The 72,089-nt window shown below is 37.6% G+C and overlaps 3 protein-coding genes across 9 annotated transcripts in view; 2 read left to right on the top strand and 1 right to left on the bottom strand.

The window, feature by feature from the left end:
* Positions 1-11,628: 11,628 nt before the first annotated feature.
* LOC122059355 lies at positions 11,629-13,160 on the top strand. The gene is made up of 2 exons (XM_042622090.1): positions 11,629-12,332; positions 12,806-13,160. The coding sequence occupies exons 1-2, from the start codon at positions 11,995-11,997 to the stop codon at positions 12,861-12,863; spliced, it is 396 nt and encodes a 131-aa protein (XP_042478024.1). The 5' UTR covers positions 11,629-11,994; the 3' UTR covers positions 12,864-13,160.
* A 1,478-nt stretch (positions 13,161-14,638) lies between these two features.
* Positions 14,639-36,896, bottom strand: LOC122059614. 4 transcript variants are annotated; one of them, XM_042622509.1, is made up of 8 exons: positions 36,736-36,896; positions 36,533-36,660; positions 36,383-36,391; positions 35,198-36,242; positions 34,936-35,111; positions 15,864-15,900; positions 15,526-15,593; positions 14,639-15,391 (listed from the first exon to the last, which is right to left on the bottom strand). In XM_042622509.1, the coding sequence occupies exons 2-8, from the start codon at positions 36,631-36,633 to the stop codon at positions 14,902-14,904; spliced, it is 1,926 nt and encodes a 641-aa protein (XP_042478443.1). In that variant the 5' UTR covers positions 36,634-36,660; positions 36,736-36,896; the 3' UTR covers positions 14,639-14,901. The 4 variants fall into 4 exon arrangements, with proteins under 4 accessions (XP_042478443.1, XP_042478444.1, XP_042478445.1 ...); XM_042622510.1 differs by having other exon boundaries at positions 36,788-36,896; XM_042622511.1 differs by lacking the exon at positions 36,383-36,391.
* Positions 36,897-52,974: 16,078 nt separating this feature from the next.
* LOC122058727 (histone-lysine N-methyltransferase ATXR3-like) overlaps positions 52,975-72,089 on the top strand; it is a 20,461-nt gene continuing 1,346 nt past the window's right edge. The window contains exons 1-20 of one of the 4 annotated variants that reach the window (XM_042621396.1): positions 52,993-53,340; positions 53,578-55,961; positions 56,113-56,169; positions 57,105-58,295; positions 59,138-59,511; positions 59,597-60,166; positions 60,284-60,384; positions 60,738-61,791; positions 61,923-61,994; positions 63,207-63,317; positions 63,427-63,527; positions 67,099-67,198; positions 67,280-67,375; positions 67,506-67,673; positions 67,761-67,886; positions 68,035-68,088; positions 68,231-68,478; positions 70,769-70,877; positions 70,987-71,095; positions 71,224-71,292. In XM_042621396.1, coding sequence (XP_042477330.1) covers positions 53,684-55,961; positions 56,113-56,169; positions 57,105-58,295; positions 59,138-59,511; positions 59,597-60,166; positions 60,284-60,384; positions 60,738-61,791; positions 61,923-61,994; positions 63,207-63,317; positions 63,427-63,527; positions 67,099-67,198; positions 67,280-67,375; positions 67,506-67,673; positions 67,761-67,886; positions 68,035-68,088; positions 68,231-68,478; positions 70,769-70,877; positions 70,987-71,095; positions 71,224-71,292 — 6,988 coding nt within the window. In that variant the 5' untranslated portion in view covers positions 52,993-53,340; positions 53,578-53,683. Of the gene's footprint in view, positions 53,341-53,577; positions 55,962-56,112; positions 56,170-57,104; positions 58,296-59,137; positions 59,512-59,596; positions 60,167-60,283; positions 60,385-60,737; positions 61,792-61,922; positions 61,995-63,206; positions 63,318-63,426; positions 63,528-66,212; positions 66,897-67,098; positions 67,199-67,279; positions 67,376-67,505; positions 67,674-67,760; positions 67,887-68,034; positions 68,089-68,230; positions 68,479-70,768; positions 70,878-70,986; positions 71,293-72,089 lie in introns of those variants that run through there. The other 3 variants (XM_042621395.1, XM_042621397.1, XM_042621398.1) reach the window with 3 other exon arrangements.

The raw sequence follows: 72,089 nt of genomic DNA, 5'->3' as shown, positions 1-72,089 counted from the left end.
CATATTGGGACTTTTAAGCATGTGCTCATTAAAATTCAGCACAAAATTAACTAAAAATTGATTTTGGCCTAAACACATAAATGACTCGTATCTCTTTTTGGTTTTTGTGTTTTATCAATTCTTTTTTAAATAGAAACAAGCTCCATAAATGATACCAATTGCAACCAAAACTATTTTTGTGAACAAAAATCAAAAAGAAAAATGATACCAAAGAAATTAATATTATGTTTTAGATGTAATTTTTATTTAAATTTTCAAATCCAATAGATTCGGATGGGAACTAAAGTGAAAATTTTGTTACCATATTTAGCAATAATATTTTTTTAATGTAGTTTAGGAACTTTGTAATCATTATCTAATATAATAGCTTAAACTACTTAAATTTCTTATCTTATTAAATAATAACGTTTTTATAGATTTACTCTCTTTTTTCAAATCCAATGATTTTTTTTTTCCGGTAACTCAAATCCAATGAATTTAAATGCAAAGTAAAGGGAAATTCATAATCAAATATAGAATGATTTAAAATTATTTTGATATAATCAGTATGAATTCAAAAATATTTTTTTTTAGGTTTGAAGATTTCACCCGTGTCTTAAATTTCCCTCACAACCAAATAGAGTTATTACATGATAGAAAATGATAATAGTACTTAGTAACACCTAAAATCAGCATGAGAATGTGAGTTATAATTTAAATTCGCCTAATAAGTTGTAGGCCCAATTATTGCCGAGCAGTGGCCCAACAACATGTCCTCTTATGGCCTCACATGGCCCACTCGAGATTAGATTCCTACATGATTGACATATGGTAATTTCGATCGTTGGATAGACTGTGGATGATCTGAATAGGAGACTTGTCAAATTTTAAACTCAAATTCAATCTTATTCTCTCATGTATTGGCATGCATCCCAAATATGTTTATGCACTCCAGTTATCACTATCCACTCTCCCATGGTCCTGCATTTTGAAAGCTATACTTTACCACTTGACAAACTTCGTGTGGACTCAAACTTGACATGTGAGTAAAGGAACTTGATTAATTCAAAAAATATGCAAAATAACATGTTAGATGACTCCCAAATTTTGTGGAGAGCTACACCCCTCGATCCCCTACTAAAGTGTCAAGTTTGACCCCAAATGATCTTTTCCATGTAATAAAATAGAACTTTGAAAATCTTGGATTATGAGAGAGTGTATAATAATGATCAGAGTATCGTAAGAGTCCATGGACATACATGCAGATGTCTGAGTAATTGTGGCCACGTGCCACATTTTCATCCTTTAATGATGTAGGCTGAGGTGGCTTCCTTCCATGTGGCAAGTTTCAGCCAAACAGGCAATGGCTCTAGACCATGTGGGAGAAAGAACAGCTTCCCAATGGCCCTGACGTCCAAATAACTCCTCATAAAAGGTGTGTTGGACTATTCTCCATTTGTAACTCAAACTCTGCAATATATGCCCATCCATCAGAAACAATATATCATTGGCAAGCCTCATTTATGTTTAGGCTAGGCCCATTACTGTAGCATGTCTGTTATCCAACTTCCAAAAACCAAATAACCTGCCTTGATTAATTACTCCACCGGCCCATTCCGTGTACATATATCTTTCGACCGGGAATCACATGTTGGAGGTTCAGATGTCTTGTATTTTGTCGCTTGTAAACATGGACTTATTCTAAAGGGCGGGCTGTTAAGAGGTCGAAGACCTTGAGGCCCGAAGGAATAGATCCACCATGTGCATTATCATCGTTACCGGTGGGGCAATGACGAACTGGCAGGTCATGTGGGTTCGAGGGTGGTAGCCCTCGAGAAAATATTTTGGAACTATATGGTCAGGAATTTCAGTAAATTTTCTATATATGATTCACTATATATTTGCAATGAGGATTATTTCTTTATAACAATCTAAGAGATGTGTGAGGATGAATGAGGGTAAACCTATTTATTCTCCATCAATAGTGAAGCAAAATCTCATCTCACCGTAGACGTAAGTAATCTTGTCGAACCACCTAAATCTTTATGTTCATGGCATAATTGTTGTTTGTAATTTTCATTCATTTTCTCCATTGTTAGCTTCTATTTTTCAAGCACCACAGCAGTGGCATGGGATGGAATCCCCATGCCCAACCAATAGGAGCACAGGAGAGGATGGGACCAATTCATATACAAGGGCCTCTGTCATGGAGGAGAGAGAGTGTGAGAGGGCACATGTCACTGTTGATGTGGGTTAGAGAGTTTGAGAGGGCATATGTCGCCTTTTTTTTTTCTTTTTTTTTGTGGTAAAAAACACATGTCGTAATTGATGTGGGTTTGAGTGTGAGAAGGCATATTAAAAGCTCTATAAGATGATTTAATTTAGAGTTCTTAATTTGTAAGATTGTGACATTCACTATGATGATGCATCTCCTAGTCACATACACAATTTTTATCTGATAATTTCATGCTATATGATAATTACTTGTACGGTCAGGCTGATGTTAAGTCAATTTTTGGACTATAATCAATTATACTTGAGATAGCAAGTGATTCCAAAACCTGAGTTGAGGCAACAGAAAATGGCACTTCGATGCCAAAACTACATGTATGGTCTTACAAGATAGAAAAAAATTTGCTGCAAATCGGGTGTTAGTGAATGTTTTGTGTTATACGTAATTGTAGACGTCGAAATGGAATCTAGCTCCAATTAAAAGAAATATTTTGAAAATAAATTAAAACATAAGAGGGTATTTGACGAATCCATAAGAGAAGGGGATTATTCCATTTTAGAGCATATGATTAAGAAAAAAGAAATTTTTTTTCTGACCAATTTGCAGGAAAAGTTTTTTCCTTTATAGGATCAACTACGAGCAAATAGAGTTTTAAAATAAGTTTTACTTCGAGTAACTAGTTGGTTAATAGACGATCTACACTTCTTGTTGGTCGGTTACATTAGGACTGTAATCATACTAAACTTGATCCTCCCCATATTCAATGGTGGTATTCTTTGACACTGCAATGGTAAATTATTTTTGGTAAAATCCTGCAAGGGTAAACATGGTTTATAAAAAATTTCTAGAGGGAGGGAGAGAATAACATATTTTTTTTTATTAAATGATAATGCCTAGTTGGATGACATTTTTTAAGTAAGTAAAATTTTAAATAGGACCAGGAAGGTGAAAAATTACAATAATTTGCGCCACAATAAGATTCAACATTGACCCCCCCAACACACATACACACGCAAAAGGTTTAAAGTCTCGGTATCTGCATAGTTTTGAAAATTTGATTTTAGGAAACATATTATTGATACACATCGATATACATGGATATCCTACAAATTTCAAAATATACATTGAATGAAACCCATAGGAACATTTAGGGTACACAAAAAATAAGTCCTTTTAAGCATAAGTGAGCATGAATAGACAACCTAAATGATATATAAGTCTATCATAGTAACATATCTTGTGACTTCATATCATTTTAAAAGCATTTTTCCAACAAAAAGAAAACCTTTTTACAATTTTATTAATTCTCAAAATTCTAAAATATAAATTGGAGAAAAGAACATGAGTCTCTTGCATGTGTCTACACCAAGACACAACGGGTGCAAAAAGATCGTGCTACCCTCAACTGAAGATGCTCGCACACGTCCTTCTGTTGGCTACACGTACTGACATGCACCTGCATCAATGGGCATCGTTCTCTTACCCATAAAATATTTAAAAGAAAATTCAAATAACTTTGAACTTGTTAGATGCTTCTATGATACACAAACAAATAGACATGGCCAAATTTATAGCATCAGGACTAACATCCCAAACTATAAAAATTCCAAAATGGGTTTGATTTTGGACACCCAAACAATAATAGATAGAGATTCATCATAGATAGATAGATAGATAGATAGATAGATAGATAGAGACATTGACTTAGCAAAATAAATTTTCATGTCCTTAGAAACCCAAACACTGTTTGGACACTCAACATACAACATGTGGCAATCCAAATGGAATCCTTATATGCACTACTTTGTTTGTGGTGGTGGCTGTTGTTGTTGTGTACATAAGACACTATTACATGGCAAAGGGTATGTAATTGCCTTCCGATCAAGGAATTTGAAGAGGAAAGCGATTTAAGATTGAAAGCAAATCCATTTAAGAGCCCTTCATTGCAATCACTGGCCATGGGGACCCAACACAAATGCCTAAGGAGGCACAGTAGTAAGTAAGAGAGAGAGATTATTAATTCCTCTAATTAATAGGCTGACAATACTGGTGGGGAATATGAGTCTCAGCTACCCTCATTTCATCAGTCTAAGACCCACCCACCTATCTCATCAACTGCACTGTTGTTCCCTTCCCTTATGTGTTATCACTCATAGTTAACAAAAATAGGAGTGGCAAAGAAATGAAAACGAGCGATACGAGTTTTAAACATGTAAATAAAAAAAGGGATCAAATTAACAACAGTATACTAATAAATTAAGAAATTATTACATGAATATTTGTATCTAATGTTCAAAGCAACTATAACATCCAACTTTAATGCATATATATTCCACAACTCATTATAAGTTTATCTAAGACATATTATGATATATCATTCAACGTCAATTCTAAATTCATACATCATAATAAATAAATAAAACATGTCCAAAGTCCTGTTGAGCAATATGGCTTATCTATAATGTTGGTCATTATTGTTAACATAATCAACACACTCCTGAAGTGATACATGTTCAGTTAGAATTGGGGAGTCATCACTTTAGAAACATGTTTCATCAAATACGTTAGCTTGTAGCTAAGTTTTTTATCCATAAATTAAATTTGAGTTGAAGATGATATCATGAGAAATGAAGCCTTTTGAGTCAGCTTCATGTTGGTAAACAAATCAAAAGTCACATGATATCATGAGAAATGAAGCCTTTTGAGTCAGCTTCACGTTGGTAAACAAATCAGAAGTCACATTCAAGTCAAACCTACAGTATTAGTACAAATGGGCACATTGTATAATTTATTTATTTATTTTTGGCTAAAACATTAGATAATTTAGTCAATACTGGTTACTGCAAGTTTTTTTTTATTACATTTTTCAGACACTGAGATATAATTATATATAATTCCACGATTATGGTGCACTAACTGAAATGACCACTCTAGTATATTGACTTTATTAAGGTTGATAGGTACCAAAATATCACCCAATAGATTCAGAACAATTCAAACTCCATATTTCAGAATTATTAGAACTAAGTTTAATAAGAAAATCAAATAGTCCCCATAGATCAGCAGCCATGATAGTTATGAAAGAAAGTGAAAAAAGAAGAGGAAAAAGCCGAATGGTAATAAATTATAAACGACTAAATGATAACACAGTAGATGATGCATATAATTTACCACAAAAGAACTTCCTAATACAGTTCATACAAAAAGCTAAGATATTTTCAAAATTTGACTTAAAATCAGGATTTCATCAAATAGCCATAGAAGAAGAATCTAAACCATGGACAGCTTTTACAACAACTGAAGGACATTACGAATGGAATGTAATGCCTTTCGGATTAAAAAATGCACCTGCAGTTTTTCAAAGAAGAATGGATGATATTTTCTTACCTTACAGAGAATTTTGTATAGTTTAAAATTTTACTATAGCTTCACAATCTGTTCTAAGGGTAAAGCTTCTTAATATTATAAAAAAATCAAAAGCTTGTAATCCTGCTATTACTGCTTCAATTTCACAGTCTATGGGACTTAGATTTTTTCTTTTATGTATGCCAGAGGCATATCTACAGATTTTTTCTTCTGATTTACTGCTATATTCACTAGGTCTAGTTTTTAAAACTGCTCCCCATCCTTCTATTGATCCATCAGTTTCAATAATTTTATATTCTGAATCATATGGATATCTTAGGGGGGGAATATTTTGTACAATTTCTTTTATTTTTTCAATTAAGATTTTGTCTTGTGAGTTAAATTTCTTTTCACCTTTTGGATTTGTTTTAGAATATAATGGTCCTATTATTTTTCCTAAATTAGGAATAAAATCTCTTGCTTGATTTACTAATCCTATGAAGCTTTTTATTTCTTTTGTAGTTTTTAATTCTGTAGGAAATTCTAAAATTTTTGTAGATATATGAGGTTGTAATTTTATTTGTCCTAGTCCTATTTCAAGTCCTAAGAACTTAATTTGATCTTTACCTATTTCCATCTTTTTCTTGGAAACTACTAATCCATGTTTGTAAAATTCTGAAAATATCTTATCAATTTAAGGAACAAAGAAAAGTATTATTATTATTATAAATGGCATTCATGCCTAGAAGATGGGAGACGTGAGGGGAGGGCCAGGGTGGTTCACTTGTTGGAAAATATCTCCAATGGATGAGAAGAAAAAGTGCATTAAGCTCTGTGTGTGTTGGATTTCCATGGTGATCAAGTGGCATTTAGTTGGTCTAATACTAATTGGTCACCCACCCACCTCACCTTATTTAAGAAAAGAAAATCCTGAGTTCCCTTAATTAGTTCCTAAAACGTGCATTGATGGTGCACAAATGCGAGCCAACCAATGGGTTTAACCGGTTAACCCCATATATACTTCAATAACAACTTATGTAAGTAGTGGAAGTATAGATTAAATCACTAATAGAGATTTAAATCCTTAATTATAAATAGTTTAAAGATGTTTGATGTAACATGAATACCACTTCTACTGAAAATGGTACCATTCAGACAGGGCAGTATAATTAAAGATCAACTCATGAAACAGTTAATGCCTCACTTAGAAAATAAATTAAGATAAAACCATATAAATCATCTTTTGAGTATGAGGCTCTTATGGGTTACTAAACGTTTTTTTCTTTCTTGCTAACGACAGATATCCAGGTCAATCCCACAGGGTCATACTGGGTTGAACGAGAACCATTCAACTTTCATTGAAAGTAGTAAAGAACACTAAATGTCCAATGTGAGTGGGCCTCAAAGAGGTAAGAGGAGTTGAACTCAGAACCACATGCATCCTGAGGCAAAGGTCCATTATCAACTTAGCTACCCTCTTGGAGTTAACTAGTGAACTGGTTCAGTTAGTAACCATGCATGTATATCAAGAATGGTGGTTCTAGTGTCTAATGCCTTGATACCAACATCAACTAGTAGAAGCTGGCACTAGGGATGTAAACGGATTGGATACGGATCGAATTCGAATTGGATGTGTTTGGATCCAGATATTTTCTGATCGGATTTGGATACCCCTAAACGAATTCGGATGCGGATCGAATTCGGATTTTCAACTATATGTTTACTCTCTAACTTGTGTAATCTAGACATTCATTCCCCTAATGAATATAATTTGCTCTTAATCCATCTTTCTAAGTTGTTTTAACTATTTTCCTCATTCTCTAGAGCCTGTTTAAACTTCCAAAACCCTCAAAATCATTAATTGATTATTTTATAGGATCTAATAATTATTTTTCAGATAATTCAAATTTTATTCTAAATATCCTTTTAACCAGAAGCTCTTGCATTCTAAATACCCTTTTAACCAGAAGCTCTTGCAATAACCGCGCGATCAGGGAACGTTTTATTCATGGGAGTTATGACAGGCAGCAAAAGTGACGTGAAGAGCACTTTGCAAGTCCCAGAGCCAAAGGAGGAAGATGACTCAATATATATAATTACTTAATTAAATGGCATCTAAAGAAGGAGAAGGAGGAAATGATAAGAAAAGGATGCTTCCAGGCGCCATTAATTCATAGATAGATTTTAATTTTGTTTCTTTCTTTATTTCTCCACCTGTAATAGAATTATTGATACAATTTAATGAGGAGACAACTAACATCGGATTTTAGATCTTCCAAGTAGCTGGGAGTCCTCGTAACTGGGGTACAAGCCCTGGACATTACCCTTTTTTACAATACAACTTTTTGTGATACGTGTTTCTGGCTTCTATCTGTCTTTTTTGTTTCTTTTAAAAGACAATTTTAATGAACCCTAACGATCATGGAGATGGGTGTGCATGCCCTGTAGATCTATTTGCATTGAGACGTGTGATACATATCAAATGGGTCCATAATTGTCATGGCGTCGATTTGGCATCTTAATGGAAAAAGAAATTCATGATAGTGTTACAATTTATGTGACTCACAAATGGTGGTCGTCATTGGCTGATAAACATTGCTATGGCATCGCTATGGACGCCAAGTCATGCTTGATTCACTAAGCGGTCGATTTTTTGTAAAATACAAGGTGATTTTGATAGGGCTACGTTGACTTTTGATAATTTGATGTTGCTTAATGTTGGTTTTATATGTTATAGGGATTGTAAGCTTGTAGTATACCAAATAACTTTAGAAAATAGGAGAAATAAAAAAATAACATACTAATTAACTTTTGAAAATAGAAAAAATAAAAAATGACACATGGGCGATTTGACCATCATGGCAACACTATAATGTGCGGTTCATCGCCAAATCAATTAGCCACCCCTCCATCAACTTGGATCAATTTGACGCCGTGACAACTATGAATAGGCCCACATTGTACTGGTATTTTATTAAATATTATTTTTTTATTTTTTTTATTATGAAGATTTTTATTAATGGACTGAATTTTCCCAATAAGGCCAAGATGAATGAGAATTTATTTCTATTTGCCAAGCGGATTTAGATATGTAGAGTAGATATGGAGGTATTTGAGAAAATTCTAAAATTTTATAGGGATTTGTAAAACTTAGGACGAAGTGGTGAAGAACTTTTTTCTTACTTAGTGCTCATTACAAGTAAATCTGATATATCTTTTGTTGGAGAGGGATGTATAGGCTGCTTTCTTAATACCTATATCAAGAAACATAAAGAAACTAAAAGATTTAAGCAAAGATGACACAAAGATTTAACGTGGTTCATATATACATCAATCTAATGTGCTACATCCACAAGCGAAGCTGAACATGATTCACTAAGCGATGGAAGAGAAAAAAAAAAAGGGAGGGAAAAAGAACGCTACTCATCTACGCTCTCTAAGCCTAGACACAGGAAACTGTGAAAACTATATGGTAGAGGTGTCTTTTCACAATGTCCTATCACTGGGTGTAAAAAGCACGGGAGGGTAGTGTTCTTTCACCAAAAAAATAATATGATAGAGATATCTCAAGAACACCAAATGTTGCAACAAGTGCTCTCCCCATAAACCTTAACATGAAAAATGTTCAAAATCATTATCCTTCTTACTTATCTAGCTTAAGCCCTTTGCTACTATCACAAACCTCACAAAATTGGAAGCTCTTTTTAATGCTCAAGATTTGGTTGAAATTCTTAAAATCCATCTATCTTTATCCTGCAAGAGGATAAACTTGTTAGGTCTTCTTCAACCAATGGATTTTTCACTGTTTAAAGTGCTTACCATCTTCTATCAAATATCAAGGCGGCCAAGAAGATTGAAGTGGCAGTCTATTCCAGAGCCGGTATGGAACAGTATTTGGTCGGTTAAGGATTTGAGAAGCTACTGACAGAATATGATAACAGGGATGTGATTTCCTATTTACTAAAAGAGATTGCATATTCTCCCCTACAGATCAGATAAATCTTAGAAGATATTCTCTTTTTAGCTTATTCTATTGTTGATTGTAAATTTACTTTTATTCCAAGAAGGATTACCAATTTGGCTAACTCTTTGTCTAGGAGGACCTTATCGGTGATGTGTAAGATTGTTTGGCCGAATTTTAATCCATGACTGCAAGGGATATTTATTTATTTATTTCACTCCTTGCCTTGAAAGAACGGATTCAAATGAATAAATAAATAGATATTTAACTTCATACCCATTTGAATGTAAGGGATGGGACTGGAGAATTGATGAGTACTTGAATCATAGGACATGAACCCTTAAAATGGGTTTAAAAAAAAAAATTAAGGTGATTGATTGCTGACCCACTATTAGGCTCCGTTTGGTATCATTCTAAAAAAACGTTTCTGGAGTTTTTCGTTCTATTGGAACAAAAAAACGGAATCTTCTGTTTGGTGCACTTACGGTCCGTTTCTGTTTTTTTGGAACAAAAAGTGAAAAAAAAACTGAAAAAACGAGGTTGGACGGAACTCCAAAATGGAGTTCCGTCTTCCCAATTTCGTTCCATTTTACAAAAAAAAAAAAATTCCCGATAAAAATCTGAAATTTTGAAACACCATTTTTTCGTTTAAAAACTGCGTTTTGACACAGAAACTGAAATTTTCATTTTTGACACGAAACGGCGTTTCTGGAACAAAAACTATACCAAACAGGGCCTTAGCAAAGTGTTAAACGTTTTCGTTTAAATTGCGTTTTGTCATATGCTTCCAAAGATACGGGAAAAAGTGACAAAAGATAAGCATTTCTATTTTAAACATGTTCCCACCTTTTTCTTATCGCTTTTTAAGACTTGACTTTTTGAACATATCATTTACGTGATTGATAATATCTCTCTCTCTCTCCTGAACTCAGATCGATCTGATTCTTTCACCAACTTAAAGCTAACTCAATGGCCTATATTTCTCATGATAACACCTTCAACTCAAGTTCAATGCACAGACCCTGAAATTAAGCTACAGACTGATGCATTTGTTGAAATTTTTTTTTAAAGTAATAAGACTCCTAACTCCAACTAAACATGTATTACTCCAAGAGTGTGTTGACTATGTTGATAATAATGAACAAATGTCATAGACTCATAGCCAAGCCATTTTGCTCAATAAGACTTTGGATATATATGATGTATGAATTTAGAATTGGTGTTAGATGATATTCAATGATATGTCTTAGAACTTAAAATGAGACATGGGATTTATGCATTAATATATTATAGTTGTTTTGAACATTAGATGCAGGTATTCATGTAATAATTTCTTAATTTATATGAATATACTATCTCTTTTCTATTCAATTTATTTGTATTCTACACATTTAAAACACGTACCATCCATTTCCCTTTTTTTTTCCGAAATTTTTCATTGTTTAAAACTTATACGATCCATTTACATTTTTTTGTCATTCTTATATTTTGCTATTTTTTTTTTTTAGTAAAGAAAAGAATGTTCTATGGTAGTGATCATAATCCCGAGACTGCCATTCCCGTATTTTGCTAACTATTGTAACAGATTGTGTATTCTAAGTACGTATCTGAAACTTTTTTTTATTTTGGGTTGGTGGGGGGGGGGGGTGTTATATAAAGTAGCATACACACTAACCGAATGAGGAGGACATGGTTAGTAATAAAGATGATATTGGGGTTAACTTGTAAAATACTTTTTGATACGATAAAGACAAAGAAACCACTACTAGTCTACTTGGCATCTTTATCTAGGATAGGTCATATGACTCAGATATAGCATACTGCCACATCTCCGGAACTGGCAAAAGATCAAAAAGAAGTCCACTTTTGTGGAAGTGGACCCTGCTCTACTCTATCCCCATTCCCCACTGTGTGTGTGTGCACGTGTGACACTCACTCACATACTCTCCAGTCTTATACTATTGTAAACCGTCAGATCTCTGATATGTAGGATCCACGGCTCAAAATCAAAGCAGCAGACATAGTTGTAGGATTCGGTTTCTCTCCTCAGTGGTTATTGTTCAATTCTTGTCTATCTAGGTGAGCCACAGATGATGAGATGATAATCCAATAGTTCTTGATAACTCGTTCTTCAAAGTTTTACCAGCGTTTTGTTTTCTGTGTCTTTCTCAATTCATTGGATAACACCTCGCCATGTATTACTCCATGACATATGAATTAACGGGGAGATGGCCGCTAAGAAGAGACGGATTCATAGTTTTACAGTAGCGTGATTACAGGGCATCATGATCGTGCTTTTACCTGACGAGGTTGTTGCGTGCGCGTGTCTATAAAATGAGAGCCAAGTTTGTGAAGCAGCGACAAGGTGAGGAAGGAAAAGAAGACCTGAAGGAGACCAGATGGCCTTTGGGGGATGGTAGTAGCTGAAGCCGAACCCTAACTTTTAGTAGTGGAAGCTTAGTTTTGGGAAACGATTATGAAGGGTTTTCTTGAATGCGTACCTTGCTGTGGTGGCCACGCATTCCGACTCCGGCAGACGGTGGTGCCGACCACTCCACCGCGTAGGGATGACACACGCTCTTTCGGATATGGCCGTCGCCGTAGTTTGAACACCTCCAACTCGGTCTCTTCCTCCTCGTCATCGTCTACTGCGGCTCAGTGGCAACCTAAGCTTTGCTCGATTTCAGAGGATAAAGCGATTTCGACAGTGGTAGAGAAAGCAGAGGAAGCTGCCAGATCCAGCAAGAAAGTTTCCCGCAAGAACTCTTCAAGAGCTAAAATTCGTGTCCGTACCTCATATGGCGATGATTTCGGGTAAAATTCAAATTTGGGATTAATTTTTCTTTACTCTTATTTTAAATTTTTAGGGATCTTCAGACTTCAATTTACTGAGTCTCTGCAGTTGACCCCTGTACGGTACCATCGTTTCCCTGTTCCTCTTCGTCTCCATATATATCTGATCTAATCCATCTTCGAGGGTCCTTTGAAGTTTCCAACTTCTCTCTCTCTCTCTCTCTCTCTCTCTCTCTCTCTCTCTCGCTTCAATCAATTCTTTCACGTGAATAACGGGAAAGAAGAGAAGTTGAAAAGAATATTCTGGTTTAGCCTGATTCAGAAAAGTTAGTAAATTTCGGTAGGATTCAAGGATCATAACTAATTGAAATTCAATTAGATTAATGAAATGAAATCCTTCTCTTTTTTTTTTTTTTTTTTTTTGGATGGATGATTATATAAGGACTGAAATTAAAGAAGGGTTTTCCATTGTTTGTGGTTTGTGCTGTTTACAGGCGAGCTTCGGTTCCATTGGCCATCCCTGCGTTCTCTCCGACTGCATTCTTATTTTGATTCATCCCCAGATGGCTTCTATGTCTTGGCAGTTGGCATTGGTATGGGAAATTTCATTGACTGAGGGAGAGTGTACATTTGTAGAAGTATATTTATATCATCTTCATGAGCTGTATGAAGTCTGATTCTCTAGATGAGATGAGAGATCCTTGCTGAGGCAATTACCGACAACAGCAGCAAAAAAAGAAAGGGAGAGATCCAGATCTGTTGTTTCAGTTCTGAATAACTCTGGGAATCGATGTAATTGCATCTAGATGATGGGCTTATTAAATCGTTTAGCTTTTTTTTTTTCGGATTTATAGTATAGCCGTCATTTTTTTTTTTTTTGTTGGTTGCTGTATCAGCTTCTCTTAGAATTATTAATTTATTTTTTTTAGCGTATAGTATAGCCTTCAAATTTTTTTTTTTTTTTTTTTTTGGGGGAAGGATATAGCCTTCTATTATAAACTTATTAAATTAATTGCTATTGGAGCCCGAAATTAAGGACAGTTACTAGATAACTATTTCATCTATTAATTATAAAATGGGAAAATGTTTCTTAGAGGGAGTGCAGCTCCTATGCACCCATGATGGCTAATGGGAGCACAAAAAAAAGGATCAACGAATTATTTTCCTTTTTATCAGGAGTCAGGCCAGTCATTTTCAACCCTATAGCCACTCCCTCACATAAACCATTTTCCCAAATAAGAAATTTCATAATTTTTCTATCCTATCATTGAGTTCCCTATCCAACTGTGTAACGTAAACTAATGCGGGGATATCAATTTGGGAGGCTTTTGAGATTTGATTTGTTGAGTGTTGCTAGTATTCTATTAAAATTTGTTTACCATTAAAAACCTCGTCGCACGGTGTAGATGATAGAGGTATAGTGAATAATGGCATTATAGATGAATCCTTTTATCTATGTGATAGTCTAATCATTACTTTGTCGAGAGCCTGTTTCCTAACTTAAGCTCGCAAACACAAAGTCGCAATAGAACAACCTTACCAGTTACTTAGATCCACCCTTTAACACTGATTCAACAATTGTTAATCCTGTGGTCCCCCCTCCCCCCTCCCCCCAACCCCCAAAATCAACGAATTGGTTGGAAATGCGACTTCAAAGGTAGAAGAGCAAAAGATTCACCGCGAGCATCCATACCAAGTTGCTCTTATAATGATAACCACTGATTTCTGACGTCCATTTACACACATATACGCTCAAAGGAACTAATTGCAGTTCAGAAACCATGGATTTCTTCTTGATCAGACCTCAAATCTCACAAAAAGAAAGACCACAAGGTCACGACTCACATGGGGGCTTACTGAAAAAAAAAATAAACAGCTTTTAGAACACAATACAAAAGCTATAGTTTTCTCTTCTGTTCAACTTCACCAAGACATATGAAGAATAGTCAAGGACCGTGATACCAAATTTGAGGTTTGGTGCAGTAATTACTTTGTCATTCAACTTAAAGACGATAACTCCAACATAGAGCATTGATCTGAGTAACGACTTTGATGATCGATGTAGTCCTCAAGCCTCTCAGGTCTAAGGAAGAAAGGATGATTTAAGACTCTGATATAAAGCTAAGACTGTCTGAAACTGTAAGTTGGATCCAAAATTAAGTGAATGAATAGAGCACCTCTCTTATTCCAGTCAAATTTTCGCGCAGTGTAGCATCACATGCCACAATCTTTTTCCTAGTAAAAGCCTCAACAGATCAAAGCCGTGATGTTGACATATTCCAACCAACCAAAGACCATCTAACAATGAGCAAAACTCACCGGAAGGGTAACATAAAAGCTGTTTTTCTTCTCGGATCTTATATATTCTTCAAAATAAGCTTAAGAACAGAATAAATAATGAAAAATGGTGGGGAAGCAGGAAACAAACTCACCCAACCTGAAACAGTCAAATCCATCTTTTCAAGAATCATCTGTCAGCCTGAAAATTCTCCGGTGCATGCCCTATGGAGAGAGTGAGCGACGCTCGTCTCTTCCGAATGCCCAATGCTATGAATTTGAGAAAACAATTGCTACATCCACGCTCTTGTAGTTAGTAACCATTGATCTGACGCCTTCGTGTAGGCCCTGAATAGAAGTCTCGAGTATCTGTCAACCGTGAAAAAGGGATCTGGTTCCGGCCAGGCTGACCCATCTGGCCAGACAACCGATCAGCTGCCTTGGCATCAGAGATTGACCTAGAGAATGCTTGAGCAAGCTCCAAGGCAGTAGCTGCTTTTCCATAGCGTAACCCTGGGGCATCAGGCAGAGATGGTTTAGCCTGCTCAACAGGCTTACGCCATGTCTCGGGTTCAGACCGTCGTTCCTGCTGCTTTTCAGTCTCCCTGATATTCCTCCGGTTCTCATTCCGCCAAGAACCCCTCTGCATCTCTGTCTTCTCATTGTCTAGTTGGTGATCTTTCCTCTCAGAATTCCTTCCAATTCTCTGATCAAGCGTGAAATTCTCAGCCCTGTCACCATATCTGGCAGAGGGAACTGCAACCTCGGGCTTTGTTTCAGTCTTGCCAAGTTCATTTTTAGCCCTTCACATGCCAATGTGAGATGTTAGTAAAAGCCAATTGAATATGGTGTCAATGACAACGATTGGTTACTAACAGCCATGAAGATTTTTCTAAAGTCCACATACCAAATCAAAAATGAAGGAGAGCATCACTACCTGGTAGGTTGTTGAGTAGTGTCAAGATTGTTGATAGTTACATCATCAATACCACGCTCCTTCAGAACCTAATATAATACAAAATGATGCATACACGAAAGATGAGCAAAAGAACTAGCTCACAAAGTGGACACTACCAATAAAATTAGGTTACCAGATTGGGTAAATCAAGAATTTAAGCAAACCACCCAAGAAAGCATAGCCTTGAGTAACCACCAGGAAGATGTGCATAATTTGGAAACACCTAGTATAGTTGCATTGACTTTCTATGTTAACTTCTAAAATGGAACTTCTATCTTTCAGGCCATCTAGTCAAAAAATAGAGCTAAATAGCTTACGAATTCTCGAGGACGAGCACCACCAAACAATGCCTTCCTGCATCAGCAGAATAGATTGATCAGACAACTAATCAATTGCTTCCCTTGTTCACAATGTTGAGAGCCAAAAAGAAAACTAAGACTATTAGAAGAGCTTGAGGTTTAAATTGCAGTACACATAATGTGACAATCATAGTTGCCAGCTGTCCAGGAACCCTTTGTTAAGGGCCCCTTGGTCGCCCAGACAATGCCTTGATGCTGGCAACTATGGTGACAATAAAACTTGTCATTGAGAATATCTAATACCTTACTGTTTAACGACAACATATAGTGCAGTAATTTGCATTCTTTTATCAGTATGGAAAGCTAATTTATGTCCTGTGACTTTTAGGTTTAGACCAAATTCGGCGAAATTTCCCATATTTCGACCAAAAATGGGAAATTTCGATCAAACCAATTGGTTTGACCCTTTGGGTGGAACCAGGTCCTATATAAGTTAGTTTGAAAAGATAACTAAGCCTTCTTTAGTAGAATTCAACCCTCTCTTCTTAGTTTTTTCTCCTAGGAGTGGGAAACTTGGGGAAACAGTGGAGATTTCCATTTTTTGCCCAACAAAGTTGAATCTAAGGGTGGTTCTTACTTCATCTACATAAAGACAGCTTGGACCAAAAAGGTAAGTCCCAACTTCCCCAAAAATTATTTTTTTTATAGAATATACTTGTAAATAAAGTAGAATTATGTAAATTTTTTATATGTTACTTAGGAGGACCCGATCTACGTATTCACGGTGGCCGAATTTTTTTTTGCATGTTAATGCTTCTTTTTTTTTTCTGTTTTTGAAAATGCATTTACCTACAACGCTACAACATATTTCAGTCAACAACTCAACGTAATGATTACCAAACTTTTGGTTCACCACACAAGTATGACTTTGTGTTTTTTTTGTTATGAACTAATGATGTGAATGTGTTAGAAATGTATAAAATAGGATGTACACAAAAAATAGGAAAAAAAAAAACTGTTTGGGGGTCTAAACCTAAACCTAAGTTTCCACCAAACTGGGAAAAATTCCCTGGTTTCCTCGAAATTTCCCAGGTTTCAACCGAAATTTTGATCTCCCCAAAGATTGAAACCCAATACCTTGAACCTTGGGGCTGATCAAAGTCTTTGCTAGAAAAATACAAGGATGGTGGGTTATTGTTGTATATGGGAGGGGTTGGGAAGATGGAGTCTACGGTAATCGTAGGGGTGGGTTGGGGTCTCTGTTGGAGACTTGGAGTCAATACCACAGAGAAAGGGTTAGGGAAGGAGAAGAAGAACAAGTGATCCTTCGGCTCTCAAACCAAATTGGTGGAGGGCTGGTAGGCAAAGGGAAAGAATCCTTAAGAGAACTCAGAGTTGCATGGGAGAAAGAGTCACACAAGAGAAAGGGGGGAGAAAGAGAAACACATAAGCACACAGCCACACAGGCTCTCAAACCACAACTCACTATTACATTCTATTCAATCCATCCAATACTTGTCCATCAGTTAAATACTTAGAAAAACCAGTTCACAAAAAGGAAACCAAATAGAAACCTATTCTACTAAGGAATAAACTAAAATTAGGAAACAAGTAAACTAATTCCAAGTCCTACATAATATTCCCAAATAAATAAGACTTCATAACATCCTACTAGACTACAAAAACTCAAATATAGATTTGGTTCATATCCATCTAAATACCCACATGGGTTTGGATCGGTCCAAGCTTATCAGGTACTGTTCTTCTCATCTCTCTCCACTGTTGTTTCTTCTTTCCTCTTCCTTTCCTTCCTTTCTTCTTGTCTCAACCTTTGGGGCCTTATTACCGACCTTGGGCGATCAGAATCTTAAAGAAGCAGACTTGGGTGAGCCCTCTTTTGTGAGATTGAAACAACGGATTACAGCTGGTTCCATATCTTCTGCTGGGCTGATTTTGAGTAACTTGTATTTACATTAATAACTGGCTATCGGGGCTGGAATTTGTAGGATTCAGTAGGTTTGGGCAAGGCAATTCATAAAGTCTCAGATCGAATGATCGCCATGTGGGAGAGAACTTCTAATCAAAAGGTCCTCCCTAACCATTGATCCCTTCTTCCCATCATGAGGAATTTGATATGGTCTTTTTTTAAATTTAAAATTAAGCCCCAGTTACATATATAGCATTCCTTTTATGATTTGTTTCTGCTTTGTCCTCTTGTATAAATTTCCAGAATTACCCTCTCCTTAGAAGTAGTTCACGATTGGACACAATTCTATTATCTTATTCTTTGCCTTAAAATTATATAACTGCCACTACCTTTTATTGTTGAACCATTTAGCGCTTGGGTGGGCCCATAGCAAGATCCCAAAGCAAGGTTTGTGACCCGGGATTGCATCACCAACCCAACCTGAAACCTAGGTCCTAACGTAAATTTATTCATCTGGAATGAAAAAAAAAAAACGACAACAGTTTCAAAGTCAAGTAGCAGCTTAACCCCATAAAATCCAGTACTGGGCTCAAGGATCTGATCTTGTTGCAAGGACTAAACCAGGATCCAATTATTTTGAAATCATACATATGGCCAATTGATGAGGATCCAGGTTCCAAAATTTGGAATCTTGTAAATACTTTATGAGGCAAATCAAAACCCCTTTAGAATTAAATAATTGACTTAGGGCACAACAGGAATTAAATCAAAACAGGAGAAAGTCGATTCTGGAAAGTAAAACAGAGGTGAGGTTAAACTGAAATAAAATTTTCAAAAGCAGGGTCTTTATTCTAATATCAGGAAATATGGCTTAAGTGTAAAAAGAAGATTTAGCTGGTTCTTCCTCACACGATAGAAATGAACCCAACGATAGAAGTAGCCAACTTCAGAGGAGAAATCTCTCTCATGGGTTACCTGATTGAGCTGGAACTTCAAAGCGGGCTCTGAATATTGAAGACCTCTGGATTACCCAACATAAATAGCCAAAGGAGATGTCCAGAACAGAAAAACAGATTCTGCTAATCTCACCGGGCGACGGTTGCAGGTCCAGCCCTAGTTTCAGAGATAGATCTCTCCACGTGAAGGATATTAGAGGTAGGGTTTCAAGGGTTTGAATCGCCTTGGGGCCAGCTTTCTTCGACCAGAACCAAAAGGTAAATAGGGATCTTCCAGTGGAGTTTTGCGATCCTTTTATCAGCTTGTGTCCTGCTGCAGGGATGATGAACGGTAACAAAACCAGGTAAGAGTTTGGATTTGAAATCACACCAGGTAGGTTATTTGCAATGGGACCCCTGATTGAGTTATGGAAGAACAGCAAGAGATGAAAAAGATAGAATCCAGAGTGAGAAGAAGAACAGAGAAAGAAGAGAAAGAGACAAACGCCTCTCGGCAGCCATGGTTCAAACTAAAAACCCTTCAATAAATATTCACTTCTTCAAAATCCAACTAAATCATGGGTACAAGTTGATATTTAAAGACTTAGAAATAACCTACTTTCCTATTCTAAAACTGAAACAAATATGGTATCCAAATCAAATAAAGCTTGATCCAAGCTATTTTAAAATGGAAATGAATCAAACTAAAAAAAGTAACTAAATATCCTTCACCCAACTGCATCACCAATGCTAGTTTTGATACTCCACAGCACAATTAATTGTGATGCAGATCCAGATTCCAGAGATTGAAATTGGATCGCTTAGGGCCCACTTAATTAAGAAATAGCACAACTTTCTAGTCAAATATCACAGAGAATGGCAGTTTTGTAAAGAAGTGGGAGCTTCTCACAAGTAATGGCAAAACTATAATTTATTAGAACTTTAGGTCACGAAAGAAAAAAAGGAAAGGGGAAGGTAACGTGAGTAACAAACGGGTAGAATTGGAATGACAAAAGAATAAAGAAAGTGGGGAATAGAAACAAAAGATAGGGGTAATTCTGGGATTTAACAGAAAGAAAGAAATAAAACCTACTTTATGTTGTGTTCTTCAACCTCACGACAGAACCAGAAAGGGGAGATGATGCAGATTAATTACCAAACTAGGCTTGTTTTATTAGGAATAAGTCTAGGGTTGGGTTGCATATGTGTTGGGCCTTCAGTCCATATGATTTGGAGTGTATTGGGCCACTTTTATGGGTCTAAAAGATGGGCTAATGCAAGAGTAGATTACAAGAAACTACCCCAACAGTTTATAACCCCAAACAATACAAATAGGAGCAAGAAACAAAGAAATAATACCTTCAAATAAACCCCCAAGGATACAATACTCATATAGGAGTAAAACCAGCCCAAAACCCAACCCGATAGGAGAGAGAAAGACTTGTTATAGAGCTAGAGAGAGAGAGGTGCGGCCAGGGCTGTAGGAGTTCGATTGAGTTGCACTCTTGGATATAGATAGTCCCTAGGGAGGGTACAAAAACCCCCAAAGTTGAGAGGATTCTGACAGCTGGTTGTGAAGTTACAAGCTTTCTTGATTTTTTGACCTAGGAGAGAAAACTGAGAAGAACCTTCAAGAACAGCAGCTGAATGCTTTCAACAGTGACTAGGTAAGGATCGTGGGACCCTTATGAGGCCTGGAATACCCTGATTGAAAACCTAGCTGAACAAAGTGCAGAAGAGAGAAAGAGAGGAGATCGATCTCTCTCCTATTCCCACTGGGATTGCTAATCGGTTTTGATTTCGGGAGACTTTTATCAGAATCTGAATTATACCTCCTGAATGTTACAGCAAATAAAATAAAAAAAGAAGAATAAAACAGATGAGGGGTTGAGAATGGTGAAAGAGAATAAAGGAAGTGGCTATCTCAGCCTGGGGCTTCTCACCCACAACTATCTCAGCTACACTAAGCATTTAGTTGCAAACTTTCTTTCATAAATGCAAACTTTCTTTCATTCAAATCTGTCCCATAATGGTACATATGTCTCTCTATCTATAGAGGGAAAGTTCACAATCATACTAAGACTAGGAGCTAGTTTCCAAAGAGGACTAGACACTCCTACTACAACTAAGAATTCAAAATAGGACTAGGACTTGACTTTATGACTCCAACATGGAGTAGGACTAACTAACTAATAGTCCATATAGGACTTCACAACCAACTAATGGCCTAATGGGCCTTTATTGAATTAAATAGCAACTAATTAAATTAATGACTTAAATCCCGTTTTCCTACCTTCTACCCATATTTTAGGCCCATTAAAGTGGTCAATTTCAAAGAAAACTCATGGGATCAAAGGCCCAACACATACATAACACAACCCAAGGCTTATTTGCAATAAAATAAGCCCAATTGACTTATCTACATCAACTCACCCTCTCTTAGAAAAAATTCGTCCTCAAATTTTGTAGAGTGTGAGGGTGATTATATCATGGTGCACGTCCCTCTTCAAGCCGTAGAAAAATTCAGGTAGCTCTTTGATGATAAAGATGTAATCTAGAATGTGAGGAGCTCGATCTTCAAGATACTTTAATGGGATCACAAACTCCACATGCTCAACTTCAACATCTTCGGATGTATCCATAGGGTCATGTACATATGCACATTTGATCTCTTCTAACTTCAATGCAACATAAAGCTCTTTTGGTTCATCTACCTAGTGGTTCCTAATCGGTTCCATTGATGGTTCAAACACAACTTCAATCTTGAACTCCTTAGGATCTTCCTCTTGACTGTTCACAATCATCATAGTTGTTGTAGTGTCAAGTTCCCTAGTCTCAAACTCATTGTCTATTGTGGCAACCTTGTTGCTTTCTACTTCTCCCACATGAGTCTCGTTGATGGGAACATCAATGACTAGTTCTTCCTCAACAATAGGAATGGCTGAAAAATTTTTAACACTAACCTCAACTTTTGACTCTAGTTCACTGGTCATAGGCGTCTTCTCTTGTTGCTCCTTTGCAATAGACGCTGATAATTCCTTCATGCTCTTGTTAATTGTGGGTGGCATTTGGACATCTGGTGGAAGGAAGTACCTACTTCGTTCATGCTCAAATAGGTACATGCCTGCCAACTCATACTGCATCTCATCCCACGTTCTAGGTTTACATTCTTGAGCTTGAAGTTGCCTTTCACGGACTTTCCATTGCATTCGAACACAATCACTCATCTAGGAACATGCATATTGGCGTTTTTGTGTCTCTGTTAAGTGGTAGTTGTCAAAGTACATGTCCAATTCACGCATCCATTCAAGGAATTCTCCATGAAAATAACGTGGCTGATCATTAGATTGGGCAGGATTGGGCAGCAGTGGATGTATTCTGATGGGAATCCTGTGGATTGAAGAGCCTTCTTTGGAAATATACAGGGAGGTATTGTGTCACTAACTCGTACTTCATCTCCTCCCAAGTCCTAGGCTCATGGCCTTGAACTCGGAGTCGCTTTTCATAGACTCTCCACCAATCTCTAGCATGACCAATCAACTAGAAACAAACAACTTGAAGCTTTTGTGTCTCTGTCAAGTTATAGGAGTCAAAATATTCCTCCAGAGAATCTAACCAATCAAGGATGTAGAATGTATCCCTTTTTCCAGCGAAGTAACGAACTGATGGAACCATCTTCGGTTAATTGTTTGGAGCTTTCTTCAACCGTAGCTCTGATACCACTTAATGCAGGAGTAGATTACAAGAAACTACCCCAACAGTTTATAACCCCAAACAATACAAATAGGAGCAAGAAACAAAGAAATAATACCTTCAAATAAACCCCCAAGGATACAATACTCATATAGGAGAAAAACCAGCCCAAAACCCAACCCGATAGGAGAGAGAAAGACCTGTTATAGAGCTAGAGAGAGGTGCAACCAGGGCTGTAGGAGTCCGATTGAGTTGCACTCTTGTGCGTAGATAGTCCCTAAGGAGGGTACAAAAACCCCCAAAGTTGGGAGGATTCTAATGGCTGGTTGTGAAGTTACAAGCTTTCTTGATTTTCTGACCTAGGAGAGAAAACTGGGAAGAACCTTCAAAAACAGCAGCTAAATGCTTCCAACAGTGACTAGGTAAGGATCGTGGGACCCTTATGAGGCCTGGAATACTCTGATTGAAAACCTATCTGAACAAAGTACAGAAGAGAGAAAGAGAGGAGATCGATCTCTCTCCTATTCCCACTAGGATTGCTGATCGGTTTTGATTTCTGGAGACTTTTATCAGAATCTGAATTATACCTCCTGAATGTTACAGCAAATAAAATAAAAAAGAAGAATAAAATAGAAGAGGGGTTGAGAAGGGTGAAAAAGAATAAAGGAAGTGGCTATCTCAGACTGGGCTTCTCATCCACATCTATCTCAGCTGCTCTAAGCATTTAGTTGCAAACTTTCTTTCATAAATACAAATTTTTTTTCATTCAAATCTGTCCTATAATGGTACATATGCCTCTCTATTTATAGAGGCGAAGTTTACAATCATACTAAGACTAGGAGCTAGTTTCCAAAGAGGACTAGACACTCCTACTACAACTAGGAATTCAAAATAGGACTAGAACTTGATTTTATGACTCCAACATGGAGTAGGACTAGCTAACTAATAGTCTATATAGGACTTTACAACCAACTAATGGCCTAATTGGCCTTTATTGAATTAAATAGCAACTAATTAAACTAATGACTTAAATCCCGTTTTCCTACCTTCTACCCATATTTTAGGCCCATTAAAGTGGCCAATTTCAAAGAAAACTCATGGGATCAAAGGCCCAACACATACATAACACAACCCAAGGCTTATTTGCAATAAAATAAGCCCAAGTGACTTATCTACATCAGAGGCTCTAAGGATGCATACGGGATTACTAGTTAATTTTGATGGGGTTAATTAGTTTCTAATTTCAGTACCTAATTAGTTTCTAATTTCAGTACTTCTTATTTCCTAGTTTCTATTTCCAGTTTTAGTAACTAAAGGACTTTCTATTGTGTAAGTTTCTATTTTCAGTTTTAGTAACTAGGTGAGTTTCTAGTTTTCAGTTTCCTATTTCAGTTTTTGGAAACTAAAGTTAGTTTCTATATTATGTAACCCCCATCATTATTATAAATAAAGGAAGGGTTCTCATTAGGAGTCAGACAATTTGATTAATGAAAAAAAACCTTGTTTGCTGGTTGCTGCTATGCATCTTCTGAGTAGACTGTGTGTTTGATCATAGTGGAAGGGAGTGGTGTTTGATCCATTCGATATTTTGCAGTGCAAAGCCCGAGTGGTCTTTTCAAGCTTTCTTATCTTTCTTCTTTCAAGTCTACTTTCAAGGTCTACTGCTGCTACAGGTATTTACCTCTTTTCCCTTAACAGTTCTGTCCAGGCGATAGGTTTTCTGGGCAGGAATATCGACTTCTGTTCTGACTCAACCCCTAGTCACTTTTAGCTGATATTTGGACCAGAGGTTCCCCTCATTAAAAGAGCAACTCGATCCAGTTTTGGTCCCCATCTGGCTGTGGTTCTTAAGTTATTGGAAATCTCTATTTTCTTGCCCTCTAGTGACTTTACTAGAACAGAACCAGAACCGATTGTTCTGGGCAGTCCTATTTTGTTGCTGTAGTGTCTATCGTTGATTTGGAACTGTTATCGTCCTAATACTACTGCTGATTCATTCCTATTTGTTCACTGCTGATCTGTTCTGAGTATTATTTATTATTGGATATGAGATCAATAGACACATCCGGTTGTTCCTGATTTCTGTGGATGTTTGTTCACAATTTATGATCTGTTATGACCGTATTCCTATATCCGATTTAGTCCTTTAATCTGGGTTATATTCTGATCTCATAAATTCCAATTTCTGGATTCGAAACTCTGAGTTACAGATCTATTTTTTTCCCTTTATTCTGATCTGTGGTATTGTTCCTACCTTGGTTGTTATGGTTGTTCTTTGGTTTAAAAGTTCCTGCGGATTGAGATTTGGTTAGACCCCTACCCTAGTCTACATTAGGAGGCAGCCTCTACAGTTTTTGCTGGGGCTCTTTCACACCAGCATGGATCGACCTAGGGCCTCGAAGGGAGAATTGCAGCACACGGAACCTGTGATTGCAGCCAAGGCTCAGCCAAAACGGGAGGTGCAAGGATGGAGTTTCCTCTATGATATCAGAACTGGCGGAGGGTTCAGATCCAGCAACTTGCAGGTTTCAGAACTCACGGCATACTCATCTTCAAACACTCCTACCTTGGGCATTAGGTCACCTACAGGTAAGGAAGCAACCCCATAAATTTCAGCCCAAACCAACAAAGCACCAAAGAGCTTGAAGTCACTGTCCAAGGTTCCAGGTACCGCCCAGAACAAGGAATGGGAAGACAAACCAAAAAAAGGAGAAGAAAGAAAAAAGAAGAAGAATAACAGAGAAGATGAAGAAGAAAATGTAAGAAGAAGTAAGAGAATGGAAGGGAAGAGAGGAAGTATTAGAAAGGGGACAAAAGAGGATTGATCACCCATGGCAGCCATGGTTCACACCCAAAATTATCAAATTCTAATTTCTCCAAAAATTCTGGATTCTTCATTGGGTTACATTAATATAAAGGCAAGCAAACAATGTAAAAATAGATACTAAATAAATTGGAAACCAACCTACATAGCAATTGAAATAAAAATCCAATCTTCCTACCAAACTATTTCTAATCAAAAAAGGAAAGCAAATAAGGAATCAAATCAAGAACCCAACTACATCAAATTGACATGTTAAAACAATTGATTGATCGTATGACCATGATGGAGCAGTGTTTGATCCCATATTTCCCCGGAGTGATGGACAACTATTCCAATCAACAGCCAATGACATCAATCAGATCATGAACCAACCATCATTTAGAAACACACCATCACAACCCCACTTTGAGGGGCATGTGTGATCGTACTTTGATCGAGGCTGATGAAGGTCCTTAGGGAACAAGGGAAAAACCAGAGTAGCAGGGAGGAGGAAGGGAATCACACATTCACACAGAGCACAAATCCAACCAATTCTCATTCAATAATCAAATCACTCTAACTTGTCTATCGGTTACAATCAATATATAGAAAAGTAGAGACACAAAATTAGAAACTCAACTGAAATAGTATCTAGCCTAAACTAGGAAACAACCACAAAAGGAAACCAATGCAAAAGAAAGAAATCCTACCTCCTACATTCAAATCTGAAAAATTAAAAGGCATGAAATGAAAGACAAAATAAACTACTAATTATTTCCAATTCTTGTTGAACCAAAACCTTAGGCTGGACCGGTTATCTTAGCTTGGCTTCCAAAGCCGGTCATGCTGGTCCAACCATGCAAGTGCAATTGTATCTGCATCAACTCTCCTCCGCTGAAAAGAACTCGAAGTAAAAGGTCCAAGAATGCCGTCAGAGTCGATGTGCTTGAGGAGAAAAGTGCCAGTTGTCCTCTTGAGTTTGAGAGGGGGAAGATCCTTTGCTAGAAGAAACTTTATCTCGATTCCACTATGCTAAAAGAAGTGTATATTCTCATATCCACAGTGCTTGGCTTTCTTGTCGAACAACAATTGACGCCCCAAAAGAATGTGACAGACTTTCAAAGGAAAAACATCACACTGCACCTAATTCATCAGTCCACCAATGGAATACGTGAGCAAACACCTTTCATTAATTTTTAGATTATTGTTGTTCACCCACCCAACCTTGTAAGGGTTCGGCTGAGGCTCCGTTTTCAGACTCAGCTAGCTAACAGCATATTTAGCGACAACTTTAGTGCAACTGCCGGGGTTGATCACCATATTACATAGGCTATCACTGCATAGCACCCTGGTCTGAAAGATACTATTACAGCTCCAATCGTCCTCCTCGGGAACCTTTGGTGTAGTCAAAAAAGAGGACATATAACATAGAGCATTGAAGCACACCATCACTGTCACAATCACTAATCCCACTAGGCTCATGATCACACTCAGTCTCCAAATTTACTGTTCCTATTTTCAGTTGCTCTTTTGGTACATAGGGTATAAAATTGTCCTTGTCGATGTGCGCTAATAACCAGTTAGGACATTGAGCTCGATGCCCGTACCCCTTGCATGTGAAACATTGAATAGCCTCCTTTGGACATACCGAGTCCCTGTCATAACCACGCCAAGGTGGGGAGTAAGGTCTATCTGAACCACGGCGAGGAGGGGAGTATGGACAATTAGGCCGTGAAGATGACATGTATGAATCATGTCAAGCTGGAGAACATGGCCGGCTAGGTCGTGAAGATGCCATAGATGAAGCACTAGCATGTGGTCTGTTGATTGATTTTTTTGAGGAGATGACTGTGGCTTAATAGAACTAGGACCCCTAGAAAAAGTATCTGTAAGTGGCCTCCACTTGTATGCACGTTTCTAATTTTCCTCAACCTGATATGCTACTTGTGCAGCATCTTCCATTCATTGTAGGCAGTCAACTAGATGCAAGGGCAGCACTAAGTTGAGAGTGCAAACCATTAAGGGATTGTGTCACAAATACTTCTTCATCCCACTCAAAATCAAAACGAGTGGTCAAATAATAAAATCTAGCAACATATTCTTCAACGGTCAAATTCTTCTATTTCAACTGTGCAAACCTGAGATGCATGTGTTGCTTGTAATCAGGAGGCAAGACTCTTCGATTCATGACTTCATGCATTTCAGCCCAAGTAATGACTAAACCAATGTCTCAAGTTCAGTTCTGTTGTTGTTGCTTGACCCACCAGACTCAAGCCGTGCCTTTTAGTTTAGCCTTTGCAATAGAATCTTTCGAGCCTCAGTCAACCCGTACCATCTAAAGAGTGTCTCTAAGCTGTGAATCCAATCAAGGTACAGTTTTGGATTGTTATCTCCATAAAAATCAAGGACATCCAATTTTGTTGCTCGTTCCGCTCCATCATATTGACCAGTTCCATATGGTGAAGGTAGTGGTGGTGGTGGTGGTGGTGGTGGTGGTGTATGATGTGGTGGCGGTGGTGGTAGTGGTCGTGATGGAACCTATGGAGTGGTGTTAGAAGAATCCCCAAATTAAATGGGACTCTTTCCTCTATTTGCAGTCACCAATCGTTCAATAGAAACTTCCATTGATTCCATCATTGTTTTAAGAGAAGTGACAGCGGTAGTGAGGGCATTAATTTTCGCATTAGTTGCTCTTTTTATAGGAGTTCAGCAACTGGATAACTTCACCATTGGCTACCATGGTGGAGATAAGCAAGATTACACTCAAATATGATGGCAAAATAGTAAATAAAAGAGGTTTAAAGAACAATAGAAGAATGGTAATTAATGTGAAATTCCTATGTGGATGGTAGTAACGTAATATCTGAAATTCAATTATGAACTCACAATATATTACGTATGGGCAAGGGTATATTTGGATGTGACTAAAACAATAGGACAACAAAGGATAATGAAGGAAGGGTTTTACCGATAGAGGAGTTCTCTCCTTCTTGGAGATGAAAGCTCAGCAAAGGAGACTGAGGAAGGAACCAGCGGTAGAACCGAAAGGGGACCAACGGCAGGATGGCCTTCAGACGTCGACAAGGGGAAGGTTGTAACTTCGACTGAAGACCACTCACAGTATGGAACGTCGACTCAGGTATTTCTCTTTTCTGGACCTCACTTTGACTTCTTCTTCTTCTGTTCTTTCTTCTCTTCCTTTTATTTTTTTTATTTGTCTTCTGGTTCTATCTTCTCTCTCTCTGCTCTCTTTTTTTTTTCTTTTTTTTTTTTTTCAGAACCCTGGAGAAGGTGTTTCGATTAGTTTTTTTTTTTGGGGGGGGGAAGAGGTCAGTGGATTCTAGTTGGGCTTCTCTGTTTGCAGTAGAGATTTTTTTTTCTTTGGGTTACTCAACCCTAGCAGTTAGGGTTCCGACTTCTCTGTTTTGCAACAGAGACTTTTTTTTTTCAGTCACGGTAGAAGCCATAACAGAGAATGGAAGGGAATAAGAGAGATGGAGGGGAAGGAATGAGGATCCTTCGGCTTTGATACCAAGTTGATGGAGGGCCTTAGCGAAGAAGGGAAAAACCAGAGTAGCACACAGAGTACAAATCCAACCAACTCTCATTTAATAATCAAAGCACTCTAACTTGTCCATCGGTTACAGCCAATATATAGAATAGTAAAGACATGAAATTAGAATTTCAACTAAAATAGTATCTAACCTAAAATAGGAAACTACAATAAAAGGAAATCAATGCAAGGGAAAGAAATCCTAACTCCTACATTCAAATCTGGAAAATAAAAGGCATGAAATAAAAGACAAAATAAGCTACTAATTATTTCCAACCTTTGTTGGACCAAAACCTTGGGCTGGACCAGTTCTTCTTAACTCTTAGCTTCCAAAGCCGGTCATGCTAGCCAACCATACAAGTGCAATTGTATCTGCATCAGAGGCACACTACAGCAACACCAAGATGCCACTCGCAAAGTGAAGATGGAGTTGAAGGAGTATAACGACAAAAAGGCAATGCTTGAAGATTCTAAGACAGAAGACCAATAGGTAGAGGATTTTCATGTGGAAGTCTACGTTGAAGAGAATAAAGCAGACAAGGCTCTAACAGGGGAATTCGAGTTAAATTTGGGAACAAATCTCAAAATAATGAACCACATAAAGCCATAACAACTCAAGACATTATTCTTGTTATCAGAAAATTTATTAAGTTTGTGATTCCACCTCACAACTTTAAAAAGAAAGTTCCTAGGGCTGAAGACTTTATTCCTAATATCCCTACATCACTAAAGTTCTGCTTGGGACTGGTCAAATTTGCTACTCAAATGTTACCATGTCATCACTACAAAACTTGTGGACAAGTTTTTTTCAAGCCAGTGAGAGCTGATGCAGATCAAGAAAGTTTTCAAAACAAGGATCCACGGCAAAACAAACCCAAATCCTAGTTCAATAAACAAGTAGCCTAATAGGTTATATAGATAATATGCTTGGAATTTTTATGTTTACTAATGTAGTGGGCCTATTTTGAAAGCCCATATATAAGGGATAAGTGGCCCATTCAAATTTAATTGGTCGTATCTAGTCATCTAAAGTTGTGAAGTCTTAGGGATGGTCAATTGATGCAAAATCGTGGCTGAACCAGATTGACCTGTCTGACAATTTAGAACGAGATAACCCGGGTTCAATTGGGTTTTTAGGTTCAATAGGATATTTTCATTATTTAGGATTTATTTTGTTTGGGGAAAATAACATATTTTTTTTATTTTTGGGTAGTAATTAGACAAGTAGGGAATTCACAATTTGAGTTTTATTGTATTTCTATTTTTGTCGGTCTAGGTTTAAGGATAATTAGGAGATTTTATTTCCATTTCAGTCTTCGATTTTAATTAGGAAAATTTTTATTTCAGTTTATTATAAATAGGTGAGTGATTCATTCTCCCATTTTATTCTTCATTCCATATTTACCCTCCCCTTCCTCTATAATCCTCTCTAATCCCTATTTTCAAGTCCCTTCCTAGTTTACCCCTAAACTATAAATCTTAATTATGTCCTCTTTTCTTTGCCTATCTATTTAAATTTTAAACCTTGGAAAACCCAATTTATTCCCATATTGCCACTACTGGTTGCTTTGCCTACACAATGTCCTTGATTGCTATTGAAATTACAAAAATTGCCATTAGAGGCTTGATTTAGTTCAATTGTTCAGGTGGGCCCATAAACAATCTGAAACAGGTTGTTGGAACACCTGATTCGCATCATCAACAGTCTAGTTTTATTGTTAGTTGTGAAAGACTTTGAAAATGTAAAGTAATTAAATATCTTGAAAAGAGTCCTAATGTAAGTCCCCTTGGAAATGCCCAGACCATTAAGTCTAGAAGGATTTAAAAATAAGAGTCTAGAACTCTCCCAGCCACTATAAATGGGGCTGCATGTAAGCATTTTAAAGAAAGTTAAAAAGCTGAATGAAATTTTTTGGTTCCATGCCAATAGCTGTGAGCTGTTATTCCACTGTTCCTCACGTGATGCTAGGGTTAGTGAGATACTAGCATAGGCTTGGTGTGGGACTCTTCAAGTCATATCTTTCTTATCTTTCTCATCTTTCTTACTTCTTTGTTTGTTATTAAAATTACTCAATTCTGGTTGTGTTCTAACCTCCCTACAATTCCATCTATCGAGGATTCTAACTTTGCTGCAAGGACTGAACCAGGATCCCATAGGGTAACAAACATCATGCGCACTCAAAAGAAGATTACTGGCTCAAGAATCCATTTTCTGTTCTAGTTGAGATTGATGTCATGCGCATGGTATGATTGATGTCATGCGCATGGGATGGTGATGCTTATCATGTGCAAGAGATGATTATAGATTTTGAGAACAACAACTCAATTTTCAACATAACATTCTATTTTTCAGATTATTATCTTCAATTTCTCCCAACAAATTCATGACTGCTACACTGACTAATATTAACACAAACCTCCCACAACTCTCATCATAAAAGCATTCTGATAAAGCACAAAAATTTACAAATAGCGGGTCATAGAATTACCCTCCCCCCCCACCCAAAAAAAAAAAGAAGGGACTTCTTTGATAACTTTGTCTAATCTGATAACAAACTAAATTGCTAATATGGACATTTAAACAGAGAGCGCAATTAAGAGCAGTTAAAGAAGACTTTTGGTTATTAATAACCTCTTTTATATAGCTCAAGTAATAGCAAAGCCACTAGTCTCTCACCATCTCATTAGAAGATTTAACTATTACTGAATCATTAAAATCAGATTTCAAGACTTACTTTCCCTGATCCAGATCTAAAAGGGACAATAACAACAACAAACATAGTTGTCATGGCGTCACCAAGGCGGCGATTTGGCATCCTGGCGGAAAAAAAAGTTCATGGCAATGCTACGATTTACGTGACTCACAAATGGCAGTCGCCATGGCACCACCATGGACGCCAAGTCACGCCTGATTCACTAGGCGGTCAATTTTTTGTAAAATGCAGGGTGATTTTGATAGGGCTATATTGATTTTTGATGATTTGATGTTGCTTAATGTTGGTTTTATATGTTATAGGGTATATATTGTAGGCTTGTAGCATGCTAAATAACTTTAGAGAATATGGGAAATAAAAAAGTAGCATACTAAATAACTTTAGAAAATAGGAAAAATAAAAAATGACACATGGGCGATTTGACCGCCATGGCAACGCTATAATGGGCGATTTATCGCCAAATCGATTAGCCACCCCTCCACCGCCTTTGATCGATTCGACGCTGTGACAACTATGATAACAAACTCAACCTTATCCAACTAAATGGGATCGGCTACATGGATCCGAGCAAAGACAAAATATTAAAAATAATAGTAAAAAGAAAAGAATACCGCAACAACACAACTCCTCAGCCATATCTCATCTAAATGGGGTCAGCTACATGGATCCTAGCCCTCCAAACAGCTCTATTCGAGGTCATATTAGAATCAAGACCTAAACTATGCATGTCTTGATGTATATCAATGGCAGAGATCTGCCCAAATTTTTGTCTTCATCAACAACTAAGAAGGCCATCGACCAGCACTAATTTGGGTTATGAATGACAACCTTAATGAGCCCCACTACTCGAATGGTGAAGAGATTGGAGAATAACCAAGGAGGATTATTTCCAGATTTATTTGGAAATCTCAAGCAGTTCAAGGAGATTAATTTCCAGATATTCTGTGGGTCCTTGCGTGGTGAATAGCCAAAGGAGATTTTATGGATTCAGATCCTCTCCAACTAGGGGTTGGCTGGAGCGGGACCAGCAAGACACATAATAGGAGAGGGAAACAAGGGGTTTCACTTTTTCTCTCCTGCTTTGTGTCTTGCAGGTCCCTTTCCAGCCAGCCACCCCCCCAGCTGGAGAGGATCTAAATCCAGACAGTATAGCTTGTGTGGATATATATTAGGAGGAAATTCTGATTTAAGGAAGGGTTCTATTTTCCAGATTTGGATAGAGTATCACCCAGCAGTTAATAGAGATATATTTCCCAGATTTCCTTGCTAGTGTTCAGATCGTGCGGGCCCCATGGCCAGCTGGTGGAGGTTGAATTGAAGAAAAAGTTATGTCAACTTTAAGGGATGAAGAGAAACAAGGGTTCTATTGCATGGGAGATTTCTTCAAGGGATGATGAGTTGTCGCTTTCTGTTCTAGTTATGTCAACTTAGATTAGGATTGTGTTGCTTTGTAATTGTTTTAATTAAAGAAAAAGTTCCAGAATGATGTAATCAGTTTCCAACTTTATAAATACAAGGTTGTGGCTGGATTCTATAACCAATGATTTAGAATAAAAAAAAGAGAGTTCTGGTCTTAAAACCATGAATGCTGTGAGAAGCAGTGGTGGTGAAAGGCCGTAGTGGTGAGACGCCATGGTTGAGAGACCCAAGTCTGAGATAGAATACCCCCTATCCCCTTCTTCTTCTTCTTCTTCCGCTTCCCTAACTTTTCTGTTTATGTTTCTAATTTGTTCCTTGAACCTGGAATTTATTGATTGTATTGAAGATCCTAACTGGGATTGGATCACCTGTTATTCAATCATACATTATCTTTCCTCACTACTTCTCCTAGGGTTTTTTAGGCCTGCCCCAAGCTCTTTTAGTTCCTTCAATCTGAATCCCGTAATTGTGCATCCCAAAGAATAGACTAATGAATGATCTAAAAAGGAATGCATAGATAACGAATGACACAAAATGAGGCAACTTTCATATATATTTCCACCCCACCAATCAACACCACATTAAAAAGAATAAATAAAAATGAAAATTATCAAGAACACTTCGTCTGAACCTAGGTGGAATACCAGCTCCACAAGAAAAATCAAAAAACAAGTGTGGTGCATTTTCAGTGTGAGTTCATAAATAAAAAATGGATTTGTTTCTATGATCACCCACTTATAACCTATAGTGCAAAGAAAAAATTTCCCCTAGATTAATCCTCTCCTATTTTCTATGACATTTCTTTCATTTATATGGATAGATTTTGAATAAGACATGTACAGAATTCTAAAAAATTATATTACTTGACTATATTATTTAAAATCTCAAAATGGCCACTTCCATCTATAAAGAAAGAGCAACCCAGTGCACGAGGCTCCCGCTACTACAGGGTCTGGGAGGGGCAAATGTACGCAGCCTTACCCCCTGCTTCGCAGGAGAGGTTGTTTCCAAGGTTTGAACCTGTGACTAACATGTTGCAATAATGCAACTTAACCAGTGCGCCACAGGATTGCCCACTGGTCACTTCCATCTATATCACCTTCAAATCATTCCACTATTAATAAACAAAAAAGGTGACGGTAAGACCTTAGCAGTGCAATGAATTCCAGCAAGAAGGTTGGTAGTTGTGCTACCCCACTCGTTTCCCCTTTATTCCAATGAATATGACATCAAAGAAGATAGGTTTTTTCTTACAGATGATTTCATTATTCGGTAAAAAGAATTTGTATTCTATGACGGACACCAGCAAGGATTACCTATAGGAGATTGAAACCCCTATCCCAGTAAAAGCATTCCCTCAGTCATAAATACCTGCTAAGTTGCAAGTGTTCTGTAGAGAAATTATTTCCAGCTAAGAATAGAATCCAACTCAGATAACAGTAATGTTGCAATGTCTCTCCTCATTTCCCATTTCCTCTTTACTAATCTATCCTTCTCTTTCTTCTTCATAGTTTAGGAAAAAAAATAGCAGGTTCCACCACTAATCAGTTAATTAGGAAGGCATTTTAGCCATTTAGCAGGTATTTATGTAATATACATACATATGGATGCTAAATTGACTCCAATCTAACAGTCCACAACTCCATAGCACTGTGCCCTCAACACAACTACTAACTCATAAAAGCTACCACAGTGTCATGAAATTTTTTTAATCCTTTCCCTCTGTTCTCCCAATTATTTTCAATTATTCTCCTATATCAAATTTCAGTTTAAATTTATATTATAACTTATTGTATGGATTTATCTCACTATCCTTGAAACAAAAACAGAATATTGAAGTTCAAAAAGAATATCAAAACTCTTATCATTGACTTAATTCATTCAAATGTATTTCACTTCAGATCCTATATCCAATTTGATATAAACTTATGTCATTCTTTAGGAAGGTCTCGGATAAAAGAACATGAACACTACATGCATTTATGGATTTTTTTTATTTCCAAAATTGGATAACTATGGAAAATAGCTGCAAACAAGTTTACCAACCTCTCTCTTTCAGCAGCTTCTTGCGCTTGTTCTAGACGTTGTGAACGGGGTTTTAAATTCAATTTGGGGCGTTCAACTGTCTGGATCCCCATTTCAGCACCAGCTGACCCTGGTTTTGGAGGATTTGCATTTGCAAATGATTCACTGATAACTTCCACATGAACAGATTGGTACCCCTAGATTCCACATAAGGCAAGCTTTTACATTACAGTCATCTCAAAAAAGAATGCAAGAAAGCTCAAATAATTTATCAACCAAATACCTGCTCCTTAAATTCCACAGCTGGTGCTTCTGAAGTATCCAAAGGCTTTGACCTAGGAAGGAGCTTCAGTTTAGGCCTCTCAGATACTTCTGGAGACATTGGTGCTGGAGTTTGGGACCCAGCAAATTTACCCTCAGTGGAAGCAGGCCGAACAGCATTGGGATAAATTGGCAAGCTCCCATCTTTTACTTCTGGATATATCGAAGACCTCACCCTGTCTTTTGCCTCCAGATACAAGGGAGACCTCAGCCTCTCATAATCTGGCAATTCCCTCCCACTACCGTGGGCAGCATCATCAGCAATGTGACCCCTTTCAGTATACCTTCCACGCATTGCATCGTGGTCACCCCTTTCACTGAATGGGGCAATACCAATACATGCATTGTTAGCTTTCAAGTGAAAATCACTCTCTGAGTCAGAGTATCTAATTACTTCAATATCAGGAGAATGATGGATCGGATGCTTAGTTTGCCATCTACCCGATGATACCTTCTCAAGGGCGCTAGCTTGCGCAAACCTGGTGATAACACTAGGACCAGACAAGGCAGCTGAAGGCACCGGCTCACAGACACCGACAACCTCCTTCCTTGTCCCCCACGCATTTGGATGGGAACTAGCAGAAGCCTGACCGTTAGTACCAGCTTGGATATGCGAGTTCATCCCCGTCGCCGCTGCTCCAGTGAATCTCGCAGGGAATGAACTGGGTGACACACCTGGTGAGTGAGAAACAGAGGTTGAAATCTTCCCAGTGAGCTTCCCAGCAGACATAGAATCTGCCTTCTGTTCTGGACGACCAGGAGGAACTGAGCTTTCATCACTGACGGTTCGACGGGGTACAGACACGCCATCCAATGGCTTGCGTTCATCCTCATCGAAGTTCCGGCCGATGTGTGTAGGGTGCGACAGGAGAGAAGCTTTCTCGTCAAAATTGCGAGTTGCACCAGAAGATCCTGGCCTCGAACGATGATCGGATCTGCCCATAGGGTTTCCCCAGGAGGTCGGCATCTGACGGTCGAAACCAGGACGATCGGAAGGTCTTACAATGCTGGGAATAGGGTATAAATTTAGAACCAGAATAGCAATCAAGAAATCTATCATGTCCAGATATATTGACAACAAAATAATTAAATTTAAAAATAACAGAAGGAATACGAATGCCCAAGCCAATGATATAATTCGACTTACATGGATTCTCTGAGAGGGAGATTTCGACCAAATTTTCGGACAGATTCGAAAAATCAGACAAAAAAATGTGATTTTTCCTATTAACTTTTGATCGATATTAAAAAAAAAAAATGTAAGTATTTGATAAAAGAAATTCATTGCAGAACTTACACTCCGGGAGCAGAAGGTAGCGGAAGATCAGAGGGGATGGAGCCGCCATGAAAGTCTTTCAGCGTCATGGTGGAGCCGCTGAAAGCTTTCTTCTTCGACATTCTTCCTCTTCGCTTCTGTCTTTACTCCTGTGGTAATCACAGAGCAACGATCAGTACTCTGTAGGAGTTCGTGAGAGAGGGAGAGAAAGAAAGAGAGCGAACCAATTCAGAAAGCAAGAGTGAAAAGTAAACAACGGGGGTTCCCGTCCGTTACAAGTTATGCGGTTCCCAGTCTATTTATGTAAGTTCGTGCTATACGAAGTAGGCTTGCTTGCCCAGAACCCTCTTCTCCGTGCAATTTTGCCAGTTCTACTCCTCCGGCTTTTAAGTTAGCTATTCTATTCGCCAAACCCCTGGAACTCGGACGACGGCTCTACGGGATCGCGTCAAATCACGTGTACAACCGCTGGGTGGGTCTCTGGCTCGCTCGGCTCAGCTATTTGTTACACAGAACAATCAACCGATTCAGATCCTTTCAAAGGGTATATTTCCATGTTTTCGTAGTTTGGAACATTTCTTTTTTTTTGTTTTTTTTTTTTTCTGGTAGGATATTTGGGAACGTTTCGAGACCATTTGAAGTATACTGTATCCATATCTTTTTTTTTGTTTTTTTATGCGTAGTTTTTGAAACAATGTTAGAACCCGAATTTGGGGTGCTTCAAAACCAGTCTGAGATTTGGAGTTTTACTGTGATTCTTGTTGATGACCCTAATTAGGTTAGTAAAACCCTAAGATGTGTTTGGCTACATAATTCCTAGGAGTTATATTTCAGATTTGGCAATGAGTCTATGGAGAGTGTTTCTGTTGATTCGGTTTTATTATTATTTTTTTTTTTCAAAAATTATTTGGTTACCCATAAATCTGTTACGTAAGTCTACCTGAAAACTGTTTGATTAGCCTAAATCTCTAAAAATGATTCTATAGAATCAATCCAAAAAAACTGTATGGTTACCCCAACAAAAATCTTCACCTCATAAGTTTTACCTCCTCCTGATAGTTCATGTTAATAGATAGATAACATGAACATCCTCACAAAGTTGTAAAACTTATACAAAAAGATTAGCCTGACAAAATGCTGAATTGATTAAAAAAAATCCATGTTCACAGTAGTTCAACAGTAGGACTCCTAGTTTTGATTGACAAAAACCAGCCTATAACAGTAAACATCCATGTCTTCTCCCTACCACATATCTCCAATTCAATATATAATGAGATACAGATATTCCTATTTTCAATAAGCAATTCTTATAATGTATCTCCTAACAAGGGAAATAAGCACCATTTCCAAAAGCCCATCCAACAGATTAATTGAATTAAAAAAATAAAATATGAGCATGGCTCACTACCTCACTCTTATCCAAGTAATTTAACTTTGAATCACAAGGACTGATATTAAGTAATTACACCTAACAAGTAAATTACATATCCCTTTCACATCACCTAAGTTCATTAGTGCTAAAAAAGGGGATTTCCCATTTTACACTACAACCAATATGAATTTCCTAGCCATCATGCTACCCTCTGAGAGAGAAAACATAAGAACCACTACTAATTCAGATCTCTACACTTTAGAAATATTCTATATTCTTCATAACCATCTTACTGATCACTTGAAACTTTAATGCATCAGGTTGCTAGAGCTTTTATCGGAGATTCATTTGAGGTGAAACCATTTACAGGTGAGAAGGCAAAAAAAGATGAGCAGCATCCGGTTTGATCAATACAAAGCATCATCAGAGCCCAGACAAAGATTTTGAATCATTGTAAGGTTAATTATATGGTTTGCCATTATCCTCTGATACAGGGTAAGCATCATCAGCTCTGAAATTTATACTTGTTAAGGGCAAACCCACAGAAAAACTTAGATCGGCAATCAAACTACATAAAAACACAGAAATCTCAACAAAAACTACCCTGAAGTTAAAAAAATTAACACAGAGAGGAGCATTCCAATTTCCCGATCCGTTCCAAAACCAAAACCCTAAAAAACGATATTTCTCAGTTCAAACCCAAAATTCCAGAATCGTCAGGTCAAAAGAATGAAATTAGGGCAAAAGTATAGAACCTAAGAGAAGAGAATCATACTTGATACTTGACATTGCCCAAGTACTGGTCGAATACAAAGAACAATCAGAAACCTTCAAAGAGAATGAAAAGATGAAAATCCACAGGTGTTCCAATAAGCTTGGCGAAGGTTCGGTCAAATTAGTACTCAGAAAACTGAAACTGGAGCTCCAAATCCAAAAAGCAGAGAAGCCATGGGGACAGCAAGGAGGTCTAGTCGTGGTCGGTGTTGAGGTCTCACCATGGGCCCTCTTGAGCTTCAATGGGAGGAAGAAGATTGCTTTCCCGATTTTTGTGATTCTTTTGAATCACCACTTAACATGGACTATTTATATGAGGGCTAGGATTATGTGTGTCAAATATGAGTTTTTCTATTACCTTATTTCTCATATGAAGCTATTTATCTTCAGAGAGAAGTTTCAAATGAATTAGTATTTCTAAGTAGAAACAACTCAAAACAACTAAACAATTTAAAAAAAAAAAATAAATAAATAAATAAAATAAAATAAAAAAGAGAATTGCTTTCACTAGAAAGACTTTCTATAGAATTATGTAACCAAACACATCAAAATGACCAAACTCATTTGGATTTAGTAAAAATATCAGTTTTAATACCAACTTAGTTCTAAGCATAGAATTGAGTCAAAATCTGTACTTTGTCGGGGTGCATGCAATGAGCAATTTTTTTTTGTTTTTTTGTAGTAAATGTTAATTAGTAAGTGTATTACCATTTTAGAAATTTTGGGATCCATATAAATTTGGGAAAGGGAGGTTTTGGTTCTTGCTAATGTACATAGACTCTTTCTAATGATACAATGTGTTGCCAAAATTAGAGTTTGGACCCGATTTTTCCTGGACATCATTATAAGAGGATGAAAGTGCTTGTTACCTTTGGAATTGTACAAGTGGAGGAAATGCGTGTTTCTTGGGACTATTGCTATGAACCTATAACTAGGAAGGTGAGATTAATGGAATATGTTGGAAGCTTGTGGTGAAAATTGTAATTTTGATATATTTTGTATTACTTATATAATGATAATATAGAATATTTTTTCAGAGTTCCTATATCGATTGGACCAATAAAAGTTCACTTGATCAGGAAAATATATACTAATTTTCCTGCTTAACTTCTGAAGGTCGATACCTTAGACTCTGGGTGGAGTTATGGGAGCCATACAACCTTTTCGGAAATGGTTGTCCAATGAATGAAAGATGACGAATTTAGAAGTCAAATTCCCATATTTAAGGGGTGTATTGGGCCTCCGAACACAATTTTTGAGTAGTCATTTTTATTCCGATTTGAAAGAGCTCAACCCCATAAAACAACTTGCAAGGTGAGGGAACCTAGAACCATATTAATTTTCATCAATTCACTTTGTGAAATCAATGTGGGATCAGCCCCCTATATGATTGATATGGGATTGTAAATACTGATGATATGTGAATGGTAAGGGTGTTAGAGAATACATACAAATTCTGCTAGTGGTCACCATGCTTGAGCTATGATACCAAATAATATGTGCACAGTAGGAGGAAAGAAAATAGATGAGGAGAGAGAAGATAGGAAAATAAATAAAGAAAAAAAAGATAAATAGCTCCATCAATAAAGTTATTGTCTTTGGTTTTATTAAAGGAACTGTCACCTCATTCTCCAAAGAGACATCGTAAGAACCGAATTGTCATTCAAATTATATCATTTCATTCCTCTTACACCTATTTTTGAAGTTCCATGCACGCTCTAATCTCTTTCCTTCTAAAATGTCAAGTGGTACGTTCCTAGATGGACAATTCCTACCACATGGTAAGGGACTTCTCAATTTGGTGCGAGCTTTCCTACATCTCTAGGTCAGGAGGCTTCAAATTTTTGAAGGATTAAGTTTTCGGGGCTAAAGAGGCATTATTTGAATTTTGAGTTGTAAGACGAGTTGTGTACGAATCTTGACTTCCTCGATGAAGTTAGAGAGCAGTCGTCTTCATTTGCAACTTCATTATAGTTTTACACCCTAAAAGATTTGATACCGACTTCAACCAGTATCATTGTCTCAGTTCCATAGGCTAGCATGAAGGGGGTATCACCAATGGTCATCTTGCATGTCATTTGGAAAGCCCATAGTACATTTGGGGATTTCACTAACCCATTGGGCAAATTCCAATCTCTTCTTGATGTCGTCCAGAAGTGTCTTATTGGCTACCTCAGTTTGTCCATTACTCTGGGAGTAAGCCATTAAGAACCTTCTATGCTCAATCCCATAGGTAGAACATAAATATAGGAACTTCGGGTTGTCGAACTATTTCCCATTATTTATGATCAATGTTTTTAGGATTCCAAACTAATAGATGATTGATGTGCTGAAGAATTCTTCCATTTTTTTTTTTTTCTGTTTTTCTGTAATTTCTACTAAGGATTTCACCTCCACCCACTTGGTAAAATAATCTATTGCTACTAGTACAAACTTTCTGGTTCTTAACCACTGAAAAGGGACTGACAATGCCCATATCCCCATAGCTAAAGGCAAGGGGTTCACGAGTGATTTAGTCATGCGGCAGACTGATGGGGGATGGGAGTGAAAACTTGACAATTTGGGCACCTCTTTATAAATTTTGTTCTCTCCTGTTGCATTGTTTGCCAATAATATCCCTAACGAAGCATTTTATGCGGAAAATTTTTCCTCCTAAGTGTTGGTCACATATTCCTTCATGAACTTCCTATAAAGTGTAATCCACTTCCAACAGGCGCAAGCATCTTAAAAGTGGTGTGGAAAATGATTGTTTATATAATATCCCATGAATGATGGTGAATCGTGATGTCTTTTCTCTTAGTTTTCTTGCCTATAGCCTGTCATCAAGTTGAATGTTGTCTTTCAAAATCCTGAACATTGGTCTTCGCCTTGCATAATCTCTGTTGTTCCTGTAATGCTTGTTTGTGAGAAAACTTTTATATAGAAAAGGGCATAAGAGATTACTTAAAAAAAAAAAAAGAGAACATATCACAAAAAAAAATGTACTAAGGGAGGTAAAACTCCACCTAGACGCAAGCCAGCATCACTCAATAAATTCTCATTCTCTAACTCTAGAATCAAGATAAGATCGCTATTGTCTTTTATTATGTCATTGGTCTCAGAATTATCAATATCAAGTACTTTGCACCTAGTGTAGAGACAACGATCAGGTGTTGATGCTTTGAAAAGTCAGAGAGTACGCTCCCACTAGCCAAAAAGAAGCTCTCTTCCAATCATACACTTTACGTGGGAGTTCCACAATCTTAACTACGACGTCGTTGGTAATGACATATCAGGCATAATGTTTCCACTACCTCTTCAAGTAAAAACAGCAAGTAAAAACGGATAGTACCGGACTCCTCCCCAACTTGGAACAAAGAAGAATAAATCCCAGGACCTCCATAAGTTTAGTGAGTTGAGCAAGAGCAATCCCATAGTAGTCAACATTGTTGCAATGGAGGGGCAGAAGGGAAACCGAAGCCCAATGATTAGGGAATCCCCATATAGGAAAACCTCTCAGTCAAACTCATTGCAAGCTCTCTCGTCATCTGAGTGCAACCTCAGACCCATAAACTGAAATGTGATACCTCACTCTCAATCCCATAAGAGTGTTAAAACTCAATCGACAACGCTCATCTTCAGGTTCCCTTTTTACAGTTATGATAGACTCTGTCTATCATCCTTAACTTGTCTGAGGTGGAGCATTGTTACTTTCACTGAAGTCATTGGCTATAGAATCCTCCATACCACCATTACCCAACCTAAAGTCAACTAGCACCATTTCCTTAAAAATTGATCTCTTGTTAGCATTACACGGCTAGGCCCTACATTAGTTTTTTTCATACGTGTTCAAAAGTTAAATAAAGGAATTGGAGAAGAATATATGTCGAATAACCAAAGGGAAAAGATGAAATCTTGAAGGGTAAATCCACAGCGAAGCTCTCTGAACAAAGAAAAAGTTTGAAGGAGAAATGTGAAAGATGAATTAGGTTGAGTTAGGATATGCGTTGTTGAAAGAAAAGCATTAAAAGACCCTAAAACCCATTTTGAAAATATTCTATTCAGAGCATCGAGAATTAATCTCAAATCCACATAAATTTACCATCAGATAGGTAACTTGTCACATCCCATTAATGACGATTTGAAACACTAATTGGATTCCCACTAAAAAGATGAGGGAAGAAACTTGCTCAAGAAGACATCTTGTCACTCTATATTACTCCATTTGTATTAAAATGAGTGGGGGGCATCAAGTATACATCACACGGGTATGAGATAATCACGTGCTAAGCGAAAGACATGTGGCGCTAACTTACAGAATAATGTCTCACTCTATTTACTCCACTTGGACTAAAAGGAGTGGGGGGGGGCATCTAGTATAGGTGTAAACACCCCACCTATCAGAATACGCCACCCGTTAAGGTACTAAAGAGAAAGACCATCATCTCCTCCATATGATTTTATCCAATCGGACTATGCCACATGTAAAGAGACTCTCATGAGAACGTACAAGGGAAGAATGTCATAATCAAGCAACTAAGATATTATTTCTTTGGTAGCGATTTAAAATGCACCACTCGAAGTATGTAATGCATACTACCACTTTCGTCTACCAATATAAATAATGAAACAGACATAAGGTAAAGCAAATACACTCTTTAACCCTTCTTCTCGCGCTTGGTCTTAGAACTCACATTTGTTGCTCCACACTGATTTTGGCATCGGAGAGTTCTCTCCGGAGCACATCTCTAGCCCTCTCTTCTATCTATTTTTATCTCTCTTATTTTAGGTCTAAAGCCGAGGAAGACGGATGCAACCAAACTGCAATAGATTGGCATCCACTGTGGGGCTAAAGTAACAAATAAGGGAAGGATCCGACGGAAACCAGGAGCAGAACTATTCGATTAGCAGCTGCAATCAAGAACACTACCACCTACATAGCACCAATGGCAAACAAGCGATCCATTAAACACCAATTGAAGGTTCCTAGTGCGAACGCGGATAGGGAAAGTAGGAGGACACATGTGTCAAAAGTTAGTTGAGCTTATTTGAGAGACATCACTGAAAAACCTCCATCCGGAGCCCCAGTGACCTAGGAGCAATTTATACCCTCCAAAGTTCCAATTGAGAGTGAATTTTGAAACCCTAATTTCTAAACGAATTATAAGTGTTCTAGAAACAAGATTTAACCTCTCTCCTAAGTCAAAGACGTCCTTCAACGTTCAAATGTTGTGATCCTTTCACTAGGTAAGATTTGAAGGCTAAAGGGGGAGGAATGAACCTAGACTACTTCTAGGTCTCCGAGGATTTCCCATAACTCCTGATTAAAACAAAATCCTTAGAAAAGTCTAAAAATATGGAAAAACTTAGTTTCGATGTTGGATAGGCTTTATTTGATGTTAAAAGTATGAACTTTGATATAGAGTGCGCGTCAAAGAAAGAGGACTTGATACGGTGAACATAATCAAGTGCATGTCGACACATGACTGGAGCCTGATTTCTATTTTAGGAAATGTTTTATTTGATTTTTTTTCATCTTATTTTAATAAAATAGAAATTCAGAAATAGCTAAGGAGTTGTTCCAAATTTGATAGCAAAATTGATTTCACTCTTGCTCTTTTAACGAGCACATGATTAATTCGATGGGCAAAACAGTAATTTTATGTTGAAAATGAAACACCACCCTTCTTTTTCTTGTAATGGTCTCACCACCACCATGCCCCCACCACCACTACCACCACTTCCATTCCACTATGGCTACTAGCATCGTCATCGCCATTGCCTCCGCCACCGCCATCGCCATCGCCATCGCCACCGCCACCACCACCCCTTTTCCAGCCCCACCACAAAGAAATATAAAGAATTTATTCTAATAAATGGAACTACCAAATGGATTTCTTATGCTTGAGTATTTCATATTAATGCAATTAAAACAATTTCAATTTGTTAACTAATAATCTATTTGTTGACTATGTCATTAAATCAATCCAAAAGTGAAATAAATTCATATCAAATGTGGACTAGGTTGTGTTTGACTCAACATAGGACAAATCATGTGTTGGATAACTTAGAGGAGTGTGAATAAGTTATCACTAGTGGATTTAAACTTTTTTTATTTCTTAAACTTCAAGTATATGATTTAAGCAAATACAAAATACAATCACAAGAGACATATAGATTTGTAGCGGCTCGACTCAATCTGAGTTTAGTCCACTCCTCACAAGATCACCTTAAGAGTTATCTAGTAGTTCTTCCCTTTACAAACTCTTTTAAGGGTAAGAGGATTCATACAATCTTGTTACAAGATAAGAAGGTCCTTTAACAAACATATTTTTGCTTTACTGGCAATTATTGGTTGATGTTATTGTTGGAGAAATATCGTCACTAGAGTGGTCAAATTAGCTTTTGGAACATATTTAAACCATCCAGTGGACATTTAGTTAGTTGGAGGACTTATCAGGAGGCTTCCTATAGTTACCGATAGGCGTCTTTTTGTCAAAGCCTGACAAGAACCGATAGTTACCAGTAGACCTTTGGATTTCGGCCTACATTAGTGTCTGTACAGAATCGGTATAACTTATTCGTTTAGGATCGAATTAACCCAATTCAAGTTGTGTTGTCTCCACAACTCGTTGCTCTACACTTTTACATAACAAAATGTCATTAAATTCAATCATTAAAAATAACTAAAATCTCCTTGTGGACCTTATTGTTAATCCAACAATGGTTATGGTTTGGCATAGTCAACACACTTTGGGTCTTAAGGCTTAGTTATTTGGCATCATATGTGGTCATTCTAGGTCATGATGAATTGATGATGCACTTATGCTAATGCATAAGTATGTGCATGCAATGAAGTGCTTTGTGTATAGTTTACACTATTACAATGATCTGTATTATTACTATTGTCTTCTTGCAAATGGTCTTCTTTGTTATTAATGTTGACCTTACATGCTTGATGCTTGAAATGAATGTAATGTTAGGATTTTTATATGGGCTTAACTGATACCGATTGATCCATTGGGCCCCAGCAATTATAGACCCACTCTGATTAGGAAACTCTTAACTCTTTCCATTGTGAGAGTGGAATAGGGTTTTAGGGATTCTATTATAAATAGAATACTGACGGTCCCTGCAGTCATTACTTAATGCCTTATTGGTTTTGGGAGCACGGCTTTCTCATAAGAGCAAGTGCACAGAAAGAGAGGAAACCCTAGAGTAAGATGTTGTAGAAGATCTCAGTAGAAGGACTCCACTTGTGTAGTTCATCATTGTCATCTTCATGGGAGTAATGTTTAACCACATAGGACAGAGGTTCATGATCCATACACATGGGGCTTCTAAACTTACACAGGTACTTCTCTATTCCCATTTATGGTTTATGTCATGGATGTCCCATTGATTACTACAGATATGGTAAATCTATATGGTTATGTATTTTAAGATCTATGAAGGGAGTACTTTGTTGATCTTAGTTTAGGGACTATACCCATGATTAAATATCTTTTATGATTCTTGCATACTAAAACTATAGGGTTATTCATATGTTTAATATGGTAAAGGATACCCAACAATTGATACCAGAACCAAGCCTTATAGTGTTAGAATCAAGAAAAATCAAAGGAAAATTAATTTTGTATAGGGTTTGGGTCCCAAATCATGAAAATCATAATTTTACCATCGCTTAAAGGTCCTGTATGAAAAAACTTTCTTCATGAAAGTTATAGAGCACGAGAAGACAGCTGCGGCGGTATGCCACAAGTCTTTAGAAACCTCTGGACACACTGGCATGTGTCGTTGGAAACCGGCTACCAAAGGAGAAAGAATTTTTCTTTTTTTTTTAATTAAAAAAAAAACGACGGCGAGTCATCGCCGGATCAACTCGAAAACCTTACCGAGTTGACCCGGGTGCAGTGGGTCAACTCATGACCAACTCTGCTTGACTCGATCAAAGGTTGACTGGGTCATCAACCAATTGACCCGGATTTTGACCCGGAACCAATATGCCCAAATCGGATTAGACCGCTTGGCCGAACCGGTTGGTTTGGGAAACTATATTGATTCTGATCCATTTTTTCTGCAACTTCAAATGGTTCGTATGGGAAAACGGTGAATAATTTTTCACCCTAGTTTTTTACGTTGAGTCCAGTTTTTCATGTTCTTTGTTTTGATATATTCTGAGCCTAGTTTTGATCAAATTTTATGATCTGTTTTGTATAAGTTACAAGTATGGGTGGTTAATGATTCTTTATGATTTTCCTATTAATTGGAAGAAATAAAAGAAAATCAACTCATACATTACTTGCATATCAGAATATGAACTTGTTTATTCTTGGTAATGTAGTTCATGTTTTTGTTTATGAATATTTTTATTCATGCTTAAACAATCTCACTTTTAACTGTCGGAATGAATTTGTAGACTATTGCAGTAAGATTTGATGGAATCTACCAAAATAGTAAAGTTCAACCTTATTGTAATAGAATACAAATCAAAGATCTTCTTTGTTTGAAAAGACAGAGAATAATGGTTGGTAGCAAGGTTGCTAATGTTCACCTAAAAGTGATATTATCAAAAAAAAGTTAAAGTTAAAGCAAGTGAAAAATATAATAGGGATTTCTCAACCTATAAGATGTTGTCCATCCAAAGATGGCGGTACTTTTCAAAAGTTAGAAGAAGTCTCGCAGTAATAGTAGAAACTTGAGTGGACTAGTATGTTTCAAACCCAAAGGTCAGGAATGTAGTTCCGGTTGACACTCTTGAAGTAATTGATAATTGAGCATTGTAATGTTTATTTCTTTTTAATAGTTATATGCTTGCCCTTTTACATTTAAATAATATTTAGTTCATGTTTAAATAACTCACAAATTTAAGCTGTCAGGTGTAGTTGTAAGCTATTGCAGTGGAATTGATGGAACCCACCAAAGTGGTAAAATCTAAGATTATTGCAATAGGTTTGCAACTCAAAGGTTTTGTCTTATTTTCAAAGACAGAAAATTGTTGGTAGGAATTAGGTAATGCTTGCCCAAAGGCGACATTATCAAAGATAAGCATAAATGCAAATATACTTTGGGCAGACCTTAACCTAGAAATTGCTATTCGTCCAAAAGTGACAGTAATTTTTGAAGTTGAAGAGCTCCCACAGTCATTGTAGTTTTTTGTAGACCAGTGCATTCCAAACCCAAGGTTGAGAATGTAGTTCGGTTGACACTCTGGTTATGTTTAATAGTTAGTGATGTGATATTGGTTTTAATTTTATTGATATTACATACATTAATTAAATATTGAATGGATTATTCTTCCTTGAGTTGAGCCATTAAACTGAATGTCTTTAAAAGTGGCTTGAGAATATGGAGGTCTGCATTTGCCTCAAAGACCTAGTTTTCTATATTAGGAAAATCAAATCAATAGTTTAATATTATGCTTTTAAAGCAAAGATTTTTGCCCTAAAAGGTATTGGACAGTTGATTAATGGCAATAGTGTGGATGAGGGTTTCATGACTATGACCATAGGTTATAGGTTTATTTAATGTGTTATTTTTTTTTATATTCCGATTGAATCAATTCGGATTGGTTGGGTTAGATTAGTATCGGTTTTGATCTATCCAATACCAAGTTCTTAAATACTGTCATTGTTCTTTGAAAACCTATTTATGAACATTAATTGATATATGTTTGGTTTTATTTTGTTTTTGGGCTTATGTGAACAAGTTTATATGTATGTCACATTTAACGAATTGTGTTATCCAATAAATGGATTAATTTATGACTGGTCGAACTAAGTGGGAGGATAAAAGTATTAATCTTAAGCTGTTTTATATGGCTCGACCAGTGGGAGAATAAATTCGGTATACTAGGTTGCTAGTGGGAGGATGTTACTAGTAGAAGGTCAATATACTAGGTTGCTAGTGGGAGAATAAATTCAGTGTACTATATTGTTTTTCATGCAAAAAAATTATTTTGAGTTTTGCATTGATTTATTATTATCATGATATTGAAGAATCATTTATAGCTGAAATATATAGTAAATTCATATTCATGTCATTTTGTACTTGAATGTTTTGTTTGAAACACCTTATGATGGATAAATATATTAGAATTAAACTGAGTGTGAGCTTCCGCACATTTTATGCTACACAGTATATTTCTAGGAACCTATGAAAGGATTGGATGTAATCCACCAAAGTGGCACATCCTATTATTTCATAGTTTTTTCAAGTGTAGTAAGGTTGGTGACATTTACCCAAAGAAGATGTCACCCAAGTTAAAGAAAATACATGTATGGAAAGGACTATAACTTAGAGGTTTCTGAGCCCATATGTGATAAAAGTAATTGTATTTTCACAGTAAATTTGGATTTATAAGAGGACCAGTGCATTTTTAGCCCAAAGGATAGGAATGCAGTTATGGTTGTGACTCTTGTGTGTTTTATCTATTAGATGTACATTTATTGTAGTTTATCTGCTAGATGTACATATTAAATTTTATAACTTGGTTATTTGGTGTATATGATTCATACCTAAGATTTTTAGGGTTATTTGATCTGGTTTTAGCTCTCAAGGAACCCAAACAGGTGTTGTTGCTGATCAAATCACAATTGAAGGGATATAGGAACAATTTTGTTACCCTATTAAGTTTATAATGATTTTGGAGCAATTTTGAAATGATTTTGTCTTAAATCTTGTTCTCTAAATTATTTATGTCCATTTATGCTTCATTTGTTTGTGTTGTCCTTAGTTGATTAAGAAACACATTAAAACATACAAATCTGTACATATATTCATCTCAAATGTGAAAAACATAATAGAAATGAGTGAAATCCACCACAGTGGTACATTCAGTTCAATTGTGCGTTTCCCAAGGTAAATGTGACATTTGCCAAAAGGTGGTATCACCCAAGTTTATCGACAAAGTACTCAAGAGCCATGTTTTCTGACATTTGTATTAATGAGGTTTTTGATATGCTTGGTTAGTGGGAGTTTTATGATCTCATTTAACCAAATATATTATGGTAGCGACAACCAAAGTTTAAAGACGGTAAAAGTCAAAGTTTAAAGTTGTGCATGCTAAAGTTTATTGGTAGTGTTTAGTCAAATTAATTGACGATAAGTCAAGGTAATTGATGATATTTTATCAGAATTTGTGATGTATGACTGTATTTAGCCTAAGTCCAAAGAAGTGGTGATTTACCAAAGGCGATTTGTCAAAAGTTGTGATTTATGGTGATATTTAACATAAATCTATGGTAGTGGTGATTAACCACAGGCAGTTTGCCAAAATTTATGATTTATGGTGGTATTTAACCTAAATCCATGGAAGTGGCAGTTAGCCATAGGCAGTATGCCAAAGTAAGATATTAATTCAAGAAAATGGTGGTTTGCCAAATATTGATTAATATCAAAGTTTTCTACCTATGAGGTTTTCAAGGTAGGCTGATCTTTAGATCAAGAAAGGACCTATAAGGAAATGTATATTTCATGTGATCACAGGTATGATATCAATTCCTTATATATGTGTCCAGGCGATTTGGATTGATAGTTTTCTATTGTTTGTAACAGTAGATAGTTATATGTCGTATATTGAGGTGTATTTTCTACTATTGTTCAACAGTAGAGATTATTGATTGGATCAAAGTTTGTTTGAGTGGTGTTCAGTCTTGAGATTATTTGGCCAGGTGTCAATGGAAAGACATCAGTATCAGTGTAGCCTAAGTGGGAGATTATTAAGATTTTTATGTGGGCTTAACTGATACCGATTGATCCATTGGGCCCCAGCAATTATAGAACCATTATGATTAGGAAACTTCTAGCTCTTTCCATTGTGAGAGTGGAATAGGATTTTAGGGATTCTATTATAAATAGAATACTGACGGTCCCTGCAACAATTACTTAATGCCTTATTGGTTTTGGGAGCACCGCTTTCTCACAAGAGCAGGTGCACAGAAAGAGAGGAAACCCTAGAGTAAGAGGTTGCAGAAGATCTCAGTAGAAGGACTCCACTTGCGTAGTTCGTCATTGTCATCTTCATGGGAGTAATATTTAACCACATGGGACAGAGGTTCATGATCCATGCAAATGAGGCTTCTAAACTTACACAGGTACTTTTCTATTCCCATTTATGGTTTATGTCATGGATGTCCCATTGATTATTATAGATATGGTAAATTTATATGGTTATGTATTTTAAGATCTATGAATGGAGTACTTTATTGATCTTGGTTTAGGGACTATACCCATGGTTAAATATCTTTTATGATTCTTGCATACTAAAACTATAGGGTTATTCATATGTTTAATATGGTAAAGAATACCCAACATGTAAGTCTTCAATTGTTGAAATCTTTTATTCTTCGGGTCTTGACACCTTGAGAACTTGATACCTTGAAGTACCTTCTGAAGCTATGGCTTCATACCCCTGTTCTTTTCTTAATCTTTGATCTTATATTTCATCACTTCTATTCTTCATATCTTTCTTACTTCTTAAGTTTATTCTTTGTTATTGACGACTTTGATCTTTATTTCATTTGCCACTTTAGCTCATTGATTTGAAATCTCTACCAGACAATACTTGAAAAGTAAAATGTTAAATACTTCCATTGTTTGTTATCATCAAAACCAACTTACTAAGAATAGAAGTGTGGGCATATCTCCAACACCATGACTTCAAATGCCTGTATCTTAGGTTTTGAATATCCAAATTGAATGATTCAAAATACATTTTTTTTTCCACATATGTTTGCACTTTTATTTAACATAACAACTAAGGACTAAATTGGTCGACAAAAACTATCCCTAGTGTGAATCCTACTCAACTAAAATGAAATCTTCTCCTGCTTAAGAGGCAAACAAACTCATTTTCAAACCAAACTTTAGTATAACGAAACTATATATTGTTTGGACATACATTGGAGGCAGAAATCAAATAGCCATGTTTCACCATGATTTATCTTCCAATGGCATTTTAGCTATTTTTGAAAAATATTATTGTCGTATAGTCTGTTTAATTTTTGTACATTTCCTTACCAATTTTATTGCCTTCATGAACTTATTATGGCTTAGGGTATGATTTTGATCCTTTTTTTTTTTTCTTTTGAGGGGAAAAAAAAAATTCCTAAAGCCCTACCCTAGTTGCCCTGTAAAATTGGTAAGCCTCCATGAATGTTTCATGGGGTGAAAGGGCTCAGTTGAGTGGTGTCATAAGTGGTTGCCACCAATCTACTTCTCTTTTTAATTTTAACATGACTACGGCCAAGAGAAATCTAGCATTACAAAATGTTTTTTTTTTTCTTTTGAAAACTCTATACATTTACCTTTGCTTCGTCACTCCATGTTGGGGAGTTTATATTTCCGCAAATTTCAAAATCTACATTTAAATATGTATAGTCTGGGCCTAAAATTATAGCCTAACCTTTTCATAACATGAATCCTTCTTCTACTTCTAATTCTCTAATCACATAAAAAAAAAAACTATTTATGGTGCTAACTTTCCTCTTTTTATAATTCACAGAAATAAAGAATTATTGTCAAAAAACAATCTAAAATAGGCAGCAAATATAAACGAAAAGTTAAACAAGGCCACCCCTGAGCATGGTTTCAGGAATTCGCATCGAATCAACCAATATACTGATTCTAGCTAATCCCACGTCGGGGATCCGTATAGAATAAGAGTAAAAAAATAAAAAAAATTCTATAAAAAACAAGAGTAGATCCATACGATCCAGACTAATATAGACCGATCCAGATCCATATCAGATACCGATCCAGTTGACACCCCGATACCTGAAAGTTAAGTTTTTAAGGTCTCTCTCTCCTTTTGTTCCACAGTCACCGACATGGGGTCATAACCGCCGAACTGCTAATAACTGAATTACCAACCGTTGTACTAAATAAATTATGATTTGGATGAGAGAGAGAGAGAGAGAGAGAGAGAGAGAGAGCACTAATTCCAAACGTATTGGGAAAGTGGAAAGCTGAGGGAGAAGCTCCCAAGTCCAACTCACACACTCCCCCCTCTTTCCTGCTCCTCGTCATCTTCAATATTGATAAGAAGATTACTTGAGAGAGGGTCAAAGCTCCGACTCACTTTTTGCCACCAATTTAACCATCAAAAAACCTAATGGGTACAATATGCCCCCTCCTGAAAGAAATGACATAAACAAAACATTCCCTATTCTTTGCTACACAAAAAATGATGAATCCTTCTCTGCAATTGGTGCAAGGGACTGCAAAACCAAATTCCATATCATGACATGAGAAAGCACCCAAGATCCGGGCAGGGCTGAGGCTGACCGACTTCCAGACCAGACCTCTTAAGGAAGAAATTATAAATATCCCATATTAGGGTTTATTTTATTATATGCCTCACCGCTGACCCACCGTAGATCACGATTGATCTACGATACGGGGTATGTGTAAGGGTAAACCGGTAAACAACGGAAGAGAAGAAAAATAAAGGAAACCGAAGAGAAAAGAGGGAAAAACGGGAAACGAACCACGAAACTCTTGTTTCAGAGAGAGAGAGAGAGAGAGAGAGAGACGGAGAGGGAAAACGAGGTAGACAGAAGACGAGCTTTCTTCAGCTCTTCTACAGCTCTTCTATGGCGTATTTAGATCCGTTCACTCGCGAGTCTGTGCCTGTTCCTCGTTCTGGTGGAAGCTCTTAATTTTTTTTAATCGGATTCGTTGCTTGAGTTCTTTTAGTTTCTGTGTAAGTCTTCTCGCTTTGATTGGTTTTGATTTCTATCAGTTTCTATTGATTTTGGATACGAAACATGGAGGGTGAATTTGGGTGCTCTTGGTTTTTTTTTTTTTTTCTTTCCTATCTCGTGATTCGAGGTTCTCGGCTTCTCTTATTTTCTTTTCCTTCTTTCTAAACCCTACATTGTATTGACGATGAGATTTTTAGTTTTGAATTGATTCCTGACTTTTTTTTGGGTGGAATTAGGTTTTTTCAAGTTTGTTTCTTGGATTGATCCAACTGAAGAAATTGCAGTATGAGCATCGATAGCCCCAGGGTGAATTAGGGTTCTTATCTGCGTCCTTGGATTTCCATGGGCGATGGCGGAGTCGCTTGCGTGTCTTCGCAGCATGTTATGGAAAGATTTCCAATTCCAGATACGTTCTGCGGAGGCAGTGGTGGTTTCAATTCTAAGTCTCTACAACTTGCAGAATCGCAGCTTCAGCGAAAGCATGAGAAGAAAATGGAAGTAGATAAGGAGGGATTAAGTTCAGAGAAGGAGCGGAAGTTCGAGTCGGATAAGGAGGAACTGAGTTCAGAGAGAGGGAAGAAAGGGGAAGTTGAGAAGGGCGTGGTTGTTTCGGAAAAGCTCCCCAAGGAAGAAGTGGAGGAGGGAGAGGTGGGTTCTTTCCAGGGGCCAAGAGAGGAAGTTGAGAACGAAGAATTTGTTCCTGAGAAGTCACGAAGAAGAGAAGTTGAAAATGGGGAGTTTGTCCCTGATAAGTGGAGAAAAGGTGGTGAAGTGGAGAAGGGAGAGTTTGTTCAGGATAAGAGGCGGAAAGGCAAAGTTGAAAGGGGAGAATTTGTCACCGGAAGAGGAGGGTGGAGAGAAGTAGAGAAGGGAGAGTTCATTCCAGAGAGGTGGAGGAGAGGGGAAGTGGAGAAGTCGGACTTGGGGAGAGGTCGGAGAGGGGAAATTGAGAAAGGAGAGTTTATCCTTGAGAAATGGCGGAAAAGTGAAGTGGTGAAAGAAGAACGTGGTTCAGAAAAAGGGAGAAAATGGGAAATGGATAAAGTAGACAGTGCCAAGGACAGGGGATGGAAGTACGAGCGAGACCGAACACCACCTTCTGTGAAGTTCTCTAATGAGGATGCTTATCAAAGAAGAGAATTTAGTAGGAGTGGGACTGAACATAGAAAGAGGTCTTCTAGTTCCAGGTGGGAAAATGGTCATGACAGGGACTCAAAGAACATTTCGAGGACAGCAGTTGGGGAACTGGGTTCATGTAAGCATGAATACAGTGGCGGCAAGAATCATGGAAGAGAGCACCCATCTGGAACATGGCTGAAACGTCACTGTACAGAATCAGACGGTAGCAGCCGCAAATACTATGGAGAAGATTATCCAGGTTCTAAAAGCAGAAGGACCTTCGATGATGGTAACCGTGCTGTATATGAGAAGCACAATTCACGAGGCCTGCAGGAGAGCTCTTACAGAAATTCTTCTTCAGCAAAGGTGACATCCTCCAGCAGGTTCTCTTCTAGGCATTATGATTCTACTTTGTCATGTAGAGGAGTGCATGACAGGCACTGTCGGAGTCCAGCCCACACTGAGTGGTCCCCACATGACCGGGGGCGGTATCACCACCGGGACAGAAGTCCAGCCCGCTCTGAGCGGTCCCCACATGATCGGAGCCGACACCATGATCACAAGAACCGAAGTCCTATTCAAGTAGAGCGGTCCCCATATGATTGGTCACGACGCCATGACCGGAGGGATGATCGCAGGGAGCAGACTCCAGGTTACCAGGAGAGGTCACCACGTGATCGGGGTAGGGCCCAAGATTATCGGGAGTCAAGTCGAAAGAGTGGGGGAAGTGAAAGACAGCACAGCTGGTATGCAAACCAGAGGAATGAAGAGAAGCTTGGCCAGAGGAAATCAGCTGAAAGGGATTCTCAAAAGCATAGATCAACTTCTCAAACCCCAAATGGCAGCACTGTACATTGTAGTAGTAGTGGTTCTGGTGATAAAAATATCAATCATCAGTGTCACAACGAAGAAGAGACTCAAAATGTGACCATGGAGTCCAAAGAACTTCTTCCTCAGGTTAATGAAGCACTTGAACCTGAAGAGCTGCTCTCCATGGAAGAGGACATGGATATCAGTGACACACCACCCCATGTTCCAGTTATGGCAGATTCAAGTACAGGAAAATGGTTTTATCTTGATCATTTTGGTGTTGAGCAAGGCCCTACTAAATTATGTGACCTTAAGAGGCTTGTGGAGGAAGGGTTTATGCTGTCAGATCATTTGATAAAGCATTCCGAGACCGACCGATGGGTAGCTGTTGAAAATGCTGTTTCTCCACTGGTGCCTGTGAACTTTCCATCAGTTGTTTCTGATGCCATTACTCAGTTGGCAAGTCCTCCTGAGGCTTCTGGGAATCTATTGGCAGATGTTGCTAATGCTGGGCAATTGGCCGATCAGGGGGGCGAGGAACTGTCTCCCTCTTCACTGCAGCCACTGTCCCACATGCATGAATTTTCAATTGCTTTGGAGCCTTTGGAGGATCTCCACATTGATGAAAGAGTCAGAGCCTTGTTAAGTGGTTACACTGTTATCCCTGGGAGGGAACTCGAGACTGTTGGGGGTATGTTTTCTCTTTATTCTCCTTTGGTTTTTCTTCATTCTCTTCATTTTGATATTTCCTTTTTCAGTAAACTTGTTTATCTTTCATTATCTTCATTTAAGGTTTGGTTTTTGAATATTTTACTGTTTTCTGGAAATCTATGTTGTTGCAGATGCTTTACAGATGACGTTTGAGCATTCGGACTGGGAAAACTGGGGTAGCTCTGAAGGTAACTCTTCGTTTGCATTCTGTATCTTGCTCTGAATGGTTATTCCATTCGTCACCCACTAAAATAGTGTCATAGGATTCAGTGTATATGTTGGTATCTTGTACTACTTTACTTAATTTGTACTTAGGAATACAGGATGGTGCCAGGTCATGTAGATTAGTTTTTGTCTTCCATTAGTTGTTCATTTTGCTGTGGTGCAAATGAAGGAGACAGAAGGTTAGGTTGTTTTAGCTAGTATGTCCTGCATAACAGATTTTTCTGTTCATAAATTGGGCTGTTTTGGTGTTATAGCTCCTGGGTGGAGCTGTATAATTTCTTTTCAGGGGGGATCTTCAATTGAATTACCAGAGAAACCATTTATTGGGGTGGTTTGGACAGTTTGAGCACATGAGCACATGATTATGGTGAGCCCTTTGGATAATGTGAAAGCTGATGAGGAAGGAAGCAGAAGTTTCTTGTGGCCACATTATAAGATATTTTCTAATGAAATCATTTCCAAACCCTAGTTTAGGGATGTATATAAGTAATATGTGATGAAATGATGTTACAGTAACATTAAGGTGTGTTTGGATTAGTGCTGTCCTGTCAGCTCATAAACCACCCAATGTTAGCTTGTAGTTGGGTTTGGCTGGGTTTGGGGTGGTGTTTACTTTGCTAAACCCACTGTATTGCGTACTTGTGCTAAGTTTTACTTCCAATTTGCTTTGCGATGATTTTCCTCGATCCGGTTAAGTTTGCAGTTACACTTAGAGGATATGAAATTGATTGAAAAACTTTTCAAAATTTTGAGAATAGTGGCAATTGTATTTGTATTTCTTAATAAGAATATATGAATAAAGGCAAAAAGTCATTATCTGGCAAGAAAATTCTATCCACCATCCATGCCCCACTTTCCAACAATCTTTTTCTCATGATGGTGTTTTATTGCTTCTCAGGTTTCACAAGGTTTCGACCTTCCACTGCGTATTCCATGCAACAAAGAGATGAAGATTTCGATAGATCTTATGATGCCATGCCAAAAGAAGCTACAGATATTAGGTCAACTGATACCTTTGCCAGTGCTGACCATAATGACTGGTTTTCCAGCCGATGGTCCTGCAAGGGTGGTGATTGGAAGAGGAATGATGAAACTTCTCAAGATAGGTCATCCATTAAGAAATTTATCCTTAATGATGGTTATCCACTATGCCAGATGCCAAAGTCCCGTTATGAGGACCCACGGTGGCACAGGAAAGATGAGTTATACTATCCCTCCAGGAGCAGAAGGCTTGACCTACCACACTGGGCTTTTTCCTGGTCAGAAGAGAGGAATGATTCCAGTGGTATCAGTAGATCGGGCCAAATCAAGCAACTTGTTGCTAGGGGAGTGAAGGGAACCATGCTATCAGTTGTCAGGATAAATACTTGTGTAGTCAGAGATCATGGTTCATTTATTTCTGAGCCCCGCACGAGAATTAGAGGAAACGAGCGCCACTCATCAAGGTCCCATCAGTATTTCTCTGGAAGTGGTGACGGCAAGAACTCCTTAGTGGAAGGCTCTTCTAGATCCAGGAAACACAGTGAACGAGATTTACAGGGTTTGCAGAAAAGTGTAATGTCCATTAACACCCCAAAAGATCATGTCTGCACGGTTAATGAATTGCAGCTGCATTTGGGTGATTGGTACTACCTTGATGGTGCTGGCCATGAACATGGGCCATTCTCATTTTCTAAGCTACAAGCTTTGGTTGACAAAGGTACTATTCCAAAGAACACTAGTGCCTTCAGGAAGGATGATAACATCTGGGTTCCAGTTGTCACCCCTGGACAGGCTTCTGAAGCTGCATCAGTAACCGATTCTTCTGCTGCTCGGTCACAGGTTGCGGCACAGAGTGGGGATCACCTAGCTTCCAGTTCATTTCACAACTTACATCCTCAGTTCATTGGGTATACATGTGGGAAACTGCATGAGCTGGTCATGAAATTGTATAAGAGCCGGGAATTCGCTGCAGCTATAAATGAGGTCTTGGATCCATGGATCAATGCTAAGCAACCTAAGAAGGAATTAGACAAACACCCTTTTAGTTCAGCTGTCACGAGAAGTTCTTCCTCACAAAACTTCATGTTGCACAAGTTGCAAAAATCAGGTACGAGGAACTTCTTGATTGGTCGTGTAAAGTTCTTCCAATTTGTTTTAATCAAGCCTAAAATGACCATAGACGAAGTGGTGAGGAATGACATGCATAGTCTCGGTCTTATCCCAAGTATGATCTTGGATAGAACCTATTGGAGGGCAAGGATCCATGTAGCCGACCCAATTTAGCTAAGATCTTCCTAATTGCTAGGTGTGCCTCTTTCCACTTATTCCCATCTTTCTTTCTCTTCTCATCCTCTCACCTTTCCATCTTTCCCTTCCCCCTATTATGTTTGGACTTTCTATTTTGTTTTGTATGGATCCAAGTAGCCGACCCCATTAAGTTGGGATAAGGCTGAGTTTTGTGTTGTTGTGATAGGAATGCTAACTTTAGAATTTAGTTAGAGGATGATTAGTTCCTTCTTCCTGGGTCGTATCTTTGGCTCACTTGCCATGCCTGTGACTGGCATCCTGATCTTTTTAAAATTTTTTTTTTAAAATTTTTTTTTATTTTTTTTAATTTTTTTAATTTGGGGGGGGGGTGGTGGTTTGGTCACAGAATAGAGAAATGGTACATATCAAGCACTTATAGCTTGAGTGTTTTGTTCGCAGCACTAGCAACTCTCTCACCTATAAGCTTTCCTCTTTGGAACATATTGTTTTCCCTGGGTGGTAGTCTAGGACGCAGGTCAGGAGCCCTTTCATTCAGGTCCTTTCCTGGGATCTGTCTTTTTGTTTTGGTTTTTTGGGGTTGGGCCTCCTCATGATATCATCTACTTTTAATACTTTTCAGCACTTTGTTCATTTGTTTTGCATGGTATGTTTTTTCTATTGGTTTTTTTTTTTCCATAACAGAAGATGAAGCATCTTTACGTGCTTGTAAAAGAGCTCGGATGGCGGTCAATGAAAGTGAAGAAGACGATGAAGTAGAAGATCTCATCAAACGAAAGGATGACTGCTCCTTTGAGGATTTCTGTGGTGGCACCATTTTTGGTGAAGGAAATGATGCAAGTCCCGAAGTTGAAAGTGAGAGCTGGGGGCTGCTCAATTGTAATATACTGGCACGGGTTTTCCATTTTCTGAGAGCTGACTTGAAGTCCCTAGCGTTCTCTGCGGCTACTTGCAAGCGCTGGAATGCTGCTGCCAGGTTTTACAGGGATATCTCCAGACAGATCGACTTCTCATCTGCAGGCCCCAAATGCACTGACTCCATGTTTGTGAGCATCATGGTAAGGTTTCTTCCTGTTTGCTTATTCTGGTTATCAAGATATTCAAACTTTTCTGCGTTAATGCACATCTGGATTTGGCCTGCAGGATGGTTATAAGAAAGAAAAGATAACATCAGTCATCCTGGTTGGCTGCATCAATATTAGTGCTGGTGCCCTTGAAGAAATTCTCCATTTGTTCCCTTGGATATCTTCTATAGATATCAGGGGCTGTAGCCAGTTCAGGGAATTGACAAAAAAATTTCAAAATGTGAACTGGATAAAGAGCCGCCTTTCTTGTGACACTAGGAATTTTGAAGAGAGTCATTCAAAAATGAGGAGCCTTAGACAGATAACGGAGAAAAGTTTCCCAGTTTCTAAAGCTTTCAAGGGCTCTAGTAGTCATTTGGATGATCCCAGTGAACCTGGAGATTCTCTTGATCATGATGTCGCTGTAAATAGGAAAGAGTCAGTTGGTCAATCATTGCGGCAAAGCTTTTACAGACATAAAAAATTACGTGATGCCAGAAAGCCGTCATCACTCCTATCAAGGGATGCCCAAATAAGGTGGTTGCTTCGCAAGAAAGCTGAAAATGGGTATAAGAAAATGGAAGAATTCCTAACTCTGAGTCTTAGGGACATCATGAAGGAGAACACTTTTGATTTTTTTGTACCTAAGGTATTTTAACTTGCTTTGGTACTTCTGTAGAAATGCAAATGTTATTCCACTAATCCACCATTTGAATTTCCTCAGTTCTTATTATTCATGACTTTCTTGTCAATATCAACCAATCAGGTTGCAGAAATCGAAGATAGGATGAAGAATGGTTATTACATTGGTCATGGCTTGAAATCTGTCAAGGAGGATATCAGTAGAATGTGTCGTGATGCAATAAAGTAAGTTCTCTTGCTACATTTGTTACTTCTTTAATTAAAACATGCAGAACGCCTCTCTTTCATAGTGCAGTACTATGAAATTGCACAAAAAATTTAGAAAGATGTCCTTCAGCGTGATTTTGAAGAATAAGTCCTTCAGTATTTCTTGATATACAGCAGGGTGTTTGTTTTTCATTTTCCCACATTTCTAGGAATATGAGCTGGTAAAGGTGATTTGGTTGCTTCCTATTAGCTATTATTGTTAACTATGCTTACTCTTGATTCTATTAGTTATTGCTGGTTTGTTTTAGCCCTTTTTTTGTTGGTGCAGTTCATTTTTTCTTTGTGTAATATAATATTTTGCGTCAATGCAGAGCCCGGAATCGTGGTGATGCTGGAGATATGAATCATATCATTATGTTATTCATCCGACTTGCCACAAGTTTGGATGAGAATTCTAATTCTTCTCATGAAAGAAATGGAACAATGAAGACATTCAAGGATAATGCACCTGCTGGGTTTTTCTCTGTTGCCTCCAAGTATGGAAAGAAACTCAATAAAATAGTGAATGAAAGGAAACTCGTTCGTAATGGTGCATCCTATGTTAATGGAGGTATAGATTATGGAGGATGTACATCTGATCGGGAAATAAGAAGACGCTTATCCAAGTTGAATAAGAGAGGTTTAGATTCAGGTAGTGAGACTTCTGATGACCCTGATCAGTTTTCTGAAGATTCCAGTGGTGATGGCAATGGTTCTTCCTCAGATACAGAAAGTGACTTAGGATTCCAGTCTGAAGGAGGAATTGGTGATTTGACTGTAGATAGATACTTAGGGGCAGAGGAGGCTTTAGATTCTATGACTGATGACCGTGAATGGGGTGCTCGGATGACGAAAGCAAGCCTCGTTCCTCCTGTTACTAGGAAGTATGAAGTCATTGATCGATATGTTATTGTGGCAGATGAGGAGGAAGTGCAACGGAAGATGCGAGTTTCTCTACCTGAGGACTATCCTGAGAAGCTCAAGGCTCAAAAGAATAGCACTGAGGAATCAGATATGGAAATCCCTGAAGTAAAGGACTACAAACCCAGGAAACGACTTGGAAATGAGGTCCTAGAACAGGAAGTCTACGGTATAGATCCTTATACTCATAATCTTCTCCTAGACTCCATGCCAGATGATGTGGATTGGACGCTTCTAGATAAGCATATGTTTGTTGAAGATGTGCTTCTGCGAGTTCTGAATAAGCAAGTCAGGTCCTTCACTGGTACTGGAAACACCCCCATGATGTATTCCTTGCGGCGTGTTGTTGAAGATATTCTAAGGATTGCTCAGGAAAGTGGTGACGAACGCACTGTGAAAGCGTGCCAATGTATCTTAAAGTCTATGGAAAATCGTCCCGAAGACAATTATGTTGCTTATAGAAAGGTATGGCTTTACTCTAATTATCCTGCATGAGCTATAATACCTATTAATCTATTATCATGATTTGGCTTGACTTTTACTAATTCTGGTTCTTTTCTGTGGTTCACTACTTGCTGTTTGTATGTGATTATCAGGGGCTTGGAGTAGTTTGCAATAAAGAAGAAGGTTTTAGCGACGATGATTTTGTTGTGGAGTTTCTGGGGGAGGTAAAGATATCACAGCTGCTGGTTTAAGCTATGTTAAACAAATAAGGCTTTTAGATATTTGACTTCATTTGTTTCAGTGTAAGAATATCTCTGAAACGCGTTGTGTTTTTTGGAAACACCTACTTTTGCTTGCCCTAAGATTTAAAACAGAGGTGGGCTTGCCTGCACTCCCAGTATATTCAGCTCGGCGAACCTATTCTCTTCTCTACTAAACTAACCACCTGGGCCAACTCGAGAAAAGAAAAAGAAAATGACAATTGGTTCTATTGTTATTCAAAAATTACTGGGTACTAACGCACATCTAGGCTGTCGGGTAGCTGCTCACGATTTCAAAATCTTTATTTGTGGTGCCAGAAATGGAATTGCTATTCTCGATTCAGATAAGACACTGATTTGTTTACGAAACGTTTTGTATTTCTTTCACTCCCATTCAATCAAAGAACAATCATTGAATTTGAATGGAGTATTTTAAACTTTCTTCACATTATCATGCCCCCACCACCCCCCCACTCTCCTCCCCCCACCCCCCCCAAAAAAAAAAAAGAAAAAAGAAGGAAACAAAAAGGGTTGGATATCTTTTTAACTGCCTTTTCTCTTCTCTTCCCTCTTTTTCTATCCCTCACCTGTATGTTTTAGTAAACTATACCAACTTCCATTTATAATCTAATTCCATATTTCAATTGACGTGCTTGATGTTAGTTCTTCCTGATGTTTTCAATCATTTGAATTAAATTTTTTTCCTTGGGTTTGTACTCTTATTTTGTGATCTAATACTGTTGAGGGAGGTTTGGGTTTTCTCTGTTATGCAAATGTTTGCTGTATGTGTCTACATATTTTCATGTGTTTTCCATCGCTGAAATGGGTCTTATTCTCATTTCTATTTCTCTTTTCCCCCCAAAGTGAGAATATCTGTGATCCTTAGAAAGAATGAGTGCCATTCAATGTTTCTGTGTCTCATATACCTGAACAGTATCATAAAGGTCATTATGATTCAATTTCCTTTTAGATGACTTCATATTCCTTATATTCTTGATGCCTTTAAAATTGCATTTTTTGTATTCTAGTATTTCAGAGCTATCACCCTCTTGATTTTCAGTATCTCATGACTTCTTTGCCTCCAATATTATCATTTGAGTGTAGAGTAAGAAAATTTGTGGAGAATTCCTTTGTAAATAATATCTTCTGAAACTCAAAACTTCTGTTATGGCTTAGGTTTATCCTGCTTGGAAATGGTTTGAGAAGCAAGATGGCATTCGGTCCCTGCAAAAAAACAATAAAGATCCAGCCCCAGAGTTCTATAACATATATCTAGAGAGGCCAAAGGTTCTTTTTTTCCTTCAAAATTTTCCCATAAGTGTATTTTGTACCTGAATTTTTATTGTTGTTTTAGTTTTCATTCCTTGATGCTTCACTAAATGGGTTCATTTGGCAGGGAGACTCTGATGGGTATGATTTAGTTGTTGTTGATGCCATGCACAAGGCAAACTATGCGAGTCGTATTTGTCACTCGTGCAGACCTAATTGCGAGGCGAAGTAAGTTCTCCTTGTAATAATTTGTGCTGTTCCCTGGTTTTTCTCAGTCGTGTGGCAGGTTTTTCAGAAACGTTTGTTGCTCATGTTGATGTGAGGTGAGAAATGGTTACAAGTAGTGATGCAAAAGCACTTTCTTGGACCGGCCCGAGATTGAGAACGGGGCCCGAATTGGGATGTTGGTCTAGTAGGATAAATTGGATATTTATTTTCTTTATTAGGATGATATGTAATCTTTTTATTTATTTTATTTGATTTTCTTTGGTAGGAGATAGCTATGTAGGGAGATAGTAGTTTCTTGTTGATTTCAGTTTCCTATTTGGAGTTTGTTTCTAAATTTTAGAAGTTTTAATTTCTTATATATGCTATAATTATAATGGAAATTTCAGATTTGATAATGGAATGAAATTGATTGATTTTGATTTGAGTGCCTTTAGGCCATTGTGCTCTTCTCCTCTCTCTCTCTCTCTGACATCTCTTCTTGTTTATCTTCCCTCCACTGCTAGATCTTTCTTTTTCTTTGACCTTCTGTATTCTTCTTCCTTTCCCTCCTTTCTTCTTGTTTCCTCTTTCTTTTTGTTATACAATTATCTCCTTTTTGTTTCAGCCCCAAAAATACTGCCCATAGTAGTGCTCTGTTTCTGGCGGTTCTGAGCCCCCTAAAACTTGAGTTTGAATTCCCTCATTCTTGATCCTTTCTTCCTGGGATTTGATTGTCTGCATACCTATCATAGGGCGACCTAATCTGTGCAATCTGACTTCTAAAGCCAGCGTGGATTGTGAAGAGCAAACCAAAATGAAGAATTGGTTTCCTTTTTCCGCCAGGGTCTGTTTGTAGAAGTTGATACACTCATGTTAGATCTTTGACCTTCCTGTTAGTTGATTTCAAGAGGTCCAGATGCTAGGATCATATGTTTAAAATCTCACCATGGTAAGAATTGAATCAAGAGAGTTCTTGCAACTGAAGCTGAGATTCTGCTGGTCTGGTTTCGTATATGGCTGAGAACAAATGATGAGGTTGTCTCCGTTGTCCCATGATTCCTTTTCTTTCTTTATTTTATTCTTTCATATTCCCTCACCATCCCTCATATTCCGTTATATCCTTCTTTTGAGTTACTTCCAAGTTTACCCTTGCCAAATAAAATACTAGTTCCTTCATATTCCTTCTACCATTTTGCGCCTAACAGATTTGGTTATTTAACTTATTTACGAGATTGCCACTCCCCTTCAAGGTTCCAGGTTTTGGGGTTTCCACTAGGTTTTGAACCTGGCCAAAATCAAAACATCTCGGGTTTCATGCAAAACCTGGGATTTTTCTGGGCCAATCGAAATCTAGGTTTCGAGGCACAGAAAATGGTTTATTTATTTATTTTTTTATTGTGTTGCATATTTTTACCATTTTACACCTATTCCATGAATTAGTTTTACAAAAAAACCCGCCCAAAATGGTACTTGTGGTTTGGACCCAAGTTTGTTGTATGCTGAATGCTGCTGTGCGCTAGCCCTATTGGAGAAGAAAAAAAGAACAAAATAACCATCACTTTCATCCTCCAATCATGTAAATCCAAGCTGTAGAAGGGTTGAATGAGTAGAAAAACGCAAAAAAGTGGGAAAAAATCAAGTGATTTGGCCAAAACTGCAATTTTTGGCAAAATCCCAAGGAGCAGTGTTGAAACCAGGGAAGAAAAGGCCTAAATAAGAAGTGAATCAAATAAATAGGGTATGCATTGCTTAGGATGGTATCTATTGAAAACTGAGGAGCCCTAATGGATATCCAAACACCTAAGGGTTAGGGATTGGAATCCGAGAAAAATCTAGGACCATAGGCAAGGGACAATTGGCCAAACTGAAGGAAATCTGATCTGAACCAAACCTGGTCGAGTGTCTATTGAGAATGAGGAATAACATAGCCAAATTTGATTAAAATCCAATGGCATAATTTACAAGTTCTGAAGAAGTTTCAGAAATAGCAAGTTATTAAAGTAGAAAGTCCAGATTTAGTAACTATAGAAAATAGCAATTAGAAACTAAATTAGTAAGTCAAGTTCCAAATAGAAACAAATATCAGAATGGGGAAGAAAACTGAACTGAAAACTCAACTACTGAAACCAGTAATAGAAACAAACTGAAACAGTTCAGGAGATAGAAATTCAGATCCAAAACACATCAACTGAACTTCGGAAATCAATGACAGATTTCTTATTTAAACCACTTTGAAGCAAGGCTTTTCCTAAGGTGGTAGTGCTGAGTTTTAGAAAGATAGAAAGGAGATGAACAAAGCAAAAGGGAACGATATGATCTAGAAAAGTGGGAATATGATTTTGGAATCACCACCAATCGAACCCACTGAATGACTACAGTAGGGGCTGCAATTGTACAACCACAGTACCAAGTTCTGAATCACCACAAGACGATTGGGAAAAAGCCATTTTCATTCACTGGTAATATGTTAGGGCCTAGCCCTGTACATATATTTATAACCTTGCCTTGGACAAACTCAAGACTTGAAAATAGAAACTCTATAAATAAAAACTAACATCTTATCCCATATAGGACTCATATACCTCATATTTGGGCTTTTATTATTGGCCTTTTATAATAGAAAACCCAAAATTACTGAGCCCATGACCCATATAACCCATGGGGACTTTAAATTAAGTCTTAACTTGAACCAATATTGAACTGCAGGTTCAGCTTGACCAGAAAACTGAACCCGTTCCCGGTTCATCAACCAGGTCTGATTAGAGATGCTTAAATGAGTGGAGGAAGGAAGGTGAGGAATGATTGCTGGAAAGAGTAGATGGAGGAAGGTCAGAAGTGAATTCCAAAACAACAGGCTGTTCTTCTCTTCTTGCTGGAATTCTGCATCAAGCCCCCTAGCCTTTTCTTCTCTTCCCCTTGGTAGCAACTACGTCAAATAGATATAAATGCTCCAGCGGCAGGATGGTATCTGTTGATGCATGTTAGGAGCTTTTTAACTCAGTTTAAAATTCCTTGTATCGTTTGACATATTTAATTATACCATCAGAGAAATGAAATTTGTTGCCTGGGTTACTTGAATGATGTGGTGCTATTCTGTGGAATTGAGTTATCGAGCAGTGTAGAAAAGGGAATTGTGTATATTTTTTAATTAACTGTTCCCCCCTGCGGATATCTGTGTATGTTCATATTTATATTTTTTTAGCCTATTTAAGCATGATATATTATGCTGTGACCTGAATTTTTTTAGTATCATCCCCTCCCCCTAGTCACAAGACTATACCAAATTCTCTAGCTGCAGTGCAAAATAATATTGAAAGATTTTCTGCAGTGGTGATGTTGCTTTTACTCTGGTCCATGTCACAATGATATATTTATAGGGATTTTCATCCTGTGAAAATGTTTTTTTTTTTTTTTTTCTTTTGATAAATCACTTGCAAATGTGTTTTTACTATGCTCACTCCCCTTATTTTTGGTCAAAGGATACATCTTGTTACTTAGATTCTGAATCTTATGCTCGAGTACATGTGCTTTGTAAGAGCTTCAGTTCCTAATTTGCAAAAATTATATTTAACCATCCACTTCCTGGGAACAGAGTTACTGCAGTAGATGGTCGGTACCAAATTGGAATTTATACTGTACGACCAATTAGTTATGGCGAGGAGATCACATTTGATTATAATTCTGTAACGGAGGTGTGTATCTTTTGTCTTTTGATGTCCTATGTACTAAAAAGAATAGTGCTTAGAGATTGATTTCACTTGTTCCTGCTTCAGAGTAAGGAAGAGTATGAAGCTTCTGTTTGTTTGTGCGGCAGCCAAGTCTGCAGGGGAAGCTATTTGAATTTGACTGGTGAAGGGGCTTTTCAAAAGGTGTGAACTAAAAGGAAACTTTTTTATTATTTTTTCATTAATTATATTCCTATTAGAGGAATGAAGCATGTGTACTCAGTTCCTTTTCACAGTATGTCTTCTTTGTTAACTGGAGTTCCATGTTAATCAGATATTGAAAGAGTGCCATGGAATGCTAGACCGTCATCAGTTGATGTTAGAGGCTTGTGAGTTGAATTTTGTTTCGGAAAATGATTATATTGACTTGGGAAGAGCTGGTGTAGGCATTTGTTTGCTTGATGGGTTGCCTGATTGGCTTATTGCATATTCAGCTCGACTGGTAGGTGGCTGAACTACCTTCTTTGCTCTATTTTTCAAAGTTACCTTCTCAGATTGGTTTCTGAAATACTTGTACATGTGGGTGAAGGTGAGGTTTATAAATTTCGAGAGAACAAAACTCCCGGAAGAGATTTTTAGGCATAATTTGGAAGAGAAGAGGAAATTCTTTTTAGATATTTGCCGAGATACTGAGAAGAGCGAGGCTGAGGTTCAGGTAACTGTAGATTACTCTCTCTTACTCTCTCAATCTCTGTTTGAGTGTGCGAGTGCCAGCATGTTAGGTGCACATCATTTATGCTGGCGGTTGTGTATACATGGCTTTATGTTTATGGTTAGCTTATGAATGTTTTATCTAATGGCAGGCTGAGGGTGTGTACAACCAAAGGCTTCAAAATTTGGCTGTTACTCTTGATAAGGTGCTTTCCTTTCTGTTCCTATAGTTTAGTCTTTCTGTTAGTGTTAGTGTCACGAACTTGAACTTACTTGGTTTTTTGGCTTCATTGTATTAATCTATAATTTCGATCTATTTGGTTTTTCTGAATGAAATTGATGTTTCAGGTGAGGTATGTAATGAGGAGTCTATTTGGTGACCCAAAGAAAGCTCCACCACCACTGAAGAAGCTAAATCCTGAGGAAGTGGTTTCTGTCCTCTGGAAAGGGGAGGGATCACTTGTGGAAGAATTACTTCAGTGCATGGCTCCTCATGTAGAAGATGATTTGCTAAATGCCCTCAAGTCCAAGATTGATTTGCATGACCCATCTGGTTCTGATGATCTCCGGACTGCGCTTAAAAAATCGTTATTATGGTAAGCTGAGTTGGTGGTTTCTAGAAGCCTAAAGATTTGGGACCAAAAACACAATACAAACCAGAATCACAGTGACAGGTTTAAAACCTGAATTCAAGAGATTTATAATAATAGATAATCCAAGGTTCTTATTTAACCCAAAAGTTGGTTGAAGGTCAATTATATGGAGAAGAATAACTCCTTAAAATCTAATTAAAATATGATGGTCAGATCTGGAGTTATGGAGGTCTCATATTAGGAATAGGACAGTTGAAACAGGTTTCCAGATTTGAATACCGATTTCTGGACTTTAAGAACTCAAATCAATGATACAAAATGATTCAAAACAGTGACAGAGTTTAGCAATGTCATTAAGGTGTTAATCTGAAACCCGAAGTCAAATCTGTTCTTAGAATAAGATAAATCCTTTAAGAAAACAGCAACATGATCAAGTTTTGAAACTATGGATGTGCTTAGAGTAGAATCTGATTACCAAATATGAAATCAGATTTGTATTCTAATGGTTAAAAGTTGAGTTTCAATAATTTCCTTGTGGAATAGGAATTCAAGAAATTTGATGGAAAACTGGGTTTCATGCAAAGATCAAAACCAAAATATTAATGGAAGTTTAAACTAGTGGATAGCAATCTCAGACCATTTACTAGTAACAGATTCAGCAACTAAAAGATTCGAATGAAAGAAAGTTATGTTACTTGGAATTGACGGAAGAATTAGAGAAGAGAAGCCTAGAATAGGAGGATATGACCAGGATTATCACCTAGCCTTGCTGGAATCCCACCAGCAGTTTTGGAGTCATAGTACATTAGCACCAGGTTTCAGTTTCGAGGGTCGAAACTGAAATAGTTCGACCGAAACTGAATTTTTGATCAAAACCTGTACATTTTTTCATACAAGTTTCGATGGTTAGTTGCAAGGGCTAAATGGCCAAATTATGTCCTGAAACTTCTAGGACACCTTATTTTAGGCCCTCTAAACATAGTGGAACCTCTAGATCTTAAAAAATCAAACCCAAAAATGTTAGTTTGACTACGGACCATAGGTTGGTAGTGTACGTTGTTTACACTCTCTAATATGATTTATTCCACACAACGTTTAGTACTACACATCATTCCAAGTAAAACAACTTAAATATGCATTAGGAATGATTAACATCAAATTATAAATCATGCAATATATATGGTTTGTTACAAAGAGTCTTATATCAGAGTCAACAATACAAACAATGAGTCTCCCCTATGCCCATCCTAGGGTCCTAGAATGCTGCTATCGCTCCCAGGTCAATTTTTCTTTTCTTTTCTTTTTCTTCTTCTTCTTCTTCTTTTTTTTTTTTTTTTTGCAAAACATAGTTTTTGGGAAAAAGAGATATACCTTTAATTTTGAATCTTGCACAAATATTCCAACAACAGAGCAAATCGCCGCTACCACACATTCCTCTTCTGCCAAAGTAGTGTTCCAACCTTGTACAACAATGATTTGGCCAAGAAAGCACAAAAAATGGGGTTTTCAACCTTCACTGCTGAAACCAAATAAAGTGGGTGAAATGGGTCAAAATTTTGCTTCATTTCGCTCGAAGTATGGAGTTTTTACTAAAGGCGCTGAATACTTTCGAATGACATATTGGCGAAACAAAACAAAAGTTCGAAAGTTTTGCGAAATGCCAAAATTTCGGTCGAAACATTACAATTCTTCACTATTGCAGGCTGTTTCGTTTCAACAGCCAGCGAAACCGTAGATCTTTGGCTAGTTTCGTAAAATTTCGTTGAAACCTTGTACCATGATTGGAGTCTCACTAATAGAATAGTTGAACCCCACAAACCAGATTCTGAGTCCCACAGGGAAGATCAGCAAAAGCCATCTTTATTCATGAATAAAATTCGTGTCAGAAGCTGTAGCCCTTTACAAACTTATCTAGAAGACTTAAAAACATACCAACACTAAAATGAAAGGGCCTAACCCTAGGAAACTTAAATAATGAAGGAAATTGACTTAAAACAGGACTGGAAATAGAATCGTAATCCAGCGTAATTAAAACTCTTATTAACAATTAAAATAAAGAAATACACTTAACTAAGCTCGTATGCCTAGCCTCTACCCATATTATAGGCCCATTACAATGAAAACACATTGTATCAGAGGCCCAATACATACATAACCCAACCTCAAACTTATTTCCAATAAAATAAGTCCATCTAGGTAATTTAATTGCATCAGTGAACTGTTGTGTCTTGCTTTTTCTGTTACATTACGACCTTGTTAGTTGTGAGCTCACTCATGTTTGTACTGTTACAAGGTTGAGGGATGAGGTCCGGAATCTTCCTTGTACATATAAGTGCCGTCATGATGCTGCTGCTGACTTGATCCATATTTATGCTTATACAAAATGTTTTTTTAGAGTCCAGGTGAGTTGGAACTCTTCAGCCAAAATTTTCCAGGATTTTAAAGAATAAATTTGATTAGCAAAGTTATGGTCTGCTCCTCCTTTGAACAAAGAGAGTTTTCTATATGCAGGAGTACAAGTCTTTAACATCTCCACCTGTTTATATTAGTCCTCTAGACTTGGGCCCCAAGTACACAGATAAATTGGGGTCAGGTTTCCAGGAGTATTGCAAGATTTATGGTGAGAATTATTGTTTAGGGCAGTTGATTTATTGGCATGTTCAGACTAATGCTGATCCAGACTCTAAGCTTGGGAGAGCAAGAAGGGGTTGTTTGTTGTTGCCTGACATTGCCTCATTCTATGCCAAGGCCCAGAAGCCATCGGTGCGACAACGTGTTTATGGCCCGAGAACCCTCAGATTTATGCTTACAGGAATGGTGAGTACCTGCTGAACTTCAACTTCCGGTTCCTTTGGTTCTTATCTAACTAATGAATAATGGTGAAATGTGGATATATTTGTGATGGGCTACTGCTGTTAATGGCTGGGTTGGGTCACAAACTACTCAAGAAGAACTTAGCTAATAATAGATCTATTTCTCCTGGACTGGACTAGTTTGAGCAGTAGCCAACTAACAATATATATGAAACATTTTAAAATCCAAATGATTAAAGGGTGGACCTCGGCACAATGGTAAGGTTGCTCCATTGCTTCCTAGTGGTTGTGGGTTTGAGTCGGGAAACAGCCTCTACGAAGCGGGGATTAGGCTGCATACATTATCACCCCCCCCCCCCGAAAGACCCGCAGTGGCAGGAGCCTTGTGCACTGGGTACATCATTTTTTAAATTCCAAATGATTGCATCATGCTCAATTTAAAAATATATGTAGGACAAAAGGTTTCTGTGTAAACGATGCTGCAAGGTTTATGCATAAATGTGTACGCTGCCACATGGTGACCAACCTGGGATCACTAAAAGGATCAAAATGTTCTGCCGCTAACCTCTCCATATATGGTAGTACTAGATATTCGTCAAGTCGCAGCATAGATAGACATGTGGTCCATATGCTTCTTGTTTGCTTATTATCTTTTCCTTTCCAAAGTTTTGCCTGCATTTTTGCACTCTTTGCATGCATGTTTGAAACTTTGCAATGGACAACTTTTCTTCCATATTTGTCTACATTGTCTTAATTGAAGTGGAAAGTACTTTCTGTAATACAAACACAAAATCTAGGGTT

The sequence above is a fragment of the Macadamia integrifolia genome, chromosome 13 (genome assembly GCF_013358625.1).
Source record: "Macadamia integrifolia cultivar HAES 741 chromosome 13, SCU_Mint_v3, whole genome shotgun sequence".
In the NCBI taxonomy this organism is placed as follows: domain Eukaryota; kingdom Viridiplantae; phylum Streptophyta; class Magnoliopsida; order Proteales; family Proteaceae; genus Macadamia; species Macadamia integrifolia.
Note: the sequence above shows the minus strand (reverse complement) of the source record. Positions and strands in the feature narration are given on the sequence as shown.

Coding starts and splice junctions, on each gene's coding strand:
- LOC122059614 (XM_042622509.1), bottom strand. CDS start 36,633: ATGTCGAAGAAGAAAGCTTTCAGCGGCTCCACCATGACGCTGAAAGAC. Junction 15,901..34,935: donor GAAGCTGCTGAAAGAGAGAG/GTTGGTAAACTT, acceptor CTGCTGATGCAG/GAAGGCATTGTTTGGTGGTG. Junction 15,594..15,863: donor GTGCTCGTCCTCGAGAATTC/GTAAGCTATTTA, acceptor GTATTATATTAG/GTTCTGAAGGAGCGTGGTAT.
- LOC122059355 (XM_042622090.1), top strand. CDS start 11,995: ATGAAGGGTTTTCTTGAATGCGTACCTTGCTGTGGTGGCCACGCATTC. Junction 12,333..12,805: donor TCATATGGCGATGATTTCGG/GTAAAATTCAAA, acceptor TGCTGTTTACAG/GCGAGCTTCGGTTCCATTGG.